The sequence below is a fragment of the Schistocerca piceifrons genome, chromosome X (assembly GCF_021461385.2).
Source record: "Schistocerca piceifrons isolate TAMUIC-IGC-003096 chromosome X, iqSchPice1.1, whole genome shotgun sequence".
NCBI lineage: Eukaryota > Metazoa > Arthropoda > Insecta > Orthoptera > Acrididae > Schistocerca > Schistocerca piceifrons.
The window spans coordinates 665,853,662-665,925,750 of NC_060149.1; positions in this window are offsets into that span (position 1 = coordinate 665,853,662).

The window sequence follows — 72,089 nt, forward strand, 5'->3', positions numbered from 1 at the left end:
TGAAGTCTGCCATCCGTACTGCCTTTGCCCGCCGTCAGCACCTGGTCGCTGTCTTTTTTGACATGCGGAAGGCGTACGATACGACATGGCGTCATCACATCCTTTCTACGCTTCATGGATGGGGTCTTCGGGGTCCTCTGCCGATTTTTATCCGCAATTTTCTGTCGTATCGTACCTTCCGTGTGCAAGTCGCAGCCTCATACAGTTCCTCCCAAGTCCAGGAGACCGGTGTGCCACAGGGCTCTGTTTTAAGTGTCTGCCTGTTTTTAATAGCCATTAACGGGCTCGCTGCGGCCGTGGGAAATTCTGTCTCCGCTTCCCTGTATGCTGACGACTTCTGCCTTTACTACAGCTCTACTGGCATTGCAGCTGTTGAATGTCAGCTACAGGGCGCTGTCCGCAAGGCGCAGTCTTGGGCTGTCGCTCATGGGTTCCAGTTTTCGGCAGCCAAGACCTGCGTTATGCATTTCTGCCGGCGATGTACTGTCCATCCGGAGCCGCAGCTTTCTCTTAACGGCGAACTTCTTTCAGTGGTGGAATCCCACAGGTTTTTGGGGGTGGTTTTCGATACCCAGCTGACTTGGCTGCCTCATATCCGCCAGCTCAAACAGGCGTGTTGGCGGCATCTCAATGCTCTGCGATGTTTGAGCCACACCCGCTGGGGCGCCGACCGCTCTACCCTGTTACGGCTCTACCAGGCGTTAATCCAGTCCCGTCTGGATTATGGGAGCCTGGCTTATGGCTCAGCATCCCCATCTGCGTTGCGGGTGCTGGAACCAATTCTCCACAGCGGGATACGCCTTGCCACTGGTGCTTTCTGCACGAGCCCTGTGGACAGCATACTAGTGTAGGCAGGTGTCCCTCCACTGCGGTTACGACGCCAACAATTACTGGCTACTTATGCTGCCCATATTTTTAGCTTGCCCGGGCATCCAAATTACCGTGTGCTGTTCCCGCAGTCAGTCGTCCATCTGCCAGAACGTCGGCCCCGGTCGGGTTGTCCGATCGCTGTACGCGTCAAGGAGCTTCTCTCCGGGCTTGGATTTTTCCCTGTTCCACCTCCTTTCCGGGCACCTCTACGTACACCCCCGTGGTGTGTTCCTCGCCCTCGCCCTTGCCTTCGGCTCGACTTGGCACAGGGCTCGAAGGACTCAGTCCCTCCAGAGGCCTTCCGCCGCCGCTTTTCTTCCATCCTGGCCACGTATCAGGGCTCTGGAATTGTTTACACTGACGGTTAGATGGTTGCTGGTCGTGTCGGGTATGCGCTAACTCTAGGGGACCATTCCGAACAACGTTCCTTGCCGGATGGTTGCAGCGTTTACACTACTGAGCTGGTTGCCATCTTTCGTGCCCTAGAGTATATCCGCTCCTGCTCAGGTGAGTCCTTCGTTATCTGTAGCGATTCCCTGAGCGGTTTACGAGCTCTCGACCAGTGTTTCCCTCGTTCTCGTCTGGTGATGGCTATCCATGAGTCCCTGCATAGTCTTGCGCGTTACGGCCGCTCTGTGGTCTTCGTGTGGACCCCTGGCCATGTTGGGATACCTGGCAATGAGAATGTTGACCGCCTGGCGAAAGAGGCCACTAGTAAATCATCTCTGGGGATTTGCCTCCCGGAGACTGATTTGCGGGCAGTCTTACTCCATGAAGTCCTTTCGGTTTGGGACGCTGAATGGCGCAATCTGCCCACGCCCAACAAACTCCGTCCAATCAAGGCGACGACGACTGTGTGGCGGTCGTCCATGCGGGTCTCCCGCCAGGAGTCTGTTGTCCTCTGCCGGCTGCACATTGGGCACACTCGGCTTACGCACGGCCACTTATTGCGCCGTGAGGACGCACCTCTCTGACGCTGCGGCTCCGTTTTATCTGTGGTCCATATTTTATTGGAGTGTCCGCTTTTAGCTGTGCTCAGGCAGCGATTTTCTTAGGTTAGTAAGGATAACTGTGGTGTGATGCATTATCCTAGTGGAATTTGAATTTCCCCCCATTTTTCTGGGGGGGGGGGATTAGGTTAGTGGAGGTAACCCAACTGACCTTTCTTTCCCGCGATTTTCTTAGGTTAGTAGAGGTTGCATTGTCCTGATGGAACTTGAACTTCCCACTGTGGGAGGTGTGGCAGGGGGGCCTGACACTTTACGCCATCTTGGATAACGGTACTTTAGCGCAGAAACCTTCGTGGGGATGGGTGACGTCACGGCGCCGTCTTGGATGACGTCATCGACTGACATCAGTTGATGACGTCATCGCCGCCATCTTGGATAACGGTACTTTCGGACCGTGTCCCCCTTGGCCCAATACTCGCGTCAGGTAATGTGAGTTGACACAGCTTCTCACAAAAAGCAAATTACTTTACATTTCATCAGTTTTCTTTAGCTCTGACTCCTATATTTCGTGCGGGTCTGTGTATTTATCAGGCTGTCTTTGATATGGATAGAAACTGTGATTGATGTGTTCAGATGTGAGCCGAGTTGGTGACATTCTGCTCACAGTTCCTGGCAGTGCTGGCTTTGGACATACAGCTTGAGATCTTACCAATGGACATCATTGTGGGGGGTCGGGTGGGGGACGATCAGAGATTAATCAAGCGTGACCCACGTGCCCTAATCAGTCCACTGCTGTGGCTGCCGTGGGAACTACCCGCACTGAGGTAGATCCCTCATCTATGGTCGAGTGGGAAGGCGTTCCAACGTGTGGCCAGCAGCGAAAGACTTTCTCAGGGGACTATTGGAGGACCTCCCCAGTTCGTCTGGCGATAAGGTTTTGGATGCTATCTGTGCCTGATGAAAGTTCCTGAGCCAGGTGAAGTCGTTTGCCCTGTTCCGGAGGAATTGTCTGAGCCTGCAAGGTCTGGACATTCACAAACGGTGGGATTACTGGTAGTTGGGAGCACATACTTCCTTCACAAAAGAAAAGATCCGTACCCAAAGACTGGAAAGTTGCACAAGTCACACCAATACCCAAGAAATGAAATAGGAGTAATCCGCTGAATTACAGACCCATATCACTAATGCGTAATTGCAGATGGATTTTGGAACTATACTGAGATCGAACATTATTAATCACCTCGAAGTAAACGATTTATTGACAAATAGCCAACACGGATTCAGAAAATATCATTTTTGTGAAACAGAACTAGCTCTTTATTCTCACGAAGTATTGAGAGGTATCGACAGAGGATGTCGAATTATATCCATATTTTTAGACTTCCAGAAGTCTTTTGACATCGTTCTTCACAAGTTACTCTGACTGACACGTTTCGACAGTCTAGACTGAGTGCGGTTTTTAGGCACACTCGTTTAGGCAAATGCTTGGCTGGTCCCAAAGTTACACCTCAGAGAATAAGATGAGCAAACAGTTAAAATACGATAAACAAATTACAATTTACACACTTCACAGATAGACGATGCACACTACATCGCTCTGTTCCCTTAGATTAACTTGATGACTGCGTAGTCAGGAAGAGCAACCAGCCACAAAGTGAGATAGTAAAATTAAAAAAAGAAAAAAACTGGGAAATCCTGAAATATCACACCACAGTCTAGACGACATAAGCGTTAGGAAAAAGAAAAAAAGATTAATGTGTTCATCCTCCGCCCCCCCCTCCCCCCCCCCCCCACGCACACACACATTATTTGCTTAACGTAAGATATTTGACATCGTTGCTCGCTGGAAAATGTGTGATGTGTTTACTTAGTGGATGTTTGTACTTTCGGACATTCCCTAAAGAATGGGCAGGGACTGCTGATAGCTGGCGCTCGGTGAGAATGTAGATCGACCGTGAGGCGTGCCGATATGGTCCGCACAATGACGATGACGCTGTGTCTCGGATGGCGCACTGGTTAACACACGTTCATAGTAAGCAGGAGATCCCACGTTCGAAGCCTGGTCTGGTACACATTTTCACTCGTCGTCGCTTATGCCACGCTGCAGCTAACAGCATCAATTCACGTATAATGTTTCACAGCTGCGGGTTCTGCGTGATCAGACACCACGCATTCATAGAAAGAACATAACCCTTTCACTTTATATCTTATCAGATACAGGCACATTAATATGTTTTTGCTATCCACGCAACATACAAAATTGTCTTAAATACTCTAATCTTCGTAGTGCAGGAGAGGATAGATACCGTTTACAGCTCGAAACTAATAACATTTAAAAAGCTTTTTAAAAGTGTGGTTGGTTGCATTCATTATTGTGCAATTAATAATAATAAGTGTCGAACAAAAATTTTTCTGCTGATTGACACAATCGAGTGGGTCACACGAAAAGATTCATCTTACGACTTTACCTAGTAAGTTCTTGTAAGTCCCATGTTAATCAGACATTATCAGAAGGAAAGCTTCTGTGACAACCAGCGTCCTTTAGACGCTTTAGGCATGTCTAAAGGCCTCAGCTTGCAGAGAACGTGGGCCGGGCGGTCAATTCCTCGGCCACACAGTGTTTATCCTTTATTATGAGATGTTTTACTTACAATACATTGCGTGCTGAAAAGTTTCATTATCTTTCGTATACGTCTGTAGCTGCGAGAAGACAGCTGGGGCTGATTCACTTCTGTTAGTACCTCACGCATGTAGATGAATGGCCTTTATACCGAAGAACAACAATGTGCGCTCAGTACAATATTTCTGTAACCCGATCCCCTGCATAAAACATCGTAATTACGGTCTCTGCTGTCCAGTTCGTTAATAACTGTGTACCTAGTGACCGATAATGGCCCCACTTTACACACACACACACACACACACACACACACACACACACACACACATACATTTATGCGCCCGCACACATGCTCCTGTAATTTTATCAATCCTATATAATTTCTCTTTGTTTCGAGGGTCATTAGTTACACATTTCATCTAAATGGGGTTTTATAACATGGGCACATTCTACAGAACAGCAGATAAGTGGAGCTGACATATTATTACTGTCTTCAAAAAAGAAGATTAATCGACAATCAGTTTGAAACTTCCGTTGCATATCGTAAATATTCGTAAGAAACGATATCGTTAACGTAAAGGAAGAAAAGCTTTTCCTTCGAGCTGATCCACTGCACAATAGATCTATTTTGTCATGACAGAAACGGTTATTTCTCAGACTGTCTTCGTCAAGTTTGTACATCACACGTCACTTCCGGGCAACGTGCCCTGGATTAAGTTATAAAAGATGTTACTAGAAGCAAATGACCACGGTAGGAGCAGCTATCAGAGATTGTCAGCCTGAAACGTATAGGATCGATTCCAGACAACATAACGCTAAGTGGAATCATCTAATATGACCCCTATTTCTTTATAGAGGAGCACTCAGCACTGCAGAATATATTCAGAAATCATCCAGCCACATCTCTTGCCGTTCCTACAACTTCTGAAGATTGGTTTGATGCAGCTTCCCAAAATTGTGAATTCTGTGCAATTCTTTTCCTACCCGCATAACTGCTGGGCCCTGCAGCCATTTGAACCTTCTTACTGCCATTATGTCTTGGCCTCCCTCTACAGTTACTACCTCTACTCTTCCCTCCATTGCCAAATTAACTATTGCTTGTTTCCTCGGCATGTGTCCTGTTAACCAACCTTTCTTTCACTCAAATTTAGTCATAAATTACTTTTCTCCCCGATTCAATTCAAGATGTGTTACATAGTTTCCTATCTACCCATCTAATATTCAGCATTCATCTGTAGCACCGTACCTTGCTGTGCCATTCTACATTTTATATCGTATTTACTTCTGCCATCGTGAGTTCTTCTGCCCCCCAAAATGCAACACACTAACGTTATCTGACTAGAGTAAACATCTCTAAAGTAGTCACATAGCGCACACACACTCAAATTGTCACAGTAGGTTGAAAGTGGAGTGCACATCTCAAAATAACAGACGAATGTTAAGTATATGAAACAATCATTTAATATTGCTCCAAAATCACACATAAGTGATAATGATTCAGGAAGACAGTGTTACTACACTTAACACACCATCAACACAGCAACATATATCGTCGTACCTTGTTCAATTCCTGAATGACTAGTTGTCATTGAAAGTGATTATCCTTAATTTTATCTTTAGCCTCCAACCATGCCGCACTGTGCGTCAACTTACCAGAATGACGTTCACCTCTTTGGTCGCTTTGTCTAAGATCACGACAACAAGATAGCGGCGCCCTATTTGGCGTACCTTTAAATAAAACACGTATAAATGGAATGACCATACTGGTAAATCACTACCCAACACGTATTGTTGATAATAAATGTATTATTCATCGTAAGCATGGACACAAATTGCAGTCTCGTAATTACAATCCTACTACGGACTATGTTTCCCTATATCGAATGGCCGTACCACAATCATAACAATGGGAAGAGCTCAAATTCGACGTTAACTGAACTTATTCTGCATTTAAGATTTACAAACAAACTTGACAATGAATATTAAGAATTGGAATGAAATAGTGAACTACTGTTGAATATCAGGTTTCACATGTGATCAAGCAACCATTAAAAATAAGTTATAAAATGATATCAAGGAATGGAGATTTTTTAGACCCTGCTGTTATGGTCGCTGGAGAAAAATATGTACACTTGATGTTCAGCAACTCAACTTTATAGAGAGGTTTCGAGTAAGCTCATCTTCAGAATTTCTGCAGAAAGATTACAAAAGTCATGAGAAACACAATTTCTTTTTTTGACGTAATTATCAAATAATAAAACTGATAAAAGTTTAGAAGAACATAAATTAAAATGAGCACATCAGAGGAGTTAGGAAGCTTCATACACACGGTATTGCGCCATATACAGATATGAACATGAGTTATACAGCAAAGAGCATGAAACTACCTACATGTATTTCCTTTTCTATGTAATACGACACGTGGCTACTGTGCCACCTGGCTGTCATCTGTTTTCTCCCCAATGCCCGTCATTTACCTTAGATTTTGTTTTAATATTTTTAATCTCATGGTTTTTCTATATTTTAGCGGTGTATTTTATGCTCTTTGTTGTATAAAGCCCTATTTGATACGGTTTGTTTTTAAGCAATTTTGCATTTTATTTGGCTTATGAAACGCGTTTAGCGCTATCGTGTGCTACCATTCACGCCACCTGGTGGCCACGTTTGTCACTTTATACGTAACGTGATATTTTCTCACTCAGTTGTACTCTGACGTTGGTTCTTGTCCATGAAGCCATGTCGCGCGTATGAAGCTCTGCCTTCTTTGGTATGTTCATTTTAATCTACGTTCTGCCAAACTTTTATCACTTTTATTATTTCGTAATTACGTAAAGAAATCTGTGCTCCTCATGGCTTTCACAACCTTTCCGCAAATATTCTCAAAATGAGATAACTCGAAACGCGTCAATAAAGTTAGGTTGCTGAACATAATGTGAATAATTTTTTTTTCCAACGACCATAAATGCAGTGTATAAAGAATCTCCATATCCATCAAGTGGTCGCATGCCTCACACGTGACTCAGGTAACGAAAGTTATGGGATACCTCCTAATTTCGTATCGGACATTCTTTTGCCAGAGTAGTGCAGCAACTCGACGTAGCATATACTCAACAAGTCGTTGGAGGTCCCCTGCAGAAATTGAGCCCTGTTACCTCTATAGGCGTCAATGGTTCAAAATGGCTCTGAGCACTAAGTGACTTAACTTCTGAGGTCATCAGTCGCCTAGAACTTAGAACTAATTAAACCTAACTAACCTAAGGACATCACACACATCCATGCCCGAGGCAGGATTCGAACCTGCGACCGTAGCGGTCGCTCGGTTCCAGACTGTAGCGCATAGAACCGCACGGCCACTCCGGCCGGGTAGGCGCCAATAATAGTGAAAGTGTTGCCGGTGCAGGATTTTCTGCACGAACTGACCTCCCGATTATGTCACATAAATGTTCGATGGGATTCATGCCGGGCGATCTGGGTGGTCAAATCATTCGCTCCTAATTTCCAGAAACTTCAGTCGTGAAGAATTGTGACCCAGTGACATGACACGTTGTCATCCATAATAATTCCATCGTTTTTTGGAAACATGAAGTCCATCAATGGCAGCAGATGGTCTCCAAGCAGCCGAACATAACCATTTCCAGTCAGTGATCGGTTATTTGGACCAGACGACCTAGTCCCATTCCATGTAAACAGAGTCAATAGCATTATGGAGCCACCACCAGCTTGGGCAGTATCTTGTTGAACCATTGGGTCCGTGGCTTCATGGGGTCTGCGCCACACTCGAGCCCTACCATTAGCTCTTAACAACTGAAATCGGGCCTCATCTGATCAGGCCACGGTTTTCCAGTTGTCTAGGGTCCAACCTATATGGTCACGAGCCCAGGAGAGGCGTTGCAGGCCATGTTCTGCTGTTAGCAAAGGGACTCGCGTAAATCGTCTGTTGGCCTAGCCATTAACGCCAATTATCGCCACACTGCCCTATCGGATACTTTCGTCATATGTCCCACATTGATTTCTGCGGTTATTTGACTCCGTGTTGCTTGTCTATTAGCACTGACAACTCAACGCAAATGCCGCTGCTCCCAGACGTTAAGGCCGTCGGCCACTGCGTTTTCCGTGGTGAGAGGTAATGCCTCAAATTTGGTATTATCGGCACACTTTTGACACTGTCTATCGCAGAATATTGAATTTCCTATCGATTTTCGAAATGGAATGTCCCATGCGTCTAGCTCCAACTACTACGCCGCGTTCAAAGTCTGTTATTCACGTCGTGCAGCCATAATCACGTCGGAAACCTTCTCATATGAATCAGCTGAGTAAAAATGACAGCTCCGCCAATGTCTGCCTTTCATACCTTGTGCATGCGATACTACAGTCATCTGCATAGGTGCATACCTCTATCCCATGGCTTTCTTTCACCTCAGTGTATGTCACACCTCAGACCTCCAGAAAGCTATAATAGCGTTGAGACGGGGTTGGGAGAGGAGTACTAGCAGTGAGGAGAAACTGTCGAGCATGATGTCATGTTATCTAGCCTGTAGGATGTAGTATCTTGCTTATGCAGACACAGGCCGGCGGTTGTCTTCTGATCGCGTGAACCACATAGATAATTTTCTCCTCGCGAATAGTAAACGTCGTACTTGATTTTAAAAGGCTCTCACTACTCCTGCGAGGGCGTGAGGCCTTACAGCCAGACTTTCGCCTACAAGACGCATACCACCATGTCTTGTCTGATAGACACTGATTACAACGTTGGCTACGTGTTGACTGCTCCAAGACACCGACAAAGGAAACTGCGTAACCGTGCTTAGTCCTATTTAAAAGCACGGTTCCAGTAAGAAAACCGAACAGTCAGGGTAGGCATTATTTTCTACGGCCACCGCAAATGCCCGCTCCTACAGAAAGCTCTGTCCGTCTTACAAGCGAGTTTTGAGGGAACTCCCCAAAAACATTAGGTTGCCTAACCACGAAATATCTCCCAGGGAGGTACATCTACATTTACATGGCTACTTTGCATATAATACTTAAATACCTGGCAGAGGATTCATCAAACCACATTCACAAAAATTCTCTTATTCCAGTCTTGAAGAGCGCGCGGAAAAGACGAACACCTACATCTTTCCGTGGGACCTCTGATTTTCCTTTAGGTCGGCGTCAACAAAATGTTTTCGCATTCGGTGGAGAAAACTGGTGATTGAAATTTCGTGAGAAGATCCCTCGGCAACGAGAAACGCCTATGTTTTAATGATGTCTACCCCAAATCCTGCATCATGTCACTGACAGTATCTCCCCTGTTTCTAGATAATATAAAATGTGCTGCCCTTCTTTGAACTTTCTCGATGTACTCCGTTAATCCTATCTGGTGAGGATCCCACACCGCCCAGCAGTACCCCAAAAGAGGATGGACAAGCGAAGTGTAGGCAGTCTCGTTTGTAGATCTGTTGTAGCTTCTAAGAGTTCGGTCAATGAAACAGTCTTTGGTTCGCCTCCCCCACAACATTTTGTAGTTGTTCTTTCCAACTTAAGTTGTTCGTAATTGTATTTCCTAGGTATTTAGTTGAATTTAGGGCCTTTAGAGTTGACTGGTTCATCGCGTAACCGAAGTTTAACGGATTCCTTTGAGCACTTTCATTTAGGGTCAATTGCTAATTTTTGCACCATACACATATCTTACCTACATCGTTTTGCAATTGGTTTTGATCTTCTGATGGCTTTACTAGATTATAAATGACAGCATCATCTGCAAACAATCGAAGACAAATGGTTCAAATGGCTCTGAGCACTATGGGAATTAACTTCTGAGGTCATCAGTCCCCTAGGACTTAGAACTACTTAAACCTAACTAACCTAAGGACATCACACACATCCATGCCCGAGGCAGGATTCGAACCTGCGACCGTAACGGTGGCGCGGTTCAAGACTGTAGCGCCTAGAACCACTCGGCCACTCCGGCCGGCCAATCGAAGACAGCTGCCCAGATTGTCTCCTAGATCGTTTATGTAAGTAAGAAACAACAGAGCGTCTACGACACTATCTCAAGGAATGCCAGAAATCACTTCTGATTTACTCGATAACGTTCCGTCAATAACTACGAACTGTGATCTCTTTGATAGGAAAACACGAATCCAGTGCCAGAACTGAGACTATATTCCATAAGTACTCAATTTGGTTACAAGCCGCTTGTGAGGTACAGTGTCAAAAGCCTTCTGTAAATCTATAAATACGGAATCAATTTGAAACCCTTTGTCGATAAAACTCAACATTTCGCGTAAGTAAAGAGCTAGTTGTGTTTCACAAAACGATATTTTCTAAATCCGTGTTGACTATGTGTCAATAGGCCGTTCTCTTCGAGGTAATTCATAATATGCAAACAAAAAATATGTTCCAAAATCCGGGTGCATATCAACGTTAATGATATGGGCCTGTAATTTAGTGGATTAGTCCTATTGCCTTTCTCGAATATTGGCGTGATCTGCGCAACTTTCCAGTCTTTGAGTACGGATCTTTCGTCGAGCGAGCAGTTACATATGATTAAGTATAGAGATATTGCATCAGCATACTCTGAAAGGAACCTAAATAATGATTTAAGGGGCATATCCCTGTACTCGTGGCTCCTTTGTACTTCTGTAACGGTTATCGACATCATGATAACCACGAGTCATTACTGTTTAAAACTCTTTTCGTTAAAATTATCCTGGTCCAAAATTACTTCTATACAGAGGGATTGCAATTCGTAACTCCCATATGTAATTTCCGTCTTAACCTCGTGTCGGGAACGCAATAGATATTGGAAAGCAAAGTTATTATATTTTAATTTATATCTTAAATTCCTAACAAAATAAATGTAGTATCACAAATCGAACCATTTTTCGTGGTTTTTTTCCCTGTATCTCGGATACGATTCGTATTGAAACCACATCCACGCAGCCTAGGATATTGTACGGGGAATTGAGAAAGACCCTGCACCCGTGGCTTCCTTGCAGTTAAACCGCACCCAAGCGCTTTCACAGTCGGTAATGAGAAATAAGATCTACGAGGATCGTTAACAGTGGAGGTGTGTGTCCCTCGAGATTGCGCCAACGCAGCGGTATTGCGTTACGCGAGCGCCAGCGGACACCTGTAGCTCGTCTGACCTGGTTTGCACAGCCGGCGGGCGCCGGCCCTCCTGTCGATACGCCAGACAATTGGATTCCGGCTGACTTTCATGGCAGACGTCACGGTATCGGGACTCTTGAAACACACACCAATTGCTCACAGCCGCAGTGTTTGTAATTTTTCCACGACACTTCTCGAGTAGTGATCTTTGGGTGGAAAATAGTCCGTGTAGCAGAGATGGGAAAAACCGACCGATTAAAAACGATACCGATATTTTAGTTCTGAATAACCGGTATTTTGCAGTATTTGTTTGATTCCGATTATAGCAGGTGTTTTTCATTTTTTGCTAATAAGAGATTAAAAAGAAAAAAGAAGTGTCAATTAGCCACAACACCATTTTTAAAATTTTTCGTTTTTAAATAAACCTTTTTTAGAAACAGGAGTAATTTTTATTCGTAAAATTTGCATTGGTTTGAAATATTGCGTTATTATGGAAAATGGGAAAAGCGAACAGTGTCATTTTAATAAGAATGCTGATAGAAACGAGCAACAAAGGCATTGCGTAAGAATTGGTACAGCGTTGCTGAGACAATAATTTTCCTGTTGCTGTGTGTCGTGGCAGCGTATAACAAGACTTGCCTCAGCCCGGTCGATACTGTAGTTTCTCACTGTCGTCGCCGGAGGTCTGTTGTATTGCAGAATGCCACCGATCCTAGTCAGGAAATATTTTTACGAAGTGGGGTAGCAATCAGGTAAATTCCTTTATTTGCTTCAAAAGATTAAAGATTATCTGCCGTTTCTGTGAAATAATAGAAGAGGAAGGAAATTATGGTAACAGTAGTAAATTAAAAACTTAACAATATTTCAGCCACAGTGTATAATAAAAATAGAAAGTAACTCATCTGCTGCCTTCGTCTATATAATAAGCCTTTATCCCCTTGAAAATAGACAAATTCACACGAAAAGCAGAGTTCAACCTCACTTTCCACCCTTCAGCACTGACTATTCTTGTGCCCAAATGGTGGTGTGATTCCCGATTACAACATGCGTTCTCAGCACAGTTTGAAAAAATTAGAATCAATTCGAGAATTTTTTTTTTAATTCAACCATCTATCACATTTAGAGAAAAGCAGCGAACATTGGACCGACTAAGTTTTCTTTTGTTTGTCTATTTAATGTTTAGTTTTGATTTTCTGTGTCTTGAAACTGAGAGAGTAAAGATTTTTCAGTTTGTGTTCACTTCCTACGTTCATTACAGGAAACAGGAACAAAAACCGAAAATCGGTTATTTCAGAAATCATCTATTTTGAGTAGGTTTAACAGTCAGGTTAAACTGGTTTAGAAAAAAATTGACGTAACCGAAAACCAGTTGTTTCACCTATAACCGCATGCTATTTCCGACAGGAAGCCAGAATTCGAATTAAAATATGTACACCGAGCAAGCATTGAAGGAGCCAAGGAGAAATTCGGGAAGTTCACCAGGAAGACAGAAAAACTATAAACTGTGCACGGTGACATACACTGAAGAGCCAGAGAACTGCTACACCTGCTTAATATCGTGTAGAGCCCCCGCGAGCGCACAGATGTGCCGCAACACGTGACATGGACTCGACTAATGTCGGAATTAGTGCTGGAGGAAACTGACACCAGAAACCCTGCAGGGCCGTCCATAAATCCGAAAGAGTACAAGGGAGTAAAGATCTGTTCTGCACAGCACGTCGAAAGGCGTCTCAGATACGGTCAATAATGAAACTTCCTGGCAGATTAAAACTGTGTACCGGACCGAGACTCGAACTGGTCCGGCACACAGTTTTAATCTGCTAGGAAGTTTCATATCAGCGCACACTCCGCTGCAGAGTGAAAATCTCATTAATACGGTCAATAATGTTCATATCTGGGGAGTTTGGTGGTCAGCGGAGGTGTTTAAACTCAGAAGAGAGTTCCTGAAACCACTCCGTAGCAATTCTGGACGTGTGGAATGTCGCATTGTCCTGTTGGAATTGCCCAAGTCCGTTGGAAGGCACAATGGACATGAATGGATGCAGGTGACCAGACAGGATGCTTGCGTACGTGTCACTTGTCAGTCGTATCTGGACATATCAGGGATCCCATATCACTCCAGCTGCATACGCCTCACGCCATTACAGAGCCTCCACCAGCTGGAACAGTCCCATGCTGACATGCAAGATCCATGGATTCATGAGATTGTCTCCAAACCCGTACGCGTCCAGCCACTCGATACAATTTGAAATGAGACTCGTCCGCAGCCACTCGATACAATTTGAAATGAGACTCGTCCGACCAGGCAACGTGTTTCCAGTCAACAAGAGTCCAATTTCGGCGTTGACGGTGGCAAAAAATGGTTCAAATGGCTGTGAGCACTATGGGACTTAACATCTGAGGTCATCAGTTCCCTAGAACTTAGAACTACTTAAGCCTAACAAACCTAAAGATATCACACACATCCATGCCTGAAGCAGGATTCGAACCTGCGACCGTAGCGGTCGCGCGGTTCCAGACTGAAGCGCCTAGAACCGCTCGGCCGGCTTGACGGGCGCACGCGAGGCGCAAAGCTTTGTGTCGTGCAGTCATCAAGGGTACACGAGATGGCCCTTGGGCTACAAAACCTCACATAGATGTGTTTCGTTGAATGGTTCGCTCGCTGACACTTGTTGATGGCCCAGCATTGAAATCTGCAGCGGTTTACGGAAGGGTTGCACTTCTGTCACGTTGAACGATTCTCTCCAGTCGTCGTTGGTTCCGTTCTTGCAGGATGTTTTTCCGGCTGCTGCGATATCGGACATTTGTTTTATCAGTTTCCTGATACTCGCGGTACACTCGTGAAATGTTCGTACGGGGAAAGCCGCACTTCATCTCTACCTCGGAGATGTTGTGGCCCATCACTCGTGTGCCGACTATAACACAAAGTTCAAACTCACTTAAATCTTGATAACCTGCCATTGTAGCAGCAGTAACCTATCTAACAACTGCGCCAGACACTTTGTCTTATGTAGGCGTTGCCGACCGCAGCGCCGTATTCTGTATGTTTACATATCTCTGTATTTGAATATGCATGCCTATTCCAGTTTCTTTGGCGCTTCAGTGTATTTTAGAGGGAGACCAAGGCTTCATTACGTTTGGTAACACTATAACATTATTGAGCACATGTGGGATGCCTTGCAACGTGCTGTTCAGAAGAGATCTTCCCCCCCTCGTTCTCTTACAGATTTATGGACAGCGCTGCAGGATTCATAGTGTCAATTCCCTCCAGTACTACTTCAGACTTTAGGCGGGTCTATGACACCACGTGTTGCGGAATTTCTGCGTGCTCGCGGGAGCCCTACACGATATTAGGTAGGTGTACCAGTTTCTTTGGCTCTCCAGTGTATATGCCCCCCACAATTCTGTTATTAAGCAGAACTATTCACTGACAACTATAGGATGTGTCCTATCAGTGACCCCTTGCTTCCGGTAAAATTTCACCACAAACTCTTTTGTGTACAAATCGATGCAGTGGCTCTTCCTTTTTCCTCGATGTAGCCATCTAATCTAGTGGATGTAGGTTGCAATACTTATGAAGATATAGAGAGATTTGCACATAATAAACTAAGAGTAAGGGTTGACCGTAGTAAGAGATTAAATTTGATATGGACAGGTATGTGCAGGATAAAGTAGCCTGGAGATTTGCGTAAAGCCATAGTACGCACGCTGCCATGCATCTTCTAACCAAATGCCTAACGTCCTTAAAGGGTGGTCACCTACTGTATATTTCACTTCAACTTGTGTGTTTAGCCTAGTGAACTGGTTGTCTCCCATGTGAAAATCCAGGAGCAGACATGAACACAAGTTATGTCTGTAAACAAGCAGTTTTTCTTTATTGCAATCAACTTATAACAGTTACGAACTTGCAAATCCAATCTAGCACGGATACTCTTAAGCGAACTTTGTGAGACAACCAATACAGTATACTTCCTTCTTTTTCTTCTTTAGCGTTCGTCCCGGCCGGTGGCAGGGTCGGCTGAGTGGATTCGGTCGTGGGCTACGTCTGGATGAAGATTTACGGCCTTCAGGTCGTTGTGCAGAGTATCGACCTATCGTTCTCTCGTTCCCCCCCTTCGGGAATTTTTCCCGTAACTTCCACTTTGTGCGCTGGCTTTGCAATTGTATCGTCTTCTGCGCGGAGCGCGTGTCCAAACCATCGTAGACGACTTTCTCGCATTTGCATCCTAAAAATTTCACGTAAGTTAACCAGCAGAATGTGTGTACCTAGTTTTTTGTCGATATATCTCGTGTACATTGGTACACAAAATTTATATATTTGCTTAATGATTACCCCCTTGTAAGTTGTATCATATTCAATCATCTCCAGAGCAGTAGACGTACAGTTTACTAGACATTCTTGCACTTTGCCGGAAAACATGTTCTTTAAAGCGTCAACAAGTTTTTAAGTAATAAATATTCTAACAACATTAGGCCTGAAAGCTGTTTTTGTCTTCTGTTCTTATTACCTTAATTTTTTCTACTTTGTTGGGCACTGTGGGACAATCTTTACATTATGGTAAATTCGTAGCTATTCATCTTCAGTTAAATGATGTTACTGTGAGCTTGACTGGCGAGTTAAAAAAAATCAATTCATCCATGAACGTAATTTTTTGTGGGAAAATACTTTGTGACCATTTTTTGTGATTATTTACAGTTAGTATAGAAATACGGTATCCGTTATGTGAATTCTCATCTGTTGGTAAAATGTACACACAATACATGTTTGTGCGGAACACACCGCAGCAACATAAGCTCTGTCTTTTGTAAAGTGAAAAAGTGCAACTTGCTAACGTAATTCCACAAAACTCATATTGTGTTTGTCTCTGCATTTCCGCAAAAGATGCGAATGCAGATGAGAACGGCTGTTTCGAAACTAATTATAAGTAACCGCGGAGTACAGTCACGAAATATTTTCGTGGTGCTACAAAATTATCTATGAACGTAAAGTGGTATTTTAACTCGCCAACCAAACTTCTAGGTAACATAATTTAATTGCAAATGACAAGCTGTGAATTACTGTAATGCAAAGAGGGCCCTAAAGAACCGAAAATACAGAAAAAATGAAGGTAATAAGAACATAAACACAGTTTTAGGGCCGGCCGGAGTTGCCGTGCGGTTCTAGGCGCTACAGTCTGGAACCGAGCGACCGGTACGGTCGCAGGTTCGAATCCTGCCTCGGGCATGGACGTGTGTGATGTCCTTAGGTTAGTTAGGTTTAATTAGTTCTAAGTTCTAGGCGACTGATGCCCTCAGAAGTTACGTCGCATAGTGCTCGGAGCCATTTGAACAGTTTTAGGCCTAATCCCGTTAGAAAAATTATTATTTAAACCATATTTACAGTGCCCACTGACGTCACAGAGGAGCTGAAATACGTTGGGGCACTTATAAACAACAGTTGTTTATGATAGGCAGACCTGAAATACAATCTATTTTGTCAGTAGGCCCAGGTTCAAAGTAGTATTCCTCTTTCGCTGCACAAAAGACTTCTGCACGCCTTTTTCCCCGAAGTTGTGCAGAATTTCAGGTGCGAATGAGAAGGGGGAGAGGGGTTATGGGTCATAGGGTAATGAACCTCTCCCCCCCCAAAAAAACACATTTCACTTGAAGCGATTATATTTTTACACAAGTCAGTACTCAAATTTCACAGCTGACTTTTGGAGAATAAAGTAGAATGAAAACCAAGAGCCTCGAAAATATAAAGGGGTGCTGTAAATTTAACCACGAAGAATTTTCAGATGTTTGTGTGAGGGCCTGCCGATGTTGATGGGGTTGCGACCTCGCCACTAGCATTCTCTTCAATCAAGTGAGCACATTATCAATCTGACCGAAACTGCTTAAAGAAAAAAAGACACTGTTCGTTAAGTCCACTGGTAGATCTGACCGACGACCTCAGCAGTTTGGTTCCATAGGAACTTGCCGCATCCACTAATAGTCAGCAAACCACAGGAAACAGAATACGGGGAAACAAAAACCGAAAACACTCCAGTAAGGAAAAAAAAGCAGCAAACTTACTCCGAAAATGTAGGTGGAAACACCTGAAAGAAACAGCGTTTCCCTAATTTCGACACTCATATAGCCAAAAATTTAAAATCTGTGCTCACAATCGTAGTGCTAAGCAAAATGCTGGTGTCCGTGAGAGCACACATCGATTTTATGTCGTGTAAATTATGACGTTGTGAAGGATGTGTGTCTTATGTAAACTGGAGGCGGAGGCGGCGGAAAGGAAAGGGAAGGAACTACTGATATCAGCTTCATCGGGACTTTGTGCGTAATCAGCAGCGACAAGTGAAAATGAGTGCAGGACGAGGATTTCAGCCTGTGATCTCCTGCTTATAAGGCTGTTGCGTTAACCATTGCTACATTACCCATTCATGTATAATTGATTCGCCGTGATGGACAATGAATCCACCACCTTCAGTGCGAATGCACAATTACGTTTGACCTAATGCCGGAATCTCAAAGTAGCGTGCATGGAGGGCATGGATGGGGCTGTAGATACGTGGAGCTAGGTAGACGTGTCGATCGGTCGAGAGGCGTGCAGGCATAGCCCACGCAATTGCGATAAACAGTGTCCGGATGGGGCAATCTATAATGCAACTGCTTCGTAAACATTGCACGCGTCACCACTGATTCCGTAGCAAGTTCAGATGCAGATCCCTTTCCTTTCCTTTCTACCCACGCCACCTTCAATTTACTTAATATGTATCACGGCTGCGGATTCCGCGTGGTATGTTTTCTTACAGACATGTGCGAAAGAACCGACACCATGCTGCCAGGTTCAAAGATGTGTTTCTTTCTCTCATAGGTCTTAAATTAGTTTTAGGAACACATGTTCTTATGAAATTTTCAGATGAATGAAATTTTCTTGAACATTAGGCTAAAGGGATGTACTAAGTGCACACAAATAATTATAATAATCTTAAAACATGTAAAGTGGGTGCTTATTCTAGAACTGAGAGCAACTGCATAAGTAGAAATGACAAGTTTAAAGTCGCAAATTTTAGCACAAAATTACAGCTTTCACACAGTTTTCAACTCGACGACATAAAAACAGCACAATGGATAACGCACCTCGCCAACATAAAGAAGTGAAATAATCCTATACACAACACTGTTAAATATTAACTCTCTGAAAGAACTTTAATCCTAAGCACAATAATATGAAAGTTTGACTGGAAGTTTCTTTACAAAATTGCTCCTAAACATACGTTATGATGTTGGTCAGTACTACGAAAATCGTCCGATTCCGGTTCAAAGTTCGGTACTGTTTAGGATGACAATCAAATCTATAGTGGATGGTTAGTCATGTGACAAATCTGCGCGCAAGATTAACCAAGGCTGCTCGAGTTTACAGTGGACGGAAGCTGGTGAACCAACGAAGTTTACGCCTCTGCATGCGGTGTTTACCCTAAGCTGCGACGAGCTGCCGACTGCAAGGCCGCTCTCTCCCACTGAAATTCCTACAAAACTAATCAGGCCTTTGCTGAACATTCCAGCAGAAACTTTGTCTTTGTTTCTCGTTGTGCGAGAAAACATGTACTCAGCCCTTGTCTTAGTATGTGGCGATATACACGCACACGGTTGGAGCAGCGTGCGTATTATAGTGACCTCTCAGTTCTTGCAAGAACAATTAACTAATTTGGCTGGTTCGTTTCTCCACAGTTAAAGCTAAACGTTGCTACAGTTAATCTCTAGCTGGATTGCAGCCGCTCTGAACGCAGTGTCCACGCAAATTTCTTCTCTGCATCGTACAGAGCGTTAAGCGTTCTGTTCTGCACTTGACGCCAGTTCAGAGAAGAGTCCCCGAAAATCTCTCTCTTGTCCTACTCACGGCAGAACTTCCTCCCCCACTTGGGTTCATTCGTTCTTCACATCAGTCTTTTTCAACCAATAGGAGCGTTCCTCTAATTTTGTGGAAACACTCTCTACCAATTGCAATGTCCCTTCTATCAAACTGCGTCGAAACTTCAGTATTTTTCTTCTTCCTAGTGCGTTTCCGCCAATCGGACTTTTTGTGTCCATTCAAGACCTCTGAAGTACATTGACCTTTCCGTGTGTTGCACTCGCTGGACACATTATCGAAATGCATTACTAGTTTTTGTTCATACCCCGTTGGAATTCCAAAATGCAGCTTTCTAAAGGTTTTTCTCTGTCCCTTGTGTAGATGTGCCGCTACACGTAGTCCTCCCTCCTGAATCACCTGGTCGGGGTTGTTGACTTTCCTCCTGCCACCCCTTTAAGTGGGCCGGCCAAAGTGGCCGAGCGGTTCTAGGTGCTACAGTCTGGAAACGTGCGACCGCTATGGTCGCAGGTTCGAATCCTGCCTCGGGCATTGATGTGTGTGATGTTCTTATGTAAGTTAGGTTTAAGTAGTTCTAAGTTCTAGGGGACTGATGACCTCAGAAGTTGAGTCCCATAGTGCTCAGAGCCATTTGAACCTTTAAGTGGTTTCTGTTGTAACCCCTGCAGCATACCTTCGCTACACCATTGTCCACCTGGCTTATCAAACTAAAATGCCCATTGTATAAGAATGGTGTGTTAATTACCATCGATTGACTGTCATCCCTTTTTGCATTACATACTGATAGGCAAATGTTCTCATAACTGCTAAATTACGTTAGGTGTCATATTCACCTTCTCGCTGCAATGTATAAAGCTCTCATGTAAGGTGCGAATCTGACCATTTATTCTGCCACCTTACAAACAGTTTTTACATATTTTTGCTATTGCGAGGGCCTTCCAATAAATAAATTTCCTCATGTTACAAAAGAACATTACACGCAGTTTATCATGTTGAAATAATTTTCTTGACATTGTACAACGCTCCCGTTACTTTTCTACAAAGTCACCATGTTCTTCCAGGCATTTTTGATGACGTGACACAAGTTCTTCCAAACCAGCGTTGTACTGGGTCGGGTCCTGTGCTCGTACGAAACCTGCTGCTCGCTGTTGATATGACTTCATCATTGGTGTTGAAGTGCTTTCCTCTAGGATGACTTCGGGAAGATTTGAAAATCATTTGGGGAAATATCTGGTGAATATGTAGGATGTGGGAACGTTTCTCATTTGAATCTTCCGAGCACCACCTGGGTCATTCGAGCTGCACAATGTCAGACATTGTTATGAAGGAAGAGATGTTTGCGAGATACACACACTTTATTTTCAGAAAAATAATGGGGAACTTGTTTACTGAACGAACCTCCTATTATTATAATTATAGGCACCCGCAACACGTTAAAAATGTGGGTGACCACAAGTAAAACTTGCACGGTGGCTGGGAAAGACAGTAACAAATAGTAACACCTACCACGCCCACAGAACCAAACCCAAACTCCGCTCCCATGCAGGAGCCCCAGCTTTTGTCTTCCGGTAAAACGCAAGTAAACTACTCGTCGATTGCCACTGAGATCAACTGTATTAGTAAAGCTTGCCATAGAGTAGTTTACAGTTTAAATTGAATACTGTTGCGTAACAGTACAACACGATAAATAGTTACTTAGTAATGATAGCTATTACGTCCTTTTGTTGTCGAACTACTTGCATTTATATCAAAGTAAACTCTGACTCAAGTTACAAATACACACAATACAGTGTTGGGTTTCGCCTGGCACATAAAATGCTCAAATAAATTGCGGGAATACAACCAAATGAGGTCTTCGAAAACCGCCGATATTTCGACGTGTGTGCGCCCTGTCTTTTTCAGAGCTGAAGTGTAACGAGCGTATGCCGAAAGGCAACATTCATACGCCGGAAACACTACCGCCACCACACAACCAAAGATGATGTTGAAAGTTAGTGATAGCAAATATCAATAACCAATGGGTGAAGTAGCATTAGCTCTGTCCCTCTTTTGTTGGACTGGGGAAAGAGCAAGATTACAGGCAGATTTTAAACAAAAACCTCAATTTCTATTTATAAGGTTATTTAACAAGTACTTTTCAAATAAAGATGGAGATTGTTGCTTAAATTCGGCTCGGAAACTGAAAACGGCTATTCGTATTTGTCATAGAATACTAAAATTACGACCAAGACTGCAACAAAATCGTCGTTTTTCTCTACGAAAGCAAACTCGACATCCCTGTCTCTTGCACGGCGTACCGTGCGGTTCCAAAATAATACACATTTACAGCTCAGACACTTGACTCCAGTTGGAGGCTGTAATGCAGACGCATTCTTCATTTATAAAATCTCTTGATAAGGAATAAATGCCCGCGACAAATAAGACACTCTCATCAATTACGAACAACTGCCGGTCACCCACAGTCACACAAATAACGGAAACCCCCCAAATATATATATATATATATATATATATATATATATATATATATATATATATATATATATATATATATATATATATATATACAAAACGGTTAGTCTCTACTGACGAGCATAGTCCACTTAATAGTGCAGTTACGCCCATACAAAAAGCAGTATACAGCAGGTCGTAAGGTTTGAGACATGTTTGTGGGAAGACTGTTCGACGCAGAGAAGAAACAACCAACCCACTGATGTGTGAACATATTAAGGTACCACATATAAAAAAAAACCTGCACTTATACCCGTTACTTCTGGTATACATTCCAAGACAGAAAAAAAACGTCACCCCCGAAAAAATTATCCTGATGGTACGGAAATCGATAGATGTCATGTAAATGGACAGACAAACAAATAATTACAATTTCTGAAAAAATTGAAAGATTTATTCAAGAGAATAAGTATCACAAACTTAGAAAGTCAATAACACATTCGTCCAGCTGTGGCCTTTATGCAAGCAGTTATTAGGCTTGGCATTGATAGAGCTGTTGGATGTCCTCGTGATGGATATCGTGCCAAATTCTACGTAACGGGTGCGTTATATCAAAATCCCGAGCTTGCTGGAGGGTTCTGTCCATAATTCTCCCAACGTTTTCAGTTGGGGAGAGATCCGGTAGCCTCGCGTGCCGGCAGGCATTACGTTGCCGATATGTAAGCCCAAGATGGCTTGTCGTGAAGGGCAAAAAACAAAACGGGGCGCAGAATGTCGTCGACGTACTTCTGTGCTATAAGAGTCTTGCTAATGACCGCCAAAGAGGTCCTGCTACGAAAAGAAATGGCACCCCAGATCATCATTCGTGGTTGTAGGGCCGTATAGGATGGCATCCCACTGCTGTCCCGGCATCTCCAGGCACGTCCTTGGCCTGGAATCTTATTGAACAGGAGTAGAACTGTGTTCAGTGATGTCTCGCTTCGAACTGAGCCCCGAGGATCAGCGAAGACGTGTTTTGAGACGCCAAGCCGAATAATTGCTTGGACCAACGCGTTATTGACTCGCTCAGTTTGTTAAGCCCTTTTATTGAATAAACCATCCAACTATTCTGGAATTGTAATCATTTGTTTGTACATTTAAATCACATCGATTTCCGTGCCATTCGAATAATTCCTTCGTGGTGTCCTTTTTTTTGTCTTAGTGTGTATATATAACGGGTTTCTCACCCAAGAGACATCAAGCGAATTTTCTCCAGTGTTTTGGCAAGTATTTGCAATGTCGTTTTTGTAGTGTGTAACTTGTGACGCCGTAGGCCCCCAAGAAGGCACCTCATAAACTTTGAGTATGGATGCGGCCGACAGCGCGGAGTTTGTTACGCTCTGTATAACAGTTGTCGGCGCATGAGCTCAAGTGTGACAGATAAGAGGGATTGGTATAAAGACACGTGGTGGCTGAGCGTGGCGCTCTTTGAGGTCTGCTATTGGAGCGGACAACCATGTATGAGAAAGTCTAATGCTAGCAGATGAGTAACTCACTGTGAAAGCACGTGGTCGGTATTTCTAATGCTCGAAACCCGCTGGGGAGCAAAGTGGTGGAAAGGGCCACCATGAGAGACTAAAGGATCTTGTTAAAGATTGAAAAATCAAATATGTTCTAATAAAATGTGAACCCAGTATGATACTGAAGAGTCAGTACCACAGAAATAAAGGGAAAATTATAGCGAGTATGAGGGTATAAGTGCGTCCTCGGTGCGATGAATAGTTTTTAAGTTCTGCTATGTTAAACATCTTACAAACTGTAAGAACTTTAGCCGGCCGCTCTGGCCGAGCGGTTCTAGGCACTTCAGTCCGGAACCGCGCTGCTGCTATGGCCGCAGGTTCGAATACTGACTCAGGCATGGATTTGTGTGATGTCCTTAGGTTAGTTAGGTTTAAGTAGTTCTACGTTCTAGGGGACTTATGACCTCAGATGTTAAGACCCAGAGTGCCTAGAGCCATTTGAACTATTTTGTGTGAACTTTAAGAAATTGTAACTCTGTGTCAGGTACGCCGATTTTTATAAAATAAGTGTCAATGGATAGATCTCGTAGAGATCTGTCAGAAAATTAAATCAAAATTGTGATAAACATTAAAATTTTTGAACTAAAGGCCGGAACGTGTATTCCGTGCTGAAAAATCGGCAAATTTAGCCACACGATTAATTTATGTCGTAAACGTAGCGGTAGCATTAAAGAACAACAGTAGTTAGGAAAGTAGAAATAGGTCCATAATCAATATTTTTATATTTGTTAACAATAATATCACCGAAAGTAACGTTTTCATGTTAAAAGTTTAATTCATGCCAAAAGCAATGTGTGTGCTAAAAATCTAATTTCAGCACTGAAAAGCTTATAAAATTTGGAAGTGATTTCATGTATAATACTTGTATAATTATATCAACAGATTTATATTTTTATCTGATCAGGAAGCAAATATATTTGATTTGACTCATGTGACCTATACGAGAGTATAAATACTCGGCCACCATCTTGGCTGAGGCAGGCTGATTTGGGTAGTATTTGCGAATAGTCTCTGAGTGAGTTGGTCGTCTCGTGAAAGTATTGAGATTTTTATTAAGTGCCAAGTTAGACTTCGCTTGTGTCGCCAGTAAACATTTAGTAATATTTTCAAGCTGTACACTTGTATTTTCTCGGCAGGGGACAATTCAGAATTCTTAAAATTTTACAGCCGATCTAGAGTGTGGATTCGGACTTGCAATTTTTGCGAGTTACCATCTGAGAACTTGAACTTCAATCTGAACCAAGTTGGACTTGGAATTTTTCGAGTCTTTGGAGTAAGTGGGGACCTAGGTGAGGAAATGTCTAGTTATTTACGTTTTTGCGTAGGATAAACATTCGTCCTAGGAAGTTGATTAAACTTATTGCTGCGGCTCATAAGGGGAAAAAATCTAACAATTTATTGAAAATCAAATCTTGTGAGATGTGAACTTTATTATTCAAATCCTTGTCGCCATTCTGTTGAATAATTTGGACAAATGCGACGAGTGAATGGTTGGTCCTTAGAAGTTAATGCAACCAGACTTTACAAAAACCCAACTTTTGAATGTGGCCCATGATAGTGTGCTACTAACTAAAACATTAATAAATAGATCATTTGCACAGTATTGCTGGGAGCTCAGAGCTGTTTCAGTGATCCACTGTAAATTGTCTTTCAAGTGACGTTTGTTCAGTTCAGTACATCAGTTTTACGTTTACATTTTCAAGTTAGCCAGTGCACATGTTAATTAGTGGGCAGTGCAGTACAGTCGCAAACCGGAGTTGATTTTTAAAGTGGAATTTTATGTGCTCGTTCGACAGAGTACCTATAGATGAGTCTAGTACGATATTAGTTTTATCGATGTGTATAGCAGGGGCAATAAAACAAGATGATTTACCAGTACTCCAACAACGACCGAGTAGCGCTGCTGGGTAGCGCTAGCAGCCAACGTGGGGCAGGCAGCATGCGAGTCACTGCTTGAGTTCTAGTTAGTCTTCTTGTTTTGCTCCCCTCTTAATACACATCGATAAAACGAATATCGAAATAAACTAATTCAGGACCAACCTATCAAAGCGGCACATAATATTCCGCTTTAAAAATTATTTTGTCTTTAATGAAAAACAAACCAAAGTTTCCCATTGACACTGAGCATCGCAAGCAACACGTGATTAGCAGTATTTATTTGGGCTGACTCCAGTTATACATTGCAAAAACTAAATTGCAAACATGTGCTGAAACAATAACGAAGATGCGCCTCATGACTCTTACAACAGGCACCCGTAATACACCGGGTGTTACTTCTAAGGGTCGGTACGACTATTTTCTGTGATGTATATGTACAGATATATTCGTTTTTGTGATCTGTGGCTGGAATCGTCCCAAGTAAATACTGCTTTACACAGCTTTCATGTACCATCGGCCAGTGTCGATGGAAAGCGTTGGTTTGCTTCCCATTATGAATAAAATTATTTTTGAAGCAGGATTTTACTTGGCCATTCGATAGAGCGGTCTCAAATTGGTCTTGTGCGATATTTATTTTATCGATGAGTATTTTTGCACGGCAAATCCAACTCAAGGATGCGCAAATAAATTTGTGAAGTTATTACTGTACTTAGCGCAGACAGCAGAGAATCACATCCGACTCATACCATGTGTCACAATCGGTATCTGCGCACGCAAACAGTGCCGATGTTGCAGAAGGCAGGGCCCCGCTCGTAATACATTTCCACACCGAGCCAAACCGTAATCAAGGAAGGTAAAAGGCGGAGTATGACAGCGCCAAATACGTCAGTCTGCAAGCGCAGCAATACAGAGTCATAACATGTTATCACCGACCTCAGCCGCTTCAGAGTATCCTAGCACTGACGGAAAGTGTGAAGGCAAACGCAACTGACGATAACTGAGAGATCACAATGGGGGCAAGTATGCTGAAACCTTCAGTTAGGAGGGGAAATGACTGTACTACCAGCCGTGATGACGTTACGTACAGCTTAAATACGACCGATTCAGAAGCCTCAGGCTCAGTATCTGGTCATCCCGTATGCATCCCTGATTTCAAACAAGACGACAGTCTTACTAATTACTGGATAACCTAGTTCGCGAGCTGTGATCTGCTGCCTGCTTCCTAGACAAGACAGCTGGCTGTAGGGGAACCTAGCCGCTCCAAGCTGCCACTGCTGTTTGGTTCCCTCAGTGACTGATAGAAGGTGTGGACGAAACTGAGCCTGGTCCTGGAAAAGGGCCATGCCAAGTGACTGCAAAATAATGTCTACATCTTACTTGGCGAGACACATGAATTCAGCCTTTTGATTGCATGCAGTACTGCCTCCCTGGCCATATGCTGTTTGGCTGATTTGGGTCCTGGACTTCCACCTTCGTGACTCCCACTCTCTCTGGCACTCTACTGGTACCAGCTTAAGCACATGTCCATATTACAGAGAGCTGGGGCGAGCCACACAAGATAATGGCGAGCCACGGTAGGCTTGCGCCTACAGACTCCTTTCCAGGTACCTACACGACATCGGCTGCTGGGTCATGACCTACACTGCTGCCGCAGTCAACATTCCACATTCCTTGTCACATTAGCGTGTGTGAATTAGCACAACTTCCGGCGTTCTGGAGAAGACAATGTGCACTGAAAAATCACAAGTAATAAATATTTTCCCAGACAACGCTGTTTCACTGACGCTTTAGGGCGTGTGGCAACTACCCACACTAGCTCCCGAACTCGGCTTCCTGCTTCTGCAACTAACTACCTCACCTGCTCAGTCTCCATACCGCCAAAAATCCTGACCTGAGGGGTGACTGCTACATCTGGTGATCAGAAGTTGGCCTCATGCTGACGCCACTACAACTGGTATCAGAAGTTTCTGACGACTACAACAACTGGTGGCCACAGGTGAGCTTTACAACGCTACGACTGGCATTAGTTTCCGAAAACGCTATAATCACCATAGCACCTACGCTCTTATTGCAGTCAACGCTTCGTGCAATGTAGGGCGGTGAGTGAGAAGTATTTTATGTACCTTGTAACTGGCCATTTTCGTTGTATAATTTATTAGCCAAGGTAGATTGTAGGGATATCTATTTTAGCCGGCCGCGGTGGTCTCGCGGTTCTAGGCGCTCAGTCCGGAACCGCGCGACTGCTACGGTCGCAGGTTCGAATCCTGCCTCGGGCATGGATGTGTATGATGTCCTTAGGTTAGTTAGGTTTAATTAGTTCTAAGTTCTAGGGGACTGATGATCACAGATGTTAAGTCCCATAGTGCTCAGAGCCATTTGAACCATATCTATTTTAATCTGAAAGTAATTCTTGTACAACTGTGTTAATCCCCTGACTTGCCTGACTGCCATGAGTCATATTTAACACCTGTCTGGTGTACATTTTGCAGTCTTTTTAGGCACGAGTTACCGTGCACGAAGGTGGTGCAAACCATATCCTTCTCTTGTGACTTTGGTGTCATTGGCATGAGACTGTAGTAAGTGTACGTGGGTATGATATGCTTTAAGAAACAGAGTAACTTGTTGTGTATGACGTACTCTAGAGTGTGAACCTTGTGACATTCCCTTTTGTATCGTATATCTCTTTATTGTTTTGGTAATAGTGGAATACACAAGAGGCTAGTAGAAACACGCGCCGCTAGTACATCTGATTCTGTAGCTGCTGTGACAGAGCGTATCACAAAAAGCTGGTGACTTAGAACATTACAAGGATCAGGCGCAGGACAAGTTGAGGAAGTTATGACAATGACGAGTGTACTCTCTCCTTCCATCTATTTTACAGCAGCAAATTTGATATGACCACTTTTCAGTTTATTGAAGAGGGTAAGGTACACGTTACTTACGATGAGACCTTGCGGGATGCGCGAATATTCAAACATTTAGCTGATAGATCATGACACTGGTACTGTAATCAGGGCAGCACTTGCTTATTTAGGTAGAAATTGAATACGTTAATGCTGAATCGCAAAGAGTCCTTTGAAACATTCTCGGATAGGATTAACATCCAGATGTACAAGGTAATGGAGAATTAGGAAGTCCATACAGTGTTAAGCCGAGAAGTGGAGAATGGAGATATCGACGTATTTTTACTCGGCGTTCCCGCTGAAAAGTCGCCTAGGGTTAGGATGGAGCATCCGTCTGATTTGGCTGCAGCTATTAGGATCGCCGTACAGTTGGAAGAGAAAGATATATTTGTAGCGACTAAGGGCCGTGGTGATCGTCGTGTATTTGCTTCAGTAATAAAGTGTCACAGGTGTGGACGTGAGGGCCATGTCCAGCAACGATGTAGTCAGCCGGAATACTATCAGTATGGACGTCACAAAGAACAGGAGTAAGAAATGGGAAAATTGCGATCAGCAAAAGCGTTCGTTAAACGTGAATGGGAATGTATCACTTGTCGGATAAAGTTCCCACTAAATAGAGTAGATGCAGAGAAGAAATTTTGCTTGTGGAGTTTAGTTGGTGGCAAGGAACGTAAATTTTAGTAGATATAGAAGTTTATGTATTGGTCTATGAGCTATCTCATGGGTAGAAAGAGACTAAAGTCTCCGTATTATAGGTTGTGTGGAGTTAGTAATAACTATACAGGTTCATTGGGGAAAACATTGCCAAATGCAGTACTGGGGCTAAGACTTTTATCCGAGCATATAGAAATGTTGCCAAAGGTTGGGGAAGGGCTTGATTTCCTTAGATACATCATGCTAAAATCGATCTCCTGCAGCATACAGTTGAGCTTGGAGGGGCTTTGTTTCGAGTGGGTGATACCGCCGTGAGTGAGGCAATGTCGCAGGGCTCACTGATCTTGAAGGCGTTGCTGTCTGCACCGCATACATGCATACTGAACATAGATTTCCATAGTAATGTACCATCAGGTACAGTGAAATTAGTTTGGGTCTCTACAGGTACAGACGTACCACAGGAGACGTTATTTATGGTTGAGCCACTTGAAAATAACGAGCCTCTGAATATAATACGCTGTTTTGTACGTAGAAGTAAGGGACACACAAGTATTTTGAATAGTGTCTGTCTGGTTCTGGTTCAAATGGCTCTGAGAACTACGGGACTTAACATCTGAGGTCATCAGTTCCCTAGAACTTAAACTACTTAAACCTAAGTAACCTAAGGACATCACACACATCTATGCCCGAGGCAGGATTCGAACCTGCGACGGTAGCAGTCGCGCGGTTCCGGGTTGAAGCGCCTAGAACCGCTCGGCCACGGCGGCCTACATGGTTCTGGTTAGCCTAGACAGTTTCAATATGGACAATGCAAGTGTACCGAGAGGCTGAACGATTGCCACATTGAAAATTTTGGATGAAGAGGATATATAGGTCATGGCCTGACCATAGCCAAAAGTATACCATCAGTAATTCTACATAACATGACAAAGTGGGTCATATGCCGGGCAGTGACCAGAGGGCTATGGAAGCTCTACTGTTGCAGTTTAAGCATTTGTTTAATGCACAGGTTTCATTACCCATTGTTATGGTTACCCAACAATGCATTCGAAGAGGAAATAATGATCCAGTTTATAGGACACTGTATCGTACGCCAAAGCAATTACAGACATTCATAGAAGAGCTCATCGACTAATAGCTGGTATAAGGCATCATAGAACCTAATGATAGTGCCTGAGGGTCACCTGTGATCCTGGTCCCACAGAAATCGACGGATGATACCAAAAAAGATCACTTTTGTTGCGACTATTTGTGCTTAAATGGTCAACCACCAGCAATACCTGTCTGATATACACCAAGGGAATGCTTTATAGCTTAGGCAGATGCAAATACTTCTACACAGTGGATTTGTGGAGTGGTTATCACCATACGGAAGTAGTGCTAGAGGACAGACCTTAACAGCTTCTATAGTCCCATGGGGTCATTTTCAATATCACAGGGTGCCATTCAGGCTTTAAAAATGCGCTACCCACATTCAAAGATTGCTAGATGGGGTTTTGCATGGCCTATATCTCAATGACATCGTTTTTTCGGAAAGTACGAGTGAGCATGTAAAACGATGGAGGAACTTTTCATTAGATAACAGGCAGCACATTTTACGCACAATATTGAAAAATCTAAGTTTTTATCGACTCATGACAAGTGCCTGGGCCGTGTTCTACGTGAAGAAGATTTATGAACTGATCTCCGTTTATTGTCAGTAGTATTAGAATTTTCAACCCCTCAAACAACGAAACAGTTACAGTCTTTTCTGTGACTCTGTAACCATTACCAAAAATTTGGCAAAAACTTTGTGCAAATTGCTCTACCATTAAATCATTTGCTGAAAAAAGCTGTTAAATTTGAATGGTTGCTCTCAATGTGAGTCTGCCTTCCAGATGGTTAAAAAAGCATTAACAAAAGACCCAGTACTGGCGTTTCCCAATTTTGACATAGAATTTATCCTTTCCTGTGATGGTATCAGTAGTGCTTTTGGTTGCATTCTCTTTCAGAATATATATGGTGAAGACCATCCTGTAGTGTACGCATCTCAACAGCTAAACAGAACAGAATGAAATTACTCCATCACAGGGAAGGGTACGTTGGCAGTGATATGTGGGAGCACTTACTTTTGGTATTAGTTGTACAGACAGGAATGCAAATATATAACAGATCACACTCGATTGAAATGGTTCCTGGGTTTCAAGGAGCCCTCAAGCAAGTTCTTAAGTTGAGTGAGTTCAACTACAAAGTTATTCATAAACCTGGGAAGAAACATACAAACACAAATACTTTGAGCTGTGAGGTCTTAGTGCTACAAGCACTTGGTAAAAGTGTGAGTGACTGACAGAGAGTGCAGACAGATTGCTTGTTTGCTCCATTTGCCTTTGTATGGACCAGTGTCAGGTCACTGTAGTTGTGTAGACTTTTCGCCGCTGTGCCCTGCTGCAAAATCAGTGGATCATTTATCTGTGTGTGAATGAGGGTAATCTGAAGGATGTACTCAGTGTGGCTCAAGAATAATTGTAATATTTTACGGTATTGTAAGAACACATGTAAAGAGTACTGTAACTCAGTATAGAGTTGTGAGAATGTTTTAGTTAATACATTATACTATGAATGCTTTTGTCAAAGCTGAACTAATAAATCAGCATGAGTAAGTGCAGGCAGATGATGTAGACTATTAGGAATTTAGGACAGAGCCACAGTTCATAATGATGAGGGCTTACTATGCAAATCAACAAAATGCAGACCACACGTAGTAGTTTTGTTGTCACTGAGGAACGAAGTACCACGATGGGCACTTGATGATGGATTGTTGATCCGTGGTGGTTGAAGAGTGGCACATAGAAGGGTAACGAAAACATTTCGTTGGCACACAAGAAAACGTGATATGGAACAGTATGTTTGAAACTCCATATCGTGTGCACAACAGGCCGATCACAGTCATAAAAGAATCCATCTCCAAAGGTTACCAGAGGCATCAAAACCTTTTTATATATTAGAGTCTGATTTTTCAAACCTGCAGGCTGCTACAATTGCTTCAGCATTAGTGAATAACTGGATTCTTAACTCTGACATAAAAACTGCTTATCTGGTCTGATGAAACACCTGTGCCATGTACGTCATGCTCGCAAGTTACGGACAAGTCCCTCCCATCCACAAGCAAAGGGTTGAACAGAATGCACTCATTGAACAATTTCGAAGATGATGACTCACTAGGTTAAAAGCCAACATAAATATTTGGACACAGATTTAAAATTTGTGGTCGGTGCACACAGTTCCAAAGTCCACTCTAGTACAGATCTCTCACTGTATGTGGATGAACACAGAAGGAAAATGCCAGCTCCTTTGATGTGTTTGGGATGGAAGTCATTAAAGCAAAGACGTTTTTCGTCGCGGCGAGATCTATTTACGAAATTTGTCACCAACTTTCTCTTCCGAATGCGAAAATATTTTGTTGAGCCCAACCTACATAGGTAGTAATTATCATCAAAATAAAATAAGAGAAATCAGAGCTCGAACAGAAAGGATTAGGTGTTCGTTCTTCCCGCGCGCTGTTCGGGAGTGGAATGGTAGAGAGATAGTATGATTGTGGTTCGATGAACCCTCTGCCAAGCACTTAAATGTGAATTGCAGAGTAATCATTTAGATGTAGATGTGTTACAATCTGAGTTAGGTTACGACGTGGCATCAGCTTATGAGTTCACCAAACGGATACATGAAGTTTGGCAGAGACTCAGACTAGCAAATACGAAAGTTCTGGAAAGACAAAAACATATGGGGCAGAATGCAAGTCGTCTTCCACATTTCAGAGTTGGTCAGTACGTGTTAGGTATCATTCCTTACACACTGAAAGGGAAAACCAAAACTTCGTTAAGAAACATAATGGTTCTTATCAAGAGACAGAAGTGACCTCCCCAGTCAATGTTAAGACCCACTTACCAATTAAAACTTCCATTGTACATATCAGTAGAGTAAAACCATTGAATCATTCTGTCAGTGCCTTATCCCAAATTCAGATACCGGTGCCACAGCAGAGCAGTAAACCAAGGCAGGTTCAGAGGAATGTGCTACCTGATGATTATGCTATGCACAAAGCACCACGGCACTGAGGTCACGAAACTAATAGTTGAGATTTACATATTATTGCAATGTATTTTGCATATTGTATTATTACTTTTTCCCCTTTTTTGTACTCTTACAATTATACTGTGTGTTAGGAGTTAGTATGAGATTCGTACAAGACATTTGGCTATTTGTGCTACGGCGTGGGCACTCTTTTTTTTTTTTTTTTTTTTGTTTTTTTTTTTAAGTAGTTCCTTTTTGAAGGAAGTTCCTTTCCCTCTGGAGGCGTAATGGCATGGGAACCCCAAAGCATAATTGTAATCTTGATGCTGTGGCTCGTCATCGATGGAAGAGTAGGAGGTGCAGTCATGAACGGCCCATTGAACCCTGGAGTGTTGTTTCCAAGCAACTGGATGTTTTGTCGTCTGATCACCATTGGATACTGGGACTAACTTTCAAGGTATCGAAAGTTAGTAACGAGATTTGTAGCCTACAAGAGAGATTCAAGGAATTATGTGAGTATGAGCGGAAAGAAACCACTTTATGGGAAATTAGTGACGAGTATCAAGAACTGGAACTGTCTGACGGGAAGCTACAAGCATAGCTGTGGCAGATAACAAATGTCATGCGCTGGCATCTATACAGACAAAGAGGAGCTGGGTAAGTACAGGAGGGGGCTTGTTAAAAAAGCCTTGTTTGAGACCATAAACAAAGATGATGTGTGGGAACCGTACACAATAATAGGTCACATGAAAGACACAGTAGGAAGTATTGAGGTCAAGGTAGCGTGGCATAGCACACAACTAACGCATCTAGAGCAAAATGTGTTGAACAGTGCTAAAGTAATGTGGGAGACAGCTACAGAGCTCGTGGAATTTGTGTATAATATGGTAGCAATAGCAATTAACAAACTGGCAATAATTCAGAAACGATTACGTACTCCAAATGAAAGGATAACTGTCGCTAGAGTGCTATGGATACACACAGCATTAATGATGCGACACTTCAGGAAGCAGGAATGTAAGAAGTCGCACATCATACAGTATGCAGTACAGCATTAATGCCACCACAACAGTTTTTGGAAGGGTTTTCCCAACACAGAAGGAATTCCCGGCAAAACTACAGCATGTAGTTCAGTTAAAACAAGAAATCTAGCACGTTTCTATCCTGTAGCAACTGTCGCAGAAAGGTGGATTTGGCTTATTATGATCTGATTCCCAGCAGTACGCAGAAGCCACATGATCAGTGTTACACTGTTCATCCGTAGGAAACAAGGAGATGCAAATGCTCTTATGACATAAGAGGAACTGCGAGGGTGTAGAACACGAAGCATTACCAATTGTCCAACCAGCATAGCTGCATAATCCTGTGAAGTTTAGTTGTAATGAGTTGAAATTGAGGGGGGATGTAAGGGATTGTGGTCCAAAAAATCGATTTTACAAAAATATTGGTTTCTTGTTCTACACAGTTTACTCTATGTTGTGTGCGAATTTTATCGTGATAGCAGCTTTAGAAATGCCTTTAAATTGATAAACTGATAACCCTGCACTGGTGGCCACTTCCACCTTTTGTGACGTTTGGGAAACTGCTTGCTTCAGCGAATTTTAGTCAATGTGAAAGCTATTTTCTTTCGATATCTTTGTCTGACATTTAGATCTCTGGCTGACATCTATATCTTTGCCAGAAAACTTTCTTGCATGTGGTTTATTTACGTTTTGACAATATTAACACATGTTATTAGGTGGAAGGTTGAATTCGAAATCCTTTACGTGGAAGTCAAGATTTATGCATAATGGGTGGTGGAAAAACTGTGTTTAGGAAACGGAGGTTTCATGGAAATCGGTTTATCAACAAAAAAGAGTAAGCAGCTCGGAATGAAGAACATAAGCGCTCAGCTTCAGCATCGAAACTTGGGACAGGACAATTGAACAGGTGCGTGAATGATATGGATTCCACTTGATTCAGACTTATTGATTTAGAGCTTCTCTGCCAGGCTATAAAGTTTTAATGTTCACGTGTTAGCTGTAAAAATACGGAATACATGATTGTTGTTGAAGAAAGAAGAAGGGGAATAGCTTGTGATTTTAAATTAATTTGTAATTCGTGTGGCTATGAATTTTCATTTTCCTCCTCCTAAAACCTGATACTGATGCCTATGAAAGCAATTTTAGGTTAGCATATGCTCTGAGATGCCCTGTACAGGACAGGGAAGGAGGTAATTTGTATCGTTTTCTGATCATGCCTACACCTTGTGCAAAGTTTGAAAAAATAAATAAAGAAATGTCTGATGCTGTATGCGATACTGCCAAAGTATCTATCAGGAAAGCAGTGGTAGAATTGGTGGAAATAAACCAAAAAGAAATAGATCCTGGTGCAAACATTCATGACAGTGAATCTCCTACAAATGTTACTGAGCTGTGTGTGTCTATAGATGGGACCTGGATGAAAAGAGGTCACACATCTCTGTATAGAGTTGCATCTGTTATTGGTATTGACTCAGGTAAAGTTCTAGATGTGGAAATTATGTCTAAATACTGCCACTAGTGTGCAACAAGGAAAATGTCCAACAATCAAGACAGTGAAAAACTGTGACAAAAAAAGCATGCAGTAGCATGCTCTGTAAATTACAGTGGCTCAAGTGGGGGCATGGAGGCTGCTGCAGTTGTGAGGATATTCTCTAGATCTGAGGACCAGTATGGTGTTAGATATACTAAATACCTTGGTGATGGGGACTCCTCTTCATTCAAAGCTGTAACGGATAAAAATTCGTGCAATACAACAATAGAAAAGTTGGAATGTGTTGGCCACATCCAAAAGAGGCTTGGTGATAGACTTCGTCGCTTGCTGAAAGAGACGAATGGTGAAGTGCTTGAGGATGGAAAACCACTAGGAGGAAAAGGCAGGCTTACTGTGAAAGAAATTGAGTCTCTTCAGTTATTTTATGGGAGAGCTATCAGGCAAAACACTCATAATTTAGAGGCAATTTTTTTCTACAAACTATCCACTGACCAAACACCAATGCAAAATCTGTGACTGGAAGACGATTGATGTAAGTTCAACAACAGAAATGACACATTTACATAAATACTCATTACCGGAACTTATTGTGAATGTAATAAAGCCGACATTCAGGTTTCTTGCAAATCTTGATTTATTGAGGAAGTGTCTTCACGGAAAGAGACATAATACAAATCAAAAACTCAATAATTTAATTTGGACTAAATGCTCAAAAAGAACATTCTGTGAACTTGAACTATTCAAAATAGGTGTCTGTGATACAGTTTTATGTTACAATAACGAAAATAATGGCAGAATTGAAGTGCTGAAGAGAATTGGTATAGATGCTGGTGTGTTTACAACAAAAGTATTTTACACCATCGACGAGGGCAGGATCAAGAAAGCTAACAGATCAGTGTCTTACCTGCAAATACAGGCCAGTCAGATTCGAAGAGGAGAGAAGAGAAACCTGGAGGATGAAGAGTATCAGTATGGAGGATTTTAAAACTGAGGTAAGCTTATTACATGTAGAAGTGTGAGAAGAAAGTCTTTGAACCTCATTTTCTCTGTTTTACACTTTTTATGTTATCAGAAGCCTTTCCTCGAAAAGTGTGTGCGCTAATGCCATGAAATTTTCAGGAACTGTTCGCAACCTGTTGCTGTCTCGTTCGAACTAAAAAATACGAAATCGTGCAATTACATTCTGATTTTTATATGATTGTATATAGAAAAAAGTTAATTTTGGATGTGCAAAATTAAAAACTCTGTTAATAATACAATTTGTACCATAAATTAGTAACTGCAGTTCAGTGGTCTTGTAACCTTCTCAGGACACTACAATAAAATTTTCAGATTAATTGCATGATTAGAATTTGAGTAATGGCTTTTTATTAAAAAACAGTAAATTAAAAATTCAAATTTCTGTCAAAATATTAATCCTGCATATTTTATTATATTTTCCTTTAAAACACAGCTCTTTTTGCTTTATACATGTAAAATTTTACATTTGTACATTAATAAATATGGCTGTAATGATTTTTAAATAAATATTTACATTTCCCATTACATCCCCTCTTGACGCAATACAACGCCACAGAGAAGTGTTGGAACCTCAACCACATTTTCAGAAAGTAGGTACCCACAGTATTTATACGGTCTTTACTCCACAGACTGTAGACTGTTATAAAGATGGGAAACCAAGGGGTATGGAACTTCAGAACTATGTTGATGAATGACTCGACTTGTGCTGTCATTCTTTTTTAGGGAAGAAATGCACAAAATATTAACCCAATTTTCAAACTCCAGAAAAATCATAACCAAAAATGGTAGTCGAGCTCGTTGTAAAAATTTGTTCAAAACACTGGGGATTTTAACTGCTTCGTGTGAATACTTTTACCAATCAGTTGTGCACAAACAGTTCTGTCCGTGACAATGGAATAAGAGCTAGACTCAACTTACATTTGCTAAGAAAACATAAACACAAAACTCAAAACAGCATTTTCGACCAAAGAATAAAACTGTCCAATAAATTACCAAAAGAGATAAAAGATTTACAAAAATACACTTATTTAAAAAAGCAGCTAAAAAGTACGTTTTATGCAATATATTTTACAAATTGATGATTAGTTAGATAAAACAGAGTAAGGGTTTGGTAAAAAAATGTTATACAAGTAATAATAATGAGTATAAAACACCCGAAAATCCGCATAACACCCTCCGCTTGTTTTTTTTTCTTTCTTCCTTTTCTAGAAAAACTTACCCCCAGGTTATGCATTGCATAGTACTAACACCTGTTCCTCTTTCTGAGCCAACATCTCACTTATTATAGAGGGACACTGACCCAGTTTTTCAGGATAGCAAATGGGAAGTTTTGGTACAGAAAATGGCCCAGAAGATAATCTCTCTCTCTCTCTCTCTCTCTCTCTCTCTCTCTCTCTCTCTCTCTCTCTGTGTGTGTGTGTGTGTGTGTGTGTGTGTGTGTGTGTGTGTGTGTGTGTGTGTGTGTTTAATAAGTTATTTGTAAAAAAAGTATTGTATACCAGGAGTACATCTAATGATTGTCTCTAACTGGAAGTCTGTAAATGTATGTGTTTACGAATTAGCTTATTTTAAATTGATCTAAACCTGTAAATACTTGACATGTCTTATATACTTGTAAAAAGAGATCTACGGATGACTAAACCTACTACTACTACTACTACTACTACTACTACTAGCCAGAATGAATTACCATTTACCTGCAACCATTACCGGTACTAATACAATCAAGTTATCGACACCAATGTTGTACTGGCCACAAAAACGTTTGAGTGCCCTATCTATCCTTAATTTAACCTTTCTTAGCGGAGCTTTGACTTTGGTACTCCTACATTCAATAGATGAACTGACAGGGCGTATTACTATGGAACAGATTTTCGAACATATACGACATTTCTGGGAAAAACACTATCAGACTATCACAATAAGTGTTTCTGCTGCTAGCATACCCATACTTCTTACCGCAACTTGTGTACTCTAGCTACACTTTAAGCATAAAGCTACCAGTCCTCCGGATGTACTTTGCACCAGATCCCCATTGAATGGTTTCACGCCATAACTAAGAAGTGGGAACTGAAAAAAATTGTACCAATACAGGTAATTAAATTATAGCAAGTAGAACGAAAAAGATCTCGATTCTATTAGTCGGTAAAACCTACGTTTAAGTGGGAACAAGTATTTTAAATACTGTCGTGACATATTATCCGGGATTTTTACAGTAGGGTAAATCTGAGAGAGATGGTGCACATTTTCAAAATCGCATGTGTAAAGTGCCAAAGTGCACTTACAGTAAAACTTTTTTTGTACAACTAAGCACACCCATTGTCTATGACATACGTTTTTTGATTTTTTCCGTAATCATTGAAACATAACATTTGAGCGTAAAACATGTTTATATTGCAGCCTCTCTCCCTTATGCTATGGGTGATGTGCCACATGCTGAAAACCACAAAAATACCCAGTTTTTTAAGTCAAAACCTGAACATATATACTTATAAATACATTTTTGTTTAAAAATGTGTTGAAGTTAAGGAAAAAACTATGAAATGTTAACAATAGCTTTTTAAATATATTATTCGTATATCTAACAAGGGAAACTTCCCATCGCACGTCCCTCAGATTTAGTGGTAAGAGGGCCCCGTGGACAACCCTTCAAAAACTGAACACAGATCAAACATGAAAACAGGAAGAATGTGTACTGGACTGTGGGGAAAAAAGCAAAGAAGAAACACTGAGCGGTCCAAGAGCAAGAACTGCAATATAAAGAAGGTGGAAAGATAAATGGCGTCGTTGTTAAGTGGTTATGGTGATAGACTGCCAGTTGCCGGCCCGGTAGCTCAGTGTATTGGATCAGAGGGTTAGCTACCCTCTATAACAAATAACTGACTGAACGGATCAACAATCAACTTTAACGGATGTCATGTGACGTCCGCCCTAAACAGATGCGACGAACAATAATGAACAAAATGTTCGCTTTATGCTTTATTCACGTTTGTGTCTGTGTCGTGGTGTAACGTCTCTTCGCAACAGGGCGATGTAAGGTAGGGAGGGACCTATAACGACAGGTGATTCTGCACAACTACTCTGGTAGCAGCCGAAAGGAAATGACTTTTGAATGGGAACTGCAAACGTTTGATGACAAGGCGACAAATCAACCGAATCCTTCACTGGAAAACACGTCTGGTGTGTCATACACGGCATTAATGAGATTACGTGTGTCATATGATAGGAATCTCTTACCAAGTCACCTCATTTGTACGCATGGTAAATGAGTGAGATATGCCTACTTGCCCGATATACGTGTTCGTATGACTGTGAATGTGATCGCTCCCAGGGAAATGATGAAAACATAATAGTTTGTCACATAAGCTGCTACAAATAAACACATGTTTCACAATCACACAGTTTGTCCCTGCTCTGCCAAAACATGTTTTTAATGTTTTTGAATTCCTTTGTTGTATCATAGTTCACATCCGTTTCTTTGTTGTTTTCATTCCTGTGAGAAGTCTGTGGTATCTCGCCTGCTCTTCACCACATTTACTTGCGACGGTGACGTATTCTTACCACGTGACTCATATTCTATAACCAATGTATAGTATGACAACTGCCAAGACTACAGAAAGATAACGAACATTTCAAGACCGGACAGACATTTTATAATGTTGTGGGGGGAAAAAGTTTGCATGAAGGTGCTTTTAACGCGCCTCGCCCTCATGACAGTCCAATACCAAGACCACTTACCCACAACGCCATTGCTGTGTCACATTGTCCTTGGACAGTTCGATGTTTCTATTTTGCTTTTTTTCACATTTCAGTACACCTTCTTGTTTTCATGCTTGATCAGTGTTCAGTTTTTGATGGGCTATCCACTGGGCCGTCTTACGACTAAATCTGAGGGTGGGTGGAGATGGTTAGTTTACCTTCCAAGTACCTCACTGGTTTAGATAACTAGATTACTTACTAATAGTTGAAAAGATTAAAATTAAGAAGTATAATCAATTTATCTTTAGTTAATACACTCAATACATTCTGGTGAAATATTAAATGGAAAAATAGAAGTGAGATTTACGAAAGTTGTTCATTCAGCTTTCTTTCTACTTTCTCGGCCACAATCGACAGAAACATATCTAAAATAGTGTAACCAAAGCTTACAAGTTGCGCAACACAACCAATCTCTTTTTGCTGTTTTCAAGTACAGTTCTCAGATCTTCTTACACATATGTAGAGATACTTTTTTTATTCTTTTGTGTCGTCATCGAGGTAGTCGGGATCTGAAACTTTGTGCATACTAAGTCATCTAAACGAAAATACAAACAAAACAGAAATTTTTTCACTTATTTCAAACTGTTATTTGATTTGTGCGGGAAGTATTACTGACGAAAAAATGTGCGGCATATGTACTGGATTTCATTGCGGCATGTATACCGTTCTGTAGGGGAGAGACGCTGCACCATATAAATTCAAGACCTTGATAGCCAAGATGGCCCCACTAGAATCAAAACAGACCCAATAGAACTTACTGTTAACACAACTTCTCAAACATTTGGAACTGTTTGACTATTTAGGATACACTAAGAACTAATAGCGAAGCTGAAAAAGGTTTTTGAAGGGGTATTTTTAGACTTCTCAGTAATTCCCTCATAGTTTATGTAAAACTTCATCGATCGAAATTTAAACGCTTTTTTGCTGATATACACTCACTCAGTGTTTGCCAAAACTATAAGGAATGCGCGGTGTATACTGCATCCGGTTCCTCTCCAGGATTAACGCTATAAAAGAAGTGTAAATGTAATCTACGTAATATGCTCGAAAGTGCTGTATAGGTCTATTAATACTTCCGCACGTGTGATGCAATTGTCTCTTTATTATTCTGTTCCGATTGTTTGTTTATTCTGTGAAACTACAAATGCACTAGCTGCATCATCGCGAGTGGTCCGGCAAAACACCACACCCATCTATACAAATGTGCTTTATAGGTTTGCTATTTTCACCTAAAGAAGCGAAAGCAGACTGACAAAAGTACATTGGTACAAACTCCAAAAAGTACTTTTACATGTCAGGAAAATGTTCTTTCATATAAGTTTAACGCGTAAAAAAAAAGGGGGGGGGGAGAGCGAGAGAAAAACGCAGGAACTTTGGTATGAGGACCTCACGCTGTACCAACTCACCCTCGCGAGGTCTGCAAAGCAATCACACACTGACACACTTTTCCTGTGCTTCGTAGTTCTGGTATTACATTTAATTACCCTTTACGCATGTTCTACTGGACAATAGCACATTTCTGGAGGTTTAGGTGTGAGCACCATTCGCACTCAGGGTGGCTACGGAAAATTTCTAAAAATATATAAACTGAAAACATACAATAAAGCAACTCGACTGGAGAACCTCGTGGCACAAGTGAGTTAATTTAAACTTCCGCCTGTGGGGATGGGAGGATGGGGGGGGGGGGGGAGGAGAGAGGGGAGACGAGGAAGGAGATGGAGTGGAATGGGGTGGAGAGGGGAACAGGGTAGGCTGGGGTGAGATTGACGTCATGAACGACAGTAGGACAAAGAACCGCTGGGAACTAAAGCATCTTATAAATTTGGCAGTTATGAGGAAATTTCATCTGAGCTTCTATAGGACCTGTGGCGATAATGGATGGCACAGTGACATCTGTGGACTACGTGGACATTATTGCGATATTGCCCATCACTTACCTCCTTTGATGCATGAGCTCTTCTCAGAGGGAGATGGCGGCTTCCAGCAGGATAACTGTCTGTGTCACAAGGCCAGATTTATGCTACAGTGGTTTAAAGAGCAGGATAATGAACTCATGTTGATCTTGGCCATCAAATTCATCTTATCTGAATGCGATGGAGTACATGTGGGACGTCAGTGGGCACCATGCCCACACCCACAAACGACACGCACGTAACTTACGGAATTTGCGTGAACTGTGCGTTGAAAACTGGTGCCACATACCTTCGTAAACCTACTAAGGACATGCTAAATCTATGCCATGCGGAATCGACCCTTTTTTGCGTTCGATAAATGGACCAAAACGCTATTAAGTAGATGCTAATTATGATTTGGCTCATTAGTGTATTTGCTGAGTCATCAGAACTGATCTGCTTGCCAAAAAGTCATATACTGTATAGCAGTGTACTATTATTTACAACTGCCATTCCGACTATCATTTTACTGCGAAGGCTCTCATACACCACTACGCCTGTCAACAAAACGTTCATTGGGATTGTGCACTAGAATAGGTACGTGTCTTTACTCATTCATAAGTTTTCTAGCTATTCCAGATTTAAATGCTCGAGTAGAGTAGTGTGCGACCAGTGATAACCTTGTACTGTCTCCATAACGCGCTTGATCTAGGAGCGTCTAATAAAACACCTTCCCACTTCAATTCGAGTTGATAAGATTTTGAAACATCTCTTCTGGAACTACCTCCTCATTCTCCTGCTCCTCCTGCACCTTAAGAGTTAAAGGAAATCGTTGACTTCCACTCTCTACTAAAAAAATTATGGAAGTACACATAACCTCATTTCACAGTGCTGGCTATATCAGAATAGCTGATTTACAGACGCCATACGTGTAAAATAACTGATGGTCGGTAATTGGATGTTCATAGGGATAGCAAAACCAATTCAGGCCTAACTTGTAAGCAGCCCAATAAAAAATCTACAACTATACCTACGTCCACACATTTCAATCCACCTTATACTTTGTATGGCACTCTCTCTCCCACATTTCCTGTTCCACTCGCGACTGTTTCGCGAGAAGAATGATTGTTTGTAAGCCCTCGTGTGAACTTTACTCCCTCTAATTTTACCTTCATGGTCTAACCGCAAGATACATGTGGCAGGAAGCAATATACTCGTTGATGTTTCTAGCACCGCACACACTCTGAATTCTAACAGTAGACCACACTGTGATGCACAATGCCTCTGTTGCAGCATCTGCTAATGAAGTTGTATGATCGTCTCTGTGACGCTTTCACGCTTACTAAATGAACCTGAAACGAAACGTGGTGCTCTTCTTTGTATATTCTCTATTTCCTGTATCAATCCTATCTACTACGCATCGAAAATGATGTGCAATATTGAAGTATTTGCCGAACGAGGATTATGTAAGCTACCTCTTCCGTGGGTGGAGTAGACTTCCTGAGGATTCTTCCAGTGAATCCACAAGCATACTCCCAGATATTTAATGGATATGGCTGCTTCCAGTGATGTTCTGAAATCGTGTAATAATACAATAATGTGTGTTCCTGCTTATTTATTAGGTTGGTGCATACGTTCGTAGCGTTTTTGTTTTCCATGTTGGTATTCCACTTACTATGGATTTATTTATCGATTGTCATTTTTTATTTGTGGTTCACTGTTGCTATTTGAGTTTACATATCGTCATTTTATCATCTGGAGATAGTGAGTGGAACTGTGGACGCTAGTAGATGGAGTGCCAAATAGAGAAATTGGAACGTTTCAGACATATTGTTCACAAAATGCTCAAATGTGTGTGAAATATTATGGGACTTAAATGCTAGGGTCATCAGTCCCTAAGCTTACACACTACTTAACCTGAATTATCCTAAGGACAAACGCACTCACCCATGCCCGAGGGAGGACTCGAACCTCCACCGGGACCAGCCGCACAGTCCATGACTGCAGCGCCTGAGACCGCTCGACTAATCCCGCGTGGCACATATTGTTCTTTTTTAATACAGCAAAAGGGTGACAGCAGCGGAGGAAGCCATAAACATTTTCTTCGTGTATGGGGATAAAGCCATTGCACAGAGCACGGCAAGAAAATAGTTTCCTCGTTTTAAGGAGGTTTTTTCCGACATTAGTGACTCTCCACGTTCAGGAAGGCCTACGGGGTTTCATGAAGATCGTTTAAACGCATAAATCCACAATGCTCCACATCATTGTACTCTAGAACTGGCAAATGTGGTGGACTGCGATCATTCCACCAAGGAGCGATATTTGTATGCAGTGAGGAAAGGTCAGAAATCGGGTGTATCGGCAGCGCATGCTCTAAGCCAAAGCCTCAGATATCAGCGAGTGGCTATCGGTCAATCTATGCTTGCTCGTCATGAAATTAGCTCGTGAACAAGAACGACCATTCGTATCCTGTACCGTTACTGGTGAAGAGAAATGCTATATTTATGTTAACATAAGGAAAAGAAAGGAATGGTTGAACTCAAAGAAAGCAGCAACTCCCCGTACAGAGACATGTGCACAACCTCGTAAGATAATGTTATGTTTGTGGCGGAAAAACGACGGTATAGTGACTACGAATTGCTTCTCCGAAGTGTAACCATCACCGCTGCCATTATTGTCAACAACTGAGACGTCTTACCGATGCAGTCCAAGAACAACGACCAGGAGAACTGCGTGAAGTGATGCTCCTTCACGATAACACCCTCCGCATTCGCCAAACAGACAAACAAAAACTGTATAGGAGTCGGGTTGCGAAATCATTCCGCACCCACTTTATTCACCTGCTCATGCACCCTCAGATTTTCACCTTTTCCTCTCTCTATCGGCCGGCCGATGTGGCCGAGCGGTTCTAGGCGCTTCATTCTGGAACCGCACGACCGCTACAGTCGCTGGTTCGAATCCTGCCTCGGGCATGGATGTGTGTGATGTCCTTATGTTAGTTAGGTTTAAGTAGTTCTGAGTTTTAGGGGACTGATGACCTCAGATGTTAAGTCTCATAGCGCTCAGAGCCATTTGAACCTCTCTCTATCGAACAACCTTCGGAGTAGATCCCTCAGAGTCGTTGGTGGGTCACGTCGTCCATAAACAGCTCTTTTCAGTATATCTCACGCATGTTCGACAGGGTTCATGTCTGGGAACATGCTAGCCACTCTAGTCTAGCGATTTCGTTATCCTGAAGGAAGTCATTCACAACATGTGCACGATGGGGGAGCGAATTGTCAATGAGGACGAATGCCTCGCAAATACGCTGCTGAAGTGAAGTGGCTGCACCATAAGTCGGAGGATGGCATTCATGTACTGTACAGCCATTACTGCACCTTCTATGACCACTGGCGGCGTACGTCGGCCCCACATAATGCCACCCCAAAACAGCCGGGAACCTCCACCTCTCTGTACTTTGGACAGTGTGTCTACGGCGTTCAGTCTGACCAGGTTGCCTCGAAACACGTCTCCGACGATTGTCTGGTTGAAGGCATATGCGACACTCATCGGTGAAGAGAACGTGATGCCAATCCTGAGCGGTCCATTCAGCATGTTATTGGGCACATCTGTACTGTGCTGCATGGTGTCATTGTAAGATGTCGTGGCCTCCTGACCTTCATTGCTTACATATTCCGCCCTCACAATCATATTCCGCACATCGAAACGCTTCATTCGAACCCGAACTCGATAAGATGAAGTCAATGTTGTATGAATTCATGTAAACGATATGAAAATAACAAGTGTGCACCGGGGTTGAAATACTCGAGGCTGGCGTACACATACATTCCAGACACGACGGTCACAGGAGCTTTTAGTTAGAGAGAGGCAGACCACACTCTGGGAGGCCGGTCCCTTCAGAGGATGAGTCAACCTCGGCCGCCCATGGAGCAGACAGCGTGTGCCTGAGTGAAAGGGGGAACGAGCCCATGTTTGGCTTAAAAGCAAATTCCGCTACATTGTGTGGGAGCGTCCAACCTATGCATTCTTTACAGACGGCACACAGTTTGAAATTTTCACAGGGAGACAGCAAACGCCAAACGCCGATACTACAGATTTCCGGATTGGTCGCCTTAAACGAAACGTCATTCTCCCGTTTTAGAAGAGCAATGCTGATTGGCAGACGATATTTCTGACGCCTTGAGCTGAAGGAGTAATGGAAGAGCCTGAAAGATATACCCCTTCACATCTGACATGGAGAGGCGCCATTCCGTTGTCGCTCTTGGAGTGAGGAACAAGTCTCGCCTCAGTACTTCACTGGGAGAGCAACTCTGTCGAGAGCGAATCGAAGTGCGACTCTATATTGAGTCCTTGCGATTAAGCGTTGTTCACTGTGTTGGCCGACACACTTATTGTGCGGTGTGAATGGAGAGAGTTATAGTTAAATGCCTGCGAGCGAATTTTTGAGTAGCATCGCGGTGGACTGGTTATCTGACCAGTGTACCACGCCAATAGTTAGACTAGGGGCGAATAGGAATCCTTGACTTCATGAAGGCGTAGGGAGAGTTTGATTGGCGAAGGTCAATCCAGATAGAACGAGAGTTATCTTATTTGTCAGCAGCGAGCGGCACAGACAGCAGTCGTCGCAGCTTACGGTATTGTGCGCTACAGCTATTGCGAGCCCCATATTTCCTCCACAACAGTACACTTCACTGCATTTCACACGCGACAGCCTGGACCGTACCTAGCAACATTCTAAAGGATAATTATTCAAGCTGAGTAGGCGCGCCTGAAGTCAATAACAATCTTAAACTTTGTATAGAAATTTCATTAGCGAATCCTATTCTTGAGAGGTAACTTCACATTTCGAAAAGAACCAGGATATAACTCCTTCAATTCATAACTAAATGTGCCATTGTGATTTCTCAGAATTTTTGCGAAATAAATAATAATTTTCGTTAGTTTAGTGTTTTTCTTACACTAACTAGCACTACTCCAGTACCCAAGAATCCCACTAGTTACGTAAGAAATTTTGTGAATTTTTGTGTCATTTCCTTACAGCGGACGACTCCAGAAGATATTTATTGCTGAAAGTTTTTCAGGCATTTCTCTTTAGGACGTTAGCAGCGTCTGTCTTCTGTAGTAGTGTGGGGGTGGAAATCGCATCTTGCAGGAGCCACAGGGTAAAGGGTACATCTCAGATTAATCCGTTGCGCAGAATAACAGAATAGCAGATCAACCCCACGCTCACATCGTGGTTGCAAACATGGACCTCGTCACGGACGTCGGGAGTGCAGTGACGCATCATACAGCCTACTGCGCACAGTTTGAGTCGTAAACGATGTCCTGTGGCTGCACGAAAAGCATTATTCAACATGGTGGCGTTTCTGACAGGGCTTCTCTGTGCCATAATCCGTAGGTAGCGGTCATCTGCTGCAGTAGTATCACTTGGGCGGCCTGAGCGAGATATGTCATCGACAGTTCCTGTCTCTCTGTATCTCCTCCACGTCCGAACAGCATCGCTTTGGTTCACTCCGAGACGGCTGGACACTTCCCTTGTTGAGAGCCCTTCCCGGTACAAAGTAACAATGCGGACGAGATCGAACCGCGGTATTGACCGCCTAGGCACGTTTGAACTGCAGACAACACGAGCCGTGTACCTCCTTCCTGGTGAAATGACTGGAACCGATCGGCTGTTGGCCCCCATCCGTCTAATAGGCGCTGCTCATGCATGGTTGCTAACATCTTTGGGCGTGTTTAGTGACATCTCTGGAGAGTCAAAGCGACTGTGCCTGTGATACAATATCCACAGTCAACGTCTATCTTCAGGAGTTCTGGGAACCGGGGTGATGCAAAACATTTTTTGATGCGTGTATATTGTGAAAAGTAATGGTCCCATAACGCTCCCTCGAGATACGGCCGAAGTAGTTTCCGTCTGGAAGTTTCTCTCCGATAAAAATGACAGGTTGTGTCCTATTTCTTACGACTTTTTTAATGCCATAACACCGGTGGTCTGATATCCCGTACACTCGTATTTTGTTAGTTAGGGGACTGTGCGGAACTTGTAGCGGAATCGGATTTGCGTCTTCCGCGATTTGTGACGGGTGTAAACTTAACGTGTGTAACCGAGTCCGCGGAATGGTGTAGCCCTGCCGCCTTGGGTCGGGCGGCGCAGCTGGGCGGCGGGAGTAAAAAGTGATTTTATTGTGCGGCCCGCGAGCTGGTTAGGCGCTGCCAAGGCCGATGCCGGCGCCAGATAAGGCCCAGGTACCGGCGGGACCACACTCACTCCGGAATCGGAGTGGCCGCCTCTCCGCCGTGTCGCTGTGCTTTTGCTACACTTCAAAGCTCACACGGCTGGATTCGTTGTTGATAAAAAACCTGATTACCTACTTAGTTTTGTGACCCGTGGAACATTTGTACGATTAATAGTGATGATGTGAACCGAGTGATGTTACAATAATTTATAAATATAGCTACATACTCCCATTTAAAATTTCGTTTTATTTAGTAAACCCACCAAATTTAACGCATTACAAAAACAGAAATTCTTCTACGCAATAGAAGGAGATGTGAAAGAATCACTATTTCATTTTGTTTTCACATTTAGGTTTGCCGTATGGCACACATTTTATATCACTGGGTAAGTGATCAAATATTTTGATTGCAGCATTGTGCACACCTTTTTGGGCTAATGTGGAGTAACGAACGTCGTTTTCTTTATTCTGGTATTGTAACTGTGTAGTTCCTTTTAAACTGCAATGGATTATTAGTAAGAAACTTCGTGCAGGAATAAATATACTGTGAAGTAGTAGGCAAAATGCCAAATTCCTAAAACAAATGTCTACAAGATGATCCTGGGGAGCGCCATATTTTATTGCTACAGCAAATTTTTGATCACTGAAGATTTTCTTTCTTATAGATGACTTCCCCCTGAACATTATGTCGCATAACGGTACTGAATGAATATACGCAATATACACAATTCATGGGATAGCGATATGCACATATACAAATGGCGGTAGTATGGTGTGCACGAGGTATTAAAGAGCAGTCCATTGACGGAGTTGTCATTTTTACTCGGGGGATTCGTGTGAAAACGTTTCCGACGTGATTATGGCCGCACGCCGGGAATTAAGACATTGACGGATAGGACATTCCATTTCGCAAATTGTTCTGGGACTGAATATTCCAAGATCCACATTATCAAGAGTGTGCCGAAAATACCAAATTTCAGGCATCATCTCCTACCACAGTCAACCCAATGGCCGACGGACTTCACTTAACGACCGATAGCAGTGGCGTTTGCATAGAGTTGTCAGCAACACTGACTGAAATAACAGCAGAAATCAATGTGGGACGTACGACGAACGTATCCTTTAGGACAGTGCCGTTAAATTCGGCGTTAATGGGCTATGGCAGCAGACGACCGACGCGGATGCCTTTGCTAACAGTACGACATGGCCTGCAGCGCCTGTCCTGGGCTCGTGACTGTATTGTTTGGATCCTAGACGACTGGAAAACCGTGGCCTTGTCAGATAAGTCCCGATTTCAGTTGGTAAGAGCTGTTGATAGGGTTTGAGTGTGGCGCAAACCCCACCAAGTCGTGGACCCGAGTTGTCAACAAGGGACTCTGCAAACTGGTAATGGCTCCATAATGGTGTGAGCTAGTTTACATGAAATGGACAGGGCCCTGGTTATATTTGCCTACTTCGAGAACATTTGCAGCCATTCATGGACGTCATAGATCGAAACAACTATGAGATTTTTATGGACGACAATGAGCCATGTCACTGGGCCACAACAGTTAGTGATCTGTTTGAAGAACATTCTGGACCATTCGAGGGAATTATTTGGCCACGCAGATGACGGGACATGAATTCCATTTATGGGACATAATCGACAGGTCAGTTCGTGCACAAAATCCTGCAGCGGCAACACTTTCCCAATTATAGATGGCAATAGGGGCAACATGGTGCAATATGTCTGCAGGGGACATCCAACGACTTGCTGAGTCCATGCCCCGTCGAGCTGCCGTACTAAACTGGCAAAAGGCTGCCCGACACAATATTAGAACGTATCCCATGTCTTCTGTAAATTGGAAATTTGGAAAATTGTGGTAAGGACTATAGGACCAAACTGCTGAGGTCATCGGTCCCTAGGCTTTCACACTAATTAAACTAACTTACGCTAAGGACCCCCCCCCCCCACACACACACACACACACACACACACACACACACACACACACACACACACACACACGCGCGGACTCGAACCTCCGACGGGGGGAGCCGCACGACATGACTTTCGTCACGTCACTGTTTGTCAGCTTACTTGCTATTGCTGAATTAAGTTGTTTTAGTAGTTCCAAAACATGTTTTTTCAGTTTAAATTCTGATCAAAATGGATACCCAACGATTTTAAAGTTTGCACCGATATTATTACTCCCTCACTATCTGCTACACTTATCATTGGTGTAGTACCTATAGGTGGGCAGAGCTGAATATGTTGTGTCTTTTTGAAATTTCGTATGAAAACATTCAATGAAGATCATTTAGCAATACTTTTAAGAACGTTATTTACAAGTTCTTCTGTTACTGTAGGTATATTTGGATTGATTACAATACTAGTGTCATCGTCAAAAAGAAATAATTCTGATTGTTGTGCATTAGACAGTTGCGCGTTTTCATATATGGGAAACAACGGCGGGCCTTCGATTGAGCCTTGTGGAACCACACAAGTTATTTGTGCCCTCTTCTCCCACCCCACCCCACCCCTCCCCCACCCTAGTTATAAGAATCTCCGCTGTTTAGACTGGCTGAACTATGAAACGTAACTTTCTACGAAACCTCTGGTAGAAAAGTACACTGATGAGCCAAAACTTTGTGATCATGTGCTTAATAGGTTGTTTGTCCGTCTTTGGAACAAAATACATCACTGATTCAGCGTATCAGGGATCCGACAGTTTGTTGGTAGGTTTATGGAGGTACGTGGGATTAGATATCTACGCACAGGTCATATAATTAGCATAAATAACGTGTCACAGATCCGCGTACGCAGTGGTGGCCCCGATATTGACCCAGATCGGTTCCATAGGGTTTACATCAGACGAATTTGGTCACCCAGACCTCAACGCGAATTCACTAAAATGCTCCTCAAACCATTGTAGCACGGTTCTGACTCCGAGACAAGGACAATTACACTGCTAGAAGATAACATCGCTGTCGTGGCAGACGTCGAGCACGACGGGATGTAGGTGGTTCGCAGCTGTCAGCGTGTCTTCGATTATTACCGCAGGTCCCATGCAAGTTCAATAGAATGTCCCCCACAGAATAAAACTGCTGCACCAGCCTGCGTCCGTGGTGCGCTGCACGTTTCGAGCTGCCGTTCACCTCGATGATGACGTTTGTGGAGACGACCATCGACCTAGGGTAGCCAAAACGTTATTCACCCTTAGAGCCGACAGGTTTCCATTAATCGATGGCTGAATCCCGATGATCCGGTGCCCACCGCAATCGTTACTGACGATGTCGTCGGGTCAACACGTGAACACGTAAGGGTGGTCTGGTGCACAGCTCCATATTCAACACTGTACGATAAACAGTGTGCTACGAAACACCTGTGTGTGCACTAGTATGGTGTTCTTTCGGCAGAGATGCCACAGATCACCATCTGCCTGCTTTACAAAGCAGACAAGCCTCCGCATCCCCCGTTCCGCGAAGAGTCGTGCATGTCCACCCATCTAGCACCTGGTGGTAGTTTCACTAGTCTTCTACCCCTTTCCGTAGATGCTTACAACTGTTGCAATTGAACATTCGACCAGCTTCGCCGTTTTCGAGATACTCGTTCGCAGGCTCTGAGTAATAATCGTCTGCTCTTTGTCGAAGTCGCTTATCTCCATGGATTTCCCCATTTGTAGCCCATATTTTCGCTAAGGTGAGACCCAATCTGTGTCTGCTCCGTTTACATGCTTCTATTACCGCGTCATGTGCGCGCAACGTCACCAGGCGGCGTTCAGAGTTGCGGAGAGCAGTGGTCATAATGTTTTCACTGATCAGTGGATAGCTAGTGTGCAATAAACAAAATGTACGAAAGGTGAAAGAATCGGTTGAGAAGGGAGTGACTCAGCGTTGTAGTTAATTCCAAACGTCATTCAGTATTGACATTGAGCAAACTGTGACGGATACCAGGTAGAAATTTTTGTCCATTACAGGACTTCGAAGAGGGGTTGAACGGAATGGATAGTACCTTGAAAACAGGTTATGGGATTAACATCAACAAAGTTAAGGCAAGGATAATGGGATGTTGTCGAATTAAATCAGGCGATGCAGATTAAATTAGATTGGCAAATGAATTTTCCCATTGGGCTAGCAAAATAATTGATAATGGACAATATATGTTGAGGCGCCATAGAAACTGGTATAGGCGTGCGTATTCAAATACAGATATATGTAAACAGACAGAATACGGCACTGCCGTCGGCAACACCTATATAAGACAAGTGTCTGGCGCAGTTGTTAGATCGGTTACTGCTGCTACAATGGTGTTATAGTCGGCGCTCGAGCGATGGGACACAGCATCTCCGAGGTAGCGATAAAGTCGGAATTTTCCCGTACGACCATTTCACGAGTGTACTGTGAATATCAGGAATCCGGTAAAACATCAAATCTCCGACATGGCTGCGGCCGGTAAAATATCCTCCAAGAACGGGACCAACGACGACTGAAGTCAATCGTTCAACGTGACAGAAGTGAAACTCTTCCGCATATTGCTGTAGATTTCAAAGTTAGGCCACCAATAACTGTTACCGTGCAAACGATTCAACGAAACATTGTCTATATGGGCCTTCGGAGCCGAAGGCCCACTCGTGTACCGTTGATGACTGCACGACACAACGTTGTACGCCTCGCCTGGGCCCCTCAACACCGACATTGGACTGTTGATGACCGGAAACACGTTGCCTGGTCGAACGAGTCTCGTTTCAAATTATATCGAACGGATGGACGTGTACGGGTATGGAGACAACCTCATGAATCCATGGAACCTGCATGTGAGCAGGGGGCAGTTCAAGCTGGTGGAGGCTCTGTAATGGCGTGGGGCTTGTGCAGTTGGAGTGATATGGGATCCCTGGTACGTCGAGATACGACTCTGACAGGTGACACGTACTGTACGTAAGCATCCTGTCTGATCATCTGCATCCATTCATGTCCATTGTGCATTCCGACAGACTTAGGCAATTCCAGCAGGACAGTGCGATACACCGCACGTCCAGAATGGCTACAGAGTGGCTGCAGGAACACTTTTCAGAGTTTAAACACTTCCGCTGGCTACCAAACTCCCCAGCCATGAACATTATTGAGCATATCTGGGATGCCTTGCACAGTTCTGTTCAGAAGAGATCTCCACCCTCTCGTACTCTTACAGATTATGGACAGCCCTATAGGATTCATGGTGTCAGTTCTCTCCAGCACTACTTCAGACATTAGTCGAGTCCATGCAACGTCGTGTTGCGGCACTTCTTCGTGCTTGAGGAGGTCCTACACGATATTAGGCAGGTGTACCAGTTTCTTTGGCTCTTCAGTGTAGAAAGGATACGAAATGCAGACTGGAAATCGCAACAAAAGCTGTGAACGTCGGATATAAAATTAAATATTAGGAACATTCTACTGAAATTATTTGTACAGTTTGATCTTGTATGGAAGTAAAACGTGGACAATAAACATTTCAGAAAATTAGAGAAACGAAGCTTTTGAAAAATGGTGCTACAGAAGAATTCTAAGTATTAGATGAGTACCGTATTGAATCGGATTGAGGAAGGATGAAATTTGTTGCACAACTTGGTTGAGTCCGAATCGCTAGAACACATTCTGGAATATAAAGGAATCAAAAGTTTGGTGCTAGAAGGAAGTGTGTGTTTGTGTGGGGGGGGGGGGGGGGAGAAAAATTGTAGAGGAATAGCAGGACTTACAACCAGGTTCCTATAGATATGGGCAAGATATAGGCTGCAGTAACTATACAGGGATGAGGCTTCGGGAGGATAGACTAACGTGGAGAGCTGCATCAAACCAGTCTACAAACTTCAAACCGCAGCAACAACATCTGAGTGGTAAAATGTTCCAACGGGCGATCGGAAACTGCAGGCCAATTTCGGCCAAAGGTGTTGATGTCACGCATCAATCTTGCACATCCATTACCTAATAGACGCTGTTGTCATTCTTCCGAACTGGTCCTGCACTGTCTTCTAGATATTAGTGTTAACGATGTCAAAAACAGCTAAAGTGACTAAAACAAAACAAGGTGCCAGTGATGGAATCCATGTGAGATTCCATACAGAATTTGCAGCAGAGTTAACTCCCATTTTAACCATAATATACCGTAGATCCCTTTAATAAAACACTGTGCCAGATGATAGGAAGGGAGCTTTGGTCACATCCGTCTACAGGACGGATAGCAGAAGTGATCAACAAAACTACCGTCCAATCTCATTGATGTTAATGTGTTGTATGATCCTAGAAAATATTCTGAACTCAGACTTACTGAGTTACTGCGAACAGAGTGACCTCCTTCAACTAGTATAGATGCCGGAAAAGTCGATCATGCGAAGCAACCCTTGCACTTTTCTCACAAGACATCCTGAAAGTCATGGATCATGACAGTCAGGTAGATAAAATATTTCTTGACTTCGGAGAATTCATAGTACTATTTTGGATGGAGAGTCGTCGACAGAGGTAGCAGTAATTGAGGCGTGCCCCGAGGAAGTGTAATGAGACCATTGTTATACATGTTTTATGTTAATAATCTGGCAGATATTGTTAATAATAACGGCAAATTCTTTGCATATGACGTCTTTATCTGTAACGAAGCGCTGTCTGCAAGAAGTTTGTAGCTGTTGGCGTTTTTACTGTTGATTAGTTGAGCGGAAATGAAATGTGGTAACTGTAACTGTTTCCCTGTTAAATCTCTCTTTCCTGGACCGTGGAGATATGTCGTCTTCTCCTACAGCAGCTATTTCTATTGCCTGTATTAACAACTTAATTAATGAAAAAAGACCAGACCAGTAACAGACGGTGACCTGAAAATATATCAAGTATATTGCCAATAAAAATACGATAAATGCGAGGTAGTCTTATCACAAAGAGTGGAACTTAGCCAACCCACAATTCTGGGTTATATGGCGAGCTGCCGGCCGGAGTGGCCGTGCGGTTCTGGGCGCTACAGTCTGGAACCGAGCGACCGCTACGCTCGCAGGTTCGAATCCTGCCTCGGGCATGGATGTGTGTGATGTCTTTAGGTTAGTTAGGTTTAATTAGTTCTAAGTTCTAGGCGACTGAGGACCTCAGAAGTTAAGTCGCATAGCGCTCAGAGCCATTTTATATGGCGAGCTACCGTCTAGCTGTAGGACAAGATAAATATACATAGAAAACTTTGAGAAACAAACGAGAAACAATGATATCTCACCCAGTCCGTAGAGTGAGTGATGGTCACACAAACTGACATGAATTCTGGGAAAAGAGAACCACGGAAGGAAGTTGTTAGGCATGAAGAGTCACATAATGTGAACGCATAAACAGACACAACACGACAAAGCTTACCGCGCTAGCATCGATGGCATCGTAATACCGGTTTCTTGCGTTGCAAGTAACGTAACTGCTTGATATCTGCGACCGAAGTTGCAAAAGCGTTCTACGATGAAACATCTTAACTGAAGCTGATTCAGTATACATATGGTTGCTCCCAAAGTGATGGAAGCAAACACAAGTACAATAAAATGACGGAATATCCCAATATTACTAATAGCGATGTGAAGCCGAACAAGAACTGTAACGAAATGGGGTCCAGAGATCGTCTCTGCATGGTTTTGTAAAGTCATACGCAGCGTAACAGTCTGCATCCTCTGATAGAAAAGATCCCTGTAGCCAAGTTGATTGGTAGGTGGCAGTGAAATGGCTCCTAACTCTGCATGGTTATGAATTTCCTCCTGTACGTTATTGTGCCATTTTTCTTGTTGTGATAGCTCTGTACCTAGTCCGGGACGGGAGGAGAACTAGACGGGCTTATAACTAATGGAACAGTGCTGCTGGGATGTGATGGGTTTTCGAGAGAATTAGCAGGGGTCTGTAACTTGGAGACGGACATCTCTTACTCGTCGAAATCAGGTGGATTCAAATGCTATATATCGAAGACTGGAAGATTCGTGAGAATACGGCAGGTAAGCCATACTGTGACGGAAGGGGAGTTGAGAGGTGAGCTCTATACCGTTTCTTCTACGTGTTGTGGGCAAACATATTACGGCCCCTCACATACGTCTCGCTAAGTGACTGCAATGAGAAAATTAGGAGTTCATACGAAGGTTTCTACAGTGAGATAATCAGCAGCAGAAGTTCCGTCTGTTGTTTTCTTGATAAATAAGAGAAACATTCTTCCGTGAGTTTTGTATGCATATAAATGGACGGACTGACATCTTAATAGACTAAATTTACATATATATGCTTACTTCGCACGGTGTGGGGCCAAGGGTATCCTGTATCACCTCTAGACATTCCCTTTCCTATTCCACTCGCAAGTACAGCGAGGGAAAAGACTACCCATATGTATCCCTATGAGCGCTAATTTCTCGTATCTTATCTTCGTAGTCATTATGTTAAACATATGTTGCAGCAGTCAGCTCCAAATGTGAGTTTTCAATAGTGTTCCTCTAAAAGAACATTCTTATTTTGCTCTTCAAATTGTGCTTTTCTGTGTTGTCGTGTGAAATATTGTGACAATAATGGCGTGTGAAAAACGTAATACTAGGCTCCAAAGTAAACTGAGAAATGACAGTGAAGACGAAAGCAGTGTGTTAGCGACACCGTGTAATGAATTAACTAATGTTCAAAGTAGTAATTTGGTAATTGTGCATAGGGAAATGGAGCGGGCTGCAAATAATGGTGTAGGCAGTGAAATAGTTAGTGAACAAAGAAGCATTATCGATCGATCGGTCGGCAAAAGCTCGCCTCAGGATTCCGAAATGACAGGACACAATCTTGCAAATACTGTAGATTCAGGTTTTGCGTCCTCACCGGTTTCTCAAATAAGTCAAGACACATTTTCTGCTTGTAAAAATGTGAATGTTGCCGGTGCAAATGCACTGCCGAAAAGCATAGAGGAACAGATTCCAGACACTAATACATTATTATTGCAATTAATGCAACAAATGAAAGAAAATCAGAGACAAACACAGCAACAGTTAGACACAATGGAACAAAATCAGAGACAAACACAGCAAAAGCTTCAAAAGTTAGACACAATGGAACAAAATCTTCGGAAGTGAGACACCACACTTGAACAAACAGGTGAAGATTTAACTACTGAGTTACATAACATTGAATCGAAATGTCAAAATGTCTGTAATGACGTAAAAACACAAATTTGTGAGCATTTTCAACCTATTTTTTCGCGGCATGAAAATGCATTACAGAATCACGAAGCAGCCATAAAAGAACTGCAAACCATTGTTCATGAAAATCATGAGACCTTGTGGGCTAAAATTGACTCAGTTGCATCTACCTATTCGGTTACGCAACTTACAAGAACTCAGGAAAACTTAAAGGACACAGTAGATACTCTGAAAATTGGTTCAGAAAGACACATGGAGGAAATTAGTTCATTATCAGAGAAAGTAGTCGAACATTCGGATCAGCTAAATAATTTATCTACGAAAGTAGATGATAATCTGAATGACGCAAGACCGGTAGTCTTTAGTGACACAGAAGAGTACGAACAAATTAGGAAATTCAAACAAAATCAGAATCAAATTAATACGCAACACCAAAGAGAAATCCGGGAAGTACAAGATCAGTTGGCACAAGTAATACAAAAATTACATATTTCCGAGGACACTCGCGCTCCAACATGGGAAGAGGGACTTAGAAATACGGAAAAGCCACAAAATAATAACGCAGGGCATTTCGGAAATTATGAAAGAAATTGGCAAGGTACACCGAATTTTGAGATGGAACCGCCGAAACGAAGTAATAATGACCGATATGCGACTCGCCGACATGATGATTTTGACTATAAGCTGTTCATTACTACACGTAAATTCAAAACATTTAAGAATTCTGGCAACGACATTCATCCACAAGCGTGGCTTCATCAATTCTCTCATTGGTTTCCTCCCAACTGGTCATTAGAGGACAGATTAGAATTTATATGTGGCTATTTAGAGAATGAACCAGCTGTAAGAATGCGATCGGTCATTCACGATTGCCACAGTGAAGGAGAATTTTACCACGCCTTCCTCTCAGCATATTGGTCTCAAGCTACACAAGACCGAGTAAAACATAGCATCATAATGATGAAACATTTCGAACAATCTGAATTTTCCAGTCTTGTGAAATATTTTAAAGACATGTTGCACAAGAATCAGTACCTGTCAAACCCTTACAGCCCCTCAGAACTCATCCACGTTTGCTTAATCAAATTGCCTGAACATTTACGACATATTATTTTGGCAGGACGTTGCAAAGACGACACTGAAGCTTTTCAGGGACTGTTACAAGAATTAGAAATTGACACTGACAATCGCAGAATGCGAAAACAGGAGCACAACAATTACAGGTCACATCCGTCACAATTCCGCGATGACAGAAATAATAAATGGACATGACAAGGCTATTCTTACAACGTAAATCGTGACCGAAACAGACACCACCCGTATGACAACCGTTGGCAGTGTAGTAATAATTACAGAGAAAGATCGCATTTGCCGGCCGAAGTGGCCGTGCGGTTAACGGCGCTGCAGTCTGGAACCGCAAGACCACTACGGTAGCAGGTTCGAATCCTGCCTCAGGCTTGGATGTTTGTGATGTCTTTAGATTAGTTAGGTTTAACTAGTTCTAAGTTCTAGGGGACTAATGACCTCAGCAGTTGAGTCCCATAGTGCTCAGAGCCATTTGAACCATTTTGAAAGATCGCACTTCCGTAGTAATGGATATGACAGAGACAATCATAGAAACAGACAATATGGCAACCAGAACTATTATTATCACGGGAGACAGAATAACTTCAGACGCAACGGTCCACCGTGCAGTGATAATTCAGGGAGAAATTCTCCACCACTTAATCGACAACAAAGAAACTACAGGATCTACCGACAAACCTGAATTTCATCAGAACTGGTGGGATTCAAACTGGGCAGGGCCCTCTCGGCAAGGTGAATTTATAGAAGTTAGATCTCCAAATCTCAATAACGATGGGCGCCAACAGAGACAATAGGCAATGACTCATACCGTTGGCAGCCACAAAAAGTACTTATGAAACTGACGACGCAGCTGCCGTAGCTAGTAATTACATAAAAATGGAAGACATTAGGGACATCTTAGCCCAGGAACACGAAGTAAAACATAACAACATTGCATATGCTGTGATTCACATTACAGTAAATGACGTAAAATTTACGGCAGTACTTGACTCTAGCAGTGCCATTTCAGTAATTAATGAAACAGCTTTTAGCAAATGCAACAAATTGAACAATTGCCCCACACTTCCTTTACGTAAGATTAAATTACAAGGTGCAATTTTTGGAAAAAGTGTAGATGTACGCGAACAAACCAACTTAGAATTCTTTTGTCAAAGCCACAGCTTCTCTATGAACTTTTTGATTGTTCCATTATTGTCGACGGAAACTATATTGGGAGTAGACTTTTTGAATGAATACAAAGCAATCTTAAACTTTCACGATGCTGAAATAAGTTTAGAGAAAGAAGGTAAGTCAATAGCTTTGAAATTTGAAGATTGGCTCTCAAACCATGACGAGGAAATTAATCGGCTATGTCTTCAAAATTAAATCATGACAGGTTAAAACGTTGGGCATTGTTTCTGCAAGAATTCCACTTCACAATAGTCTACATTCCCGGCAAGGAGAACATTGTTGCGGACGCACTGTCACGCGCACCGGTTTGGCTTGAGAAAAGTAACACAGAAGGCAACCTCGACGAAAATTTCAGTATTCTTTACATTCAGAAAGTCGCCTTTGAAAACTTCATCACCACATCTTTAAAGGACATTGCTCATGAACAAGATGAAGATCCGATTTGGAAAGACATCAAAAGTAAATGGCATGAAAAGCCGCACACTCAGATTCGGCAATATTATCTGGTTAGAAACAGCATACTCTTCTAACGCTGCACTGTTGATGACAAGCTATGGGTACTTTGCATTCCAGACGATTTTGTTAATAAGCTCATTTGGTACATTCATTTCAGCTACGCACATTTTCGTCCACGAAAATGTTATCATATTCTTCGAACGACTTGTTATTTTAACAATATGGAAAAGAGAATTCGAAGAGTCTTGTCTATTTGTAAACTTTGTCAAAAGGCGAAACCATCTACTATCTCACATCGTGCTCCGTTGTTTCCTATCATTCCTTCTAAATTAAAAGAATTTGCTGCTGTTGCTCTCTTGGGACCCCTTGTCAGAACATCGAATGGATTTTCGTACGTTCTAGTCGCTGTTGAACTTACTTCAAAATTTGTTTCTTTCACACCGTTACGTAAAGCCACTGGACGGTCTGTATCCAACGCCTTTGCTAAAAATTTCTTACGTGAAGTTGGACACATTAGTAAAGTCATTTCAGATAACGGACCGCAATTCAGATCTGGTGTTTGGTCACCCATGCTTCGGAACCATAAAATCAAACCTGTTTTTATTTCATTGTACTCACCACATTGTAAGCCGTCTGAACGGATTATGAAAGAAATCAATAAGCTTTGCAGACTTTGTCACAGAAAGCATCAGCATTGGGACAGATATTTACACTTATTTCAAAAAGTGCTGAATGAAATGCCTCATGACTCCACTGCTTTACCATCTATTCTTGTACTGAAGAATGAAGAACCACCAAACAGAATCAGAGAGCTTGTACCTTTTCCGAATACACATAAACTTCGACACAAAGACATAATTGATTTGGCTATTAAAAATATAAATTCTGCTGCAGACAAAAGGAGAAAACTACACGGTAAAGCAAATGCAAAGAAATTATATATTGGTCAGAAAGTTCTCATTAAAGCTCATTCGTTGTCACATAAGAAGAAACACTTAAGTCACAAATTCTTTCTGATTTACAATGTACCTTACAGAATCCGATGTATACCACATGATAATTGCGTTGAAGTTGAAACTCTGCGTACTAGGGAGAGTAAAGGTTTGCACCACATTTCACATGTAAAACCGTTTATTGAGAGATAATCTGCTTTTTAACTTTGTCTTTGCCATACATCTTATCACTTCACGTTACTAGTATGCTTTGTCAGACTTAGAAACTGTTAACATGCAACGATGTTTGAAGTTAAATATCCAGTCAAGAACCAAGAGAACTTATTTAAACAGAATTTACGAATACATTGTTATAGTGAACAGACGACACAGTGTTATTGTGTGTGTACATTCTTGCTTGCTAGTGGCGCGATTACGTAACGACCATAAGGGTCACATACTTAGAACATGTACCGGTACTGCTAATGAGATTTTAATGCAACATTTTGGTTTACTTCTGGATTTAAAGTACTTTCTGAGAGATATCGGATGACACAGTGGTTAGTTTATTTGACAGTTACACGATTATATCACGACGCTACTAATGAGTGACACATTGTATTTTATTGCTTTTACGCTGTATCTGTTTTATATCTGCACAGTTTTTCTGGTCTATTCTGGAAAGTAAAACATGTTTTAGTAGCAACTTTTGGGGTATAGCTACAATGAGACAGCCTTTTCTGTAGCACAACAATACGTTACATTATAGTACTTTCTTGATCACGGTAAGGTACGTAATAACTAAGATATCTATACGCAAAGCATTTCACTTTCGTTTATGATGAGGTAAGTACATTGACTTCAGCAGAACTTTGCTTACAGAGGACGATAAGTACGACACTTCCACATTTAGCGCTACAGGACACGCATTTGAGAGATTAATTTTGTACTTAAACCATCGATTTTTCAAGATTTTTGAATTACAAAGTTTTCCGTGATACATTTCATTCCATTGCCATAATCTGTAACACCTGAGGGTATAATTACATTAATCCTCAGGGGGTACACGCCTACTTTGCGTACCATGTGTCTGGCAAGCACAAGGAACCCTAGCTAATATTGTATTTACTTATACAACTTTACACATCGGTACCATATTTCTCTAACACATAAATTACACAGCTATTTGATCATGTAACTGAGAGATAAACATTTTTTTTACTACATCAGTGACACATGTTTACACAATTACACAGTTGGATAACTTCACACTTATGAAACTGTATTTTGTCTGTACTTTGTGAACTGTTCATATTTTTTCAGAACCATTCTGATACTATGAGAGCTTTGAATGATGTATTTGGTATGGGACCATGATTTTTAAAGTACGTTTGAGGTAGATGACACTATTGAAATGAGCAGAGAATTTTTCTTAGGTCTTGAAATTATTGAAAGAAGCTGCGACAATTTTGAGATGTGATTGATCTGTTATGATGTTATTATTACGATTACGATATGTATTATGCTGTTGAGGTATGTTTATGATCAATAAGCTAATGCTATATGAGGAATTTGATAATGTAGCATAATCATACTTATTATGATGAAATACTGAAGAAGTGTCGACGAATATGTATATGTGTAATAAGGTAAGGAATAATGGGTAGTGGTTAGCGACTCTGGTTTGTGAAAAAGGATGTTGGAAACCAAGAATCGTACTTTAAAGAGTTATGAAATGTGTGTATGTGCGTAATGTATCACAATGCCGACGAAAATTTTTTGGACACTGTTATATTTATAGGATTTTGTTTCTACACATTTGTAACGCAAATTCTCAACATGTGAAATTTTTTTATATGAGACTGCCACTGTAGCGGAAACTGCTGTCGTAAATATTTCGGTAAGAAAGGTAAGTGACCTTGACGTAATGCGTTTTGGGCGCCCAGCTGAGAGATAGTCGTCTGACAAAAGAAAGCCATTAGGTGGGAAAAAGAGGCCATTATCCTCGCTATTGACATTCCTTGGTAGAAAGCATCCCAAATACAACACGCTTATTACTTGGAAAGATACTTACATCTGCACACCTGATTATGACAAGCGTCTTTCTACGAGAGTTGAGAGAATTTCTACTAACTTATGAAATGTCACATGACTATTGAATGGTATTTTTATGCTTCGCTTTAGATAGTTGCTTATTTCATTTGATATCTGGTTTCCAGCTGTGTTGCAGCATTGGTTTTATAAAATAAAATTAAATACATTTGCTAATGTGAACACTTTCTGTCAACAGGTCTATTAAATCATAATTTTATGATCCACGTTCTTCGAAAAAGGAGCACTTGGAAAGGAAAGAACAATAAGAAGGGATTAATAACAGTTACTGCATACATAATTTTCTTTTCAACTACTTGGTAATTTTTTTGGTAGAATAACTTCTTGTGGTGCACCACTTTAATGACATAGATATTAAGATGTGAATAGACGTTTCCCTTTTCTGCATTGTTGTCTTTAGTGTAATATCTTTTCTGCTTGAGCTTTGTCATGTTTAGGTATAAGTTACAGCATTTGCTGCTGCTGTTTGCCAGGCATAGTGTTCCTGAATTTCACTTTGTATTATTCTGTTAAGCCAGTTTTACTACTGATTTATTTTTCTTATTTGCTGCATTTGCCAATTTGCATTTTTTGTCATTACTGTTTGTGTTAATTGTTTTGTGCTGCTGCATTGCCTCATCCCTTAGTTTAGCATCTGGGCTCAGTAGATTTAAGTTAGCTTAAGAGGGGGTAGGCTATATAAGAGAATGAGTTGCGATGAATTGGAAGAAATGCATTGAGAAGTTATACGAAAAAAGTACAGAAAGCAGGTATAGATAGGACTTTTTGGGAATAATGAAGAACGAAGGGAGATCTCCAAGAAGTAAAGAAAGTTTTGTTTGCAATATACTGCAGGAAAACAAACCCTGTCCTTTCTTTGTATTCTTCCACTATGTGTTTGTGTACCCTTGTGTATTTTTGTTCATCCTGTCTTTATGTGTTTATCTGATAAGACTTATGTTGTAGAATTTTTCTAATTCACTATGATGAGGAATACTGTTATCCTCAAATATAATTTGCATTTATAATATGTTATTTACTTTGTAAAGATGTTTAGACATTGTTTAGCCTGTTTTGTTGCTCAAGTGTGAAGTTGATGTTTCAAAAGTTATTCTGATCTTTTATGTATTTACTTATGTCATAATTCCTGTAACACTGATGTATATGTTTATTTCTATTCTTTTGTAAAGCCCCTATTACTACAAATGTTATCTGTATTGTTATGTTCTTTAATGATGTATTTTGTACCTCTGTTATTGTATTTTTATGTTATAAAATTGTAATTTACACTAGTTCATCAAATTAAGTAACTTGTAAGTTACATTTCACTGCACATGTTTCTGTTGGTCATAGTATATGGACAATATGTGAGAAGTAGGGACTGATAGTGTTTGCACATGTGTTAATAATTCAGCAAGGGCCTGGTTAACAGCATTGCTGATTCTAAGGACAATTAAAAAAAAAAGCTTTGTGCTTGCACAAGTGGTGGTTTATGGACTTACTATATTCTCCGCAAGACTCTTCAATGGTGATTGTGCACCTGCACAGTCGCAACAGATGGCTGCTGGCCATCTGTACAAGAACTACAGTGGGTCTACATCTTTGATGACTCACCGATACCATTAAGGACTGCAGTGGGTCTGCTCCTCTGGTGGCCCACCAATACCTTAATCTCTACCAGGAATACAGTGGGTCTGCTCTGTGATGACCTACCTACCAATATTCTTCATAACATCGACTGACTCTGTTGTGGCCCATTACCTGTCTGGATGTCAAGAGTCACCATTGTCTTTCCGTTGGAAAGACAACATTACTTCTTCAAGACTGCATGGAAATCCACTACTTCTGTGTGCGCAATTCCTCTTACTAATGAGATTTTGTAAAAAAAACTGTAATTACTATTATGATGAATGATCAGGACTGTCTTAATGGACTGTGAGGAAATTTTAGCTTTTGACCAACATTGTATCAATACATGTGTGCATTTGATTTCTTTGTTATTGTAATTGTGATAAAATTTTAACAAATATGTATTGGCCACTGACCAAAACAATTTGTAAAATTTTTTGTGGGGAGCTTGGGGGCTATGTAAGTAGGCTGTTTAGGTTTTATATTGGTAACGCCACGTAGCGCTCTGTATGAAAAATCACTGCCTGTGCTGTGTGCAGTCTGTGGCTAGTTTGCATTGTTGTCTGCCATTGTAGTGTTGGGCTGTTGGCTGTTAACAGCGTGTAGCGTTGCACAGTTGGAGGTGAGCCGCCAGCAGTGGTGGATGTGGGGAAGTGAGATGGCGGATTTTTGAGAGCGGATGATCTGGACAGAGACAGTAAATTTGTAAGATTGGATGTCATGAACTGCTATATATATTATGACGTTTGAACACTATTAAGGTAAATACATTGTTTGTTCTCTATCAAAATCTTTCGTTTGCTAACTATGCCTATCAGTAGTTAGTGCCTTCAGTAGTTTGAATCTTTAATTTAGCTGGCAGTAGTGGGGCTCGCTGTATTGCAGTAGTTCGAGTAACGAAGATTTTTGTGAGGTAAGTGATTTGTGAAAGGTATAGGTTAATGTTAGTCAGGGCCATTCTTTTGAAGGGATTATTGAAAGTTAGATTCCGTTGCGCTAAAAATATTGTGTGACAGTTTAAGCACAGTCATGTTTAATTTTTCTAAGGGGACGTTTCAACCTAGGTCTACAGACTCGTATACCTTTGGGATTTAGCGGTCAGTAGACAGGTATTTTGTTATTGCTCACTGTGTCAGCCTTTCTGGGAGATTTCGAAAACGTATCTCAGTACATTTCGGTTTGCAGGAGGGATGACAAAAAAGGACATTATTCAAAATCCTGGTATTTACCCCAGCGACATTCAAACGCCCATTCCTTCTGAGAAGGATAGGACAACTTTTGCGAGTCTGTAATCATTAACAGCTGTCCAGCATGGCGAGCAGTGGGTTGTCTGGTGGGAGTGGTATAGCCCTGACGTGTAGGCGGACGTCCGCGATCCGGTGACAGCTGCTCACATGGTGGAGGCGTCGAGAGGGTGGAGAAGAGAGTGAAACATCCTATTGCAGCCACAGACCGACTAGTCTCACCTGGATTAGTTCAGGAGCAGTATACCTCAATTCTCAGTGATTTACTTCCACCAGCATGACAAGACCACCGAGAGACAGAGCGCAATTAGCGTTGAATGTCTTCAGCTATTTGACGATTGTTACCACTCATTTTGGTATCGGTGTTAGGTTACTGCCTAGCCTGTGGGACGCCTCCAGAGATGTCAAGGAAGCGTCTGTAACGGTTACCTGGCTAATGGAATCCGACTGCAGGAAAAATTACCAAGCAGAGGGACTCGCATGATCAAATTAATTAATTAGCCTATCAATATGATATCAATGACATGCCGCCGGGTGAGTGGAAGCGAGGGCGAAGTACCACGGATATGATTCTTTCGTTGCTGCGAGATCTTTTAACAGAATTCCAATCTCCCACCTACACAGAGAGAGATGATCATCATAATAAGATTAGCTATATTACCCAATTTGTAAAGTGATATGTAGTATAAAAGAGATAATTACAACTTCTCTGTGCTGTTACCTTGAGAGACTTCTCATGAGATGAGACATTGTTTACTTTAAGAGAGAGTTCGAAAGTGAGGAGGCATCCTGTGACTGAGGTAGAGCATGCTCTGAGCACTCTGTCATGAGCCAAAAATGAGTTTAATATTAGAGTCCTATGATGCAGGACGTGGCTGATAAGAAAAGATACTTTTCTACCTGATGAGAAAGTGCTTAGAGGAAATGTAGCCAACGCCATAGTGTTGTACAAGATTTTCACAACAAGTAACGATACTTTAGCGATGCGAAAACGCCTGTGCGGTCCGACTTCCTCTACTTTCGAAAATAACTCGTATAAACTTGCGACTCGTAAATAGGCATAAGTGTGTTTTGACACAGCAACATCCTCTCTCGGATTTTTTTTAAACTGAGGATTCTGTGTCAGGAATGGAACTACTGTACACATCCCAGCGCTGGTACTTGACTCGTATTGTGCCGCGGCTCGAGTCAGGCAGCGATAGGAAGTTGCGAATTAGCGACTGGCGGTTTCTCAGCCTGCTCTTCAGGTGCACAATACACTCGATAGATGGCGCTGGACTAGAATGGAGGTGGCTGGTCAGTTCTTACTCTCAAATGACGTTGCTAGAGGAGTCCTGTACGCAGGGGTGTCCTCCTTCCCCTCCATCTCCCGTATGATTTCCTGGCCCACACTGACCACACTTTTTCCATCTATGTGATTGCCGCAGACCTCAATATCCATATCCGTGCGCCTGCCGAACTTCAGCGGTGGCATCGATTTATCACCACCCTCCAGGGAGACCTAGTTCCCCTCCCCCAACACACCCGACCCGAATCCAACACCACTCCCGACGTGATCCTAGCCTGTCCCAACCTCCTTGGGGGCTTCACCGCAGATGTCCTTGACCTCACTGGCAGTGACCATGCCCCCGTCCTCCTCACTATCTCTGATGGTCGCCATCCCTGCCCCATTCCTCGCCCCCTGACATTCCTCCTAAACTTGTCCACGACTACTCCTGTGCTAATTGGGATGCCTACTGGGACTCCATACACACCCAGGTCGAACGCCACCACCCTACCCTCCAATCTTCCGATGACATCTCCCAAACCGCTGCCTTTCTCCACCAGACCTTGTCTGACGCCGTTGCCACCCATATCCCTACCAAAGCCATCCACCCTCCCTGCGCAGCCCTGCCCCAAAAGGCTGTCCTTCTCCTTGATGAATCCCATCACATCTCTCGATCCTTCCTCTGCACTCGTGATCGGGACACACACGTCACCGGCAATTACAATAACACATCCGCAACATGCTTACTGCAAAGAAACGCCATGCCTGGCGACAGAAATGCACACAACACCACACTCCCGACAGACTCTTCCAAGTATTGGTCTGCTTTCCACCACCTTACTGGGAACCGCCTACCACGCAATACCCTCTCCTCCTTGATGGCCATCCCTTTCCTGACAACCTCAGTAAGGCCAATCACTTTGCCTTCCACCTCTCTGATGTCTTTTCCATTCCAGATGATCCCCAATTTCATTATTTCCTCTTCTTCGACGTCATCGAATGTACAGATACCTCCACCCCTCCCCTTGCTCCTAGCTTCGAGTACTTCAGCCACACACCATCATCAGGACGTAACACTCCCACCACTACACAGGACATCAGCCTCACACTCCGCACTAAATGCAACTCTGCTCCTGGCCACAACCACGTTACCTACTGCCATATCAAACACTGCCCTCACTCCTTCTTTGCAGTCCTTGCCGCCCTCTACAACATAATTCTTGTCACTGGCTTCTATCCTGACCTGTGAAAAACCCCCCATATCCTGTTGTTCTCCAAACCCAACAAGCCTCCATCTGATGCCTCTTCCAGTCACCCTATATGTCTCACCTCAGTGTTCAACAAGCCCTTGAAATCCATCCTTACCCAGTGTATCCATCACCACTTCCACCAACACCACCTGCTCCCCTACACCCAATGTGGCTTTCGACCTTCCTTCTCTGCTGATGACCAATTCCTACGCCTCACTCATCTCCTCTCCCTCCAGCTTAACTCCTGTCGCTCCACCATTTTTGTCTCCCTAGACCTCAAAAAGGCCTACGACCATGTATGGCATCCTGGTCTCCTGTTTAAACTCTAGGAATACAACCCTTCCTATCAACTATGTCCATCTGCTTGCCTCCTTCCTCTCCCGACGATTCTCCTACATTACCATTCATAACGCCGATTCCAGCACCTTCTACCCCTCTGCAGGTGTGCCCCAGGGCTCTGACCTCTCCTCTCTCCTCTACCTCCTGTGCACGGCTGATATGCCCCAACCACCCCTCTGGTCCACCTCCTGCAGTATGCAAACGACACTGCCTTCCTTGTCCTCACACCTACCCTTCAATAGACCTAATGCCTTCTATACCTTCTTCAGAATCACCTTGACCTTTTTGCCACATGGTGTAACCAGTGTCTTATCATAATCAATCCTTGCAAGACCCAGGCAATCCTCATAGGTTGTACCATTCGCTCCTTCCGGCTCCTTGATTTTTCACTTACCATCTGCGCTCGTCCTGTCCACCTCTCCCCCACCCTCACCTACCTTGGACTTACCACTGACTGTCAACTCACCTGGATCCCTCAGCTCCACTGTATCCAATCCAAAGACCACAACCGCCTCCATCTCCTTAAACTCCTCTCTGGCTGGACATGGGGGCTGAACCCCTTCTACCATCCTCAACACCTACAAATCTTTAATCCATCGCATATCGCATCCCCTGGTACGCCAATCCCACCTGGATCTCTGCCTCCCCCCCCCCAAATTCTATAAACCCCTCCAGATCCTCGAGACAATGCACCCCGCCTCACCTTCTGTGTACACCTCCCATCCCCCACGCTGATCCTCTATGACCTGATTTCTTTCCCCCACATCTGCTCCTTTTCCTCAAACATATGAGCCCTCTACACCTCCCCACCAAATTGATGCCCCCCCATCCCCTGCTTGCTCCTCTCCAACCCCAGCCTAGTGCCGAGCATTTACCATTGTGTCCCCCCTACCCTCCATCTCTACACCCTTCATCTCCTCTCCCAAGGTGGCATCCGTCAACTCCCCCTCCTGGATGATGCTCTCTCTCCCTCCATTTATCCCTCATATCAACTCTGATCCTCTCCTCCCTTCCATCCCTCTGTCCTTTTCCCGGGCTCCCTCTCCCCCTCCTTCCTTCCTGTTTTTCCCCACCTACCCTCTCTTTGACTCCATTCTCTCCACTGAGTCCTTTTGCTTTCCCCTCCACTGCCTTCTCAACTCCTTCTTATGCCTGCCCTGCCAACCCCCCACCCCCTTGGTCTGTGTCCTCTCCCTCCATCAGCTCTCCCCTTTTTGCTTTTCCTCTCCTCCCCCGCTTTTCCCCCTCATCTCTCTAGGTATTCCCCCCATCTGCCTTCAAGTCTACTCTATCGTGCAGTGTTTATGTGAGTGTTCAGTGTTGTGTGTCCCCTTTGTAAGTGTTGTGAACAGACACCATACTGTCCCTCAGTGGTTTTTTTTAATGCTTCCAAACAGAAATCAGACTGTCGGTTTGTTTTTTAATTGAGCCTATCTAATTACTATGTGTTTCAATCACCATCACCAACCCATTGTTTTTATATTTTCACTTCGCAAACTTTTCGCCATGTTACAGTTTTAAGCAGTCACCATTTTCTGGCCTGTTTTTATTGTTTCGTTATCTCCTCATTACGTTTTTAACTCTTCTGTAGTCTGCAGAGTGGCATATTACACTGCTGCCATCCTGCCCCCCTCTCCCCCTCTGAGGGGGAATCGAAATTCAATAAAGAAAAAAAATACTTTTCCACACCTTGGACTCACCATTGACCATCAGCTCACCTGGATCCCTCATCTTTGCTCTGTCCAGTGCAAAGCTCACAACTGCCGCCATCTTCTCAAACACCTCTCTGGTCGTACATGGGGGTTGAACCCTCTACCATCCTCCACACCTACAAATCCTTGAACTGTCCCTTCCTCTGTTATACCAGTCCCGTCTGGATCTCTGCCCCCCCCCCCCCCAAATTCTGTAAGCCCCTCCAGATCCTCGAGCACCATGCACTCTGCCTCGCCTTCTGTATACGCCTCCCGTCCCCATGTGGACCCTCTATGACCTGATTCCTTTCCCCTAACTGCTCCTTTTCCTTGAACATATCCAAGTCCTCTACATATCCCAAGACTTGATCCCTCCATGCCCTGGTTGCTCCTCTCCTCTCCAACTCCCATCACTGCCACACCTCCCACCAACCCTCCACCTCTACACCCTTCATCTCCTTCCCCAAGGTGCCTTCCATCAACTCCCTCTCCAAGGTGATGCCCTCTCTCCCTCCATTTATCCCTCATATCAACTCTTCCCCACCCTACCTCTGTCTTTTTCCTAGGCTCCCTCTTTCCCTCCCTTCCATCCAGTTTACCCTCGCTTTGACACCCTTCTCACCACTGAGTCCTTTTGCATTCCCTCCTCTGCCTTCCTCAATTCCTTTCTGATCCACCTTGCCCCTCCACCCTTTGTGTGTCCTCTCCCTCCATTGGCTCTCCCCCCTTTGATTTTTCCTCTCCTTCCCCTCTTTTTCCGCTCATCTGCCCAGGTCTTCCCCCCCCCCCCCCCAATCTGCCTTAGGCTGTGGTGTGTTATCTTCGTGTCTACTCTTTAGTGCAGTGTTTGAGTGTTACGTATTGTGTGGCTTTTTTGACGCGTTGCGAACAGGAACCATAATCTTGCTAGGTGTGATTTTTTTATGTCTTGAAAAATAGAATCCACACTGTCGCCGTATTTTTTAATTGTCTGTCTTCTATTGTACCTGTTTGCTTACTGCATGTCTTAATTAGCGTCATCAACCTTTTGTTTTTCTATTTTAACTTCCACAACTTTCCGCCATTTTACAGTTTAAAAGTCACCGTTTTATTGCCTGTTTTTATTGTTATCTTATTATTATGTTTTTAAATATTCTGTAGGCTGAAGAGCGGCGTATTAATCTGCTGCCAGTGGGGGAATCGAAACCCATTAAAGGAAAAAAATAATTACATATGCATCCCTCCAACTTAACTCTCATTGCTCCACTATCTGTGTTTCCCTCGACCTCCAGAACACTTACAATCATGTCTGTCATCCTGACCCCCCTCTTTAAACTCCAGACCTACGCTCTTCCCATCAATTTCATCTGTCTTGTTGCTTCCTTCCTCTCCTGTCGTCCTTCCTATGTCACTCTCCACAGTACCAGCTCCCATTCTTTCCATCCCACTGCCGGCGTGCTCCAAGGCCCTGTCCTTTCCCCTCTCCTCTATCTCCTGTACACTGCAGATATGCCCAAACCTCCCAACCTTTTCACCTCCTCC